The sequence below is a fragment of the Miscanthus floridulus genome, chromosome 16, assembly GCF_019320115.1.
Source record: "Miscanthus floridulus cultivar M001 chromosome 16, ASM1932011v1, whole genome shotgun sequence".
NCBI lineage: Eukaryota > Viridiplantae > Streptophyta > Magnoliopsida > Poales > Poaceae > Miscanthus > Miscanthus floridulus.
Window position 1 is genome coordinate 25,544,310 of NC_089595.1, and position 72,089 is coordinate 25,616,398.

The 72,089-nt window shown below is 46.8% G+C and overlaps 2 protein-coding genes across 7 annotated transcripts; both read right to left on the reverse strand.

Annotated features, from left to right (window-relative positions):
• Positions 1-12,928: 12,928 nt before the first annotated feature.
• LOC136514053 (uncharacterized) lies at positions 12,929-22,081 on the reverse strand. Of its 4 annotated transcripts, none has more exons than XR_010773511.1 (2): positions 21,724-22,081; positions 12,929-13,337 (listed from the first exon to the last, which is right to left on the reverse strand). XR_010773511.1 is itself a non-coding variant. In XM_066508030.1 (2 exons), the coding sequence occupies exon 2, from the start codon at positions 19,055-19,057 to the stop codon at positions 18,038-18,040; it is 1,020 nt and encodes a 339-aa protein (XP_066364127.1). In that variant the 5' UTR covers positions 19,058-19,059; positions 21,724-22,081; the 3' UTR covers positions 17,602-18,037. The 4 variants fall into 4 exon arrangements, 2 of the variants coding, with proteins under 2 accessions (XP_066364127.1, XP_066364128.1); XM_066508030.1 differs by lacking the exon at positions 12,929-13,337 and adding an exon at positions 17,602-19,059; XM_066508031.1 differs by lacking the exons at positions 12,929-13,337; positions 21,724-22,081 and adding exons at positions 17,602-19,059; positions 19,306-19,419.
• Positions 22,082-28,901: 6,820 nt separating this feature from the next.
• On the reverse strand, positions 28,902-38,054 carry LOC136514001 (uncharacterized). Of its 3 annotated transcripts, none has more exons than XR_010773492.1 (2): positions 37,697-38,054; positions 28,902-29,310 (listed from the first exon to the last, which is right to left on the reverse strand). XR_010773492.1 is itself a non-coding variant. In XM_066507980.1 (2 exons), the coding sequence occupies exon 2, from the start codon at positions 35,028-35,030 to the stop codon at positions 34,011-34,013; it is 1,020 nt and encodes a 339-aa protein (XP_066364077.1). In that variant the 5' UTR covers positions 35,031-35,032; positions 37,697-38,054; the 3' UTR covers positions 33,575-34,010. The 3 variants fall into 3 exon arrangements, 2 of the variants coding, with proteins under 2 accessions (XP_066364077.1, XP_066364078.1); XM_066507980.1 differs by lacking the exon at positions 28,902-29,310 and adding an exon at positions 33,575-35,032; XM_066507981.1 differs by lacking the exons at positions 28,902-29,310; positions 37,697-38,054 and adding exons at positions 33,575-35,032; positions 35,279-35,392.
• Positions 38,055-72,089: the final 34,035 nt, after the last annotated feature.

Below are 72,089 nucleotides of genomic sequence, written 5' to 3' on the forward strand. Positions count from 1 at the left end.
TCCCCTGTCATGGCTCCACCAGGGACTAAAGGTCCTCGGCATTTGTATAGCGTCTCGTCTTCTTCCTCCCCTCCATCACTAGGTCTACTTTCTCTACTCGAGCCATCGCACGATGCCACGCCTCTTTGTAATTTCCCACGCCATCCATCATCGTCCCCATGCCTAGCCGACTTCGCCTCGTCACATCGTGGTCGTCCACGCCACGGCCCCCTGCCCCGAATGTGCGTGTGGCCACTGTAAGGAAAATGGACCCTAGGCCCATTTACTTTGGATTTTGATGTTTGATGACCAACACAATCAAATTGGACTAATGAATTTGCAAGTAATTATTTTGTAGTTCAATAGGGTGCAAGACGTGACTTGGACGAAGGAGACATGATGATCCCATGAGCAACACCATAAGCAAGACCCTAGAAGCACAAGAGAAGACCCAAGATATCAAGCAAAGTCCAAGCACGAAGACGGAAACCAAGCCGGACGCAAGATCACGAAGAAACGAGCTCGATAGAGTTGACCGGACGCGGCCCTATGAGGACCGGATGCGTCCGATCAGTTGCTTGGCAACAGTAGGCGTCAGCAGCAGCGATAGGACTCTGAGCGAGCCAGTGACTAGAAACACGGACTTCACTATTTATCATCACGGCAACAACTCAGTGAGGACCGGACGCAGCAGCTGTGGACGACCGGACGCGCCAGGCAGTGGCGTCTGATCGAGTCCAGAGAGGTTGCAGAATGGCAAAACGTCGACCGGACACATCAGATGGTAAGCGACTAGACTCGCCAGAGACTCTGATCAACAGTGAGCGCCAACAGGAGGCTTCAACGGTCAGGATGACCGGACGCGTCCGATCAGGACGACCTGCGCGTCTGGTCAATGGCAGAAAGCTGGGTTTCGTCCCCAACGGCTATTTTATCCATGGGACTTACAAATAGATCCCCCAACCGGCCATTTGAGGTGTGGAGAGCTGAGAAAACATACCAAAGGTGTTGATACACCACTTTAGTGATCTCTACTTGCATAGTGCTTAGTGATACATTCGGTGATTAGCGTAGGTGCTTTGCGAAGTGCTTAGGTTAGTTAGACCACCTCTTATGCGTTTGCTCTAGGTTTAGGCCTAGTGTCTAGTGAAGTTTGCACACCTCTTACCACTCGGTGCTTGCGCGCACCATTGTTGTACATTGGAGGGGCTTGTAGTCTTGCGAGATCACACCAACCGCGTTTATGGTGTGGCAGCCACCGTGTACCGAAGGGAACAAGACCCGCGGCGGTTCGGCCGGAAGCTTGATAGTGAAGACGGCGGGGAGCGGTCCAAGGAGAGGCTTGCCGGAAGGCACACCGGAGACCCACTAGCGTATGGGGAAGGCCCGGGGCTATCCATGGAGTTACTCGATTGGGAGCTTGGACCTGGCGAGGCTCCTTGCGAGGGGCTCCAACGAGGACTAGGGGAAAGCTTGCACGCTTCTCGATATCTCGATAAAAATACCGGAGTCGTCGACGGGAGTTTGCATATCTCTACCTTACTTTTTAGCTTCCGCATTTACATTGCAATCTTGGTTTGTGCTTTACTTTCCTAGTTTAGTGATAGGCTAGTTGATAGGTTTGGAACATAGGTTGCATAACTCCTTTTTACGGTAGAGATAGCAACACACTAGCAAAACCGTAGTTACACATTTAGATAGTTTACTTTCCTGCATAGGTTTTGACTAGGTGAAACTAGAGGCCATAGTTTAGAGTTAGAGTTTTAAATTATCTAATTCACCCCTCTCTTAGGCATCATGGTCTCTTATAGCCACAACGCTGTCGTCCCTGGCCCCACGCGCGTGTGCCACGCCAATCTCCGGCACCCCCGCCTCTACTCATACTCATCGGCCCCATCGTCGTCATCCTCATCCAGCGCGTGCCCCAGCCGGCTTCGCCCCGCTGTCCCCTTCACCGGTTGTACTGTGCCGCCCCTTGCCATCGGCGTGAGTCCTCTACATCTGTGCGTGTGTGCGCGCGCGAGTGTTGAATGTATGTGTGCAATGTTCTGTGTGTGATGTGTGTGTTGTGTAATTGCCCCTGAGCCTCCCGTTCTCCATAAGCAGGTGCCGGTTCTCAGCCGGCAGCTCGGCGGGCACCGTCGTGCCACCACACGTGAAGTAGGACTTTTCAGTATGGCCGACATGTTCTCAGCCATCAGTGCAGCATTCTCCAGCTGAGATGCCTTGATGTTCGGCACCATGGCCTTTGCCTGCAGGAATTTAAAAAAGAAACTGTAACTGTCGATTTTTTGGCTCTTTGCAGCACTGGATGTATATTTGATCATGCATGCATGGAACGAAAACAAGATGTGTGAGACTATGACCTGCATCTGGGAGAGCTGGTTTTGGAACCAGTACTGCGCCTACCTAGTCTCCAGGCTGATCATTGTGCCGAGCGCATGTGTGTCGGCTCATCTGGGTGGTCATTCTGTTGGTATGCACTGCACAACACAAGACAAATATAAAGAACTGAGCACTCAAGCACTGTAATGCTCAGCACAAGTAATATATAAAGAGCCCCGGACTAAAGATCTCTAGTCCCGAATGGTTGTTCCAACCCCCGGTCATGGCTTCACCCGGGACTAAAGGTCCCCGACGTTTATATACCGTCTCATTCTTCCTCCCCTCCATCACTGAATCTACTTTCTCTGCCCGTGCCATCACACCGTGTCATACCTCATCGTAGTCTCCCACGCCGTCCATCATTGTCCCCATGCCTAGCTGGCTTCGCCTCATCACGTCGTGGCCGTCCACGCCACGGCCCCCTGCCCCGAACGTGCGTGTGGCCACAACTCTATCGTCCCCGGCCCCACGCGCACGTGCCACACCGATGTCCGGCACCCCTGCCTCTACTCGTACTCACCGGCCCTGTCGTCGTCATCCTCGTCCAGCGTGTTCCCCGGCCGGCCTCGCCGCGCCATCCCCTTCACCGGTCGTACTACGCCGCCCCTTGCCGTCTGTGTGAGTCCTCTACATCTGTACGTGTGTACGCACGAGTGTGGAATGTGTGTACATTGTTCTGTGTGTGTGATGTGTGTGTTGTGTGCACTTGCCCCTGAGCCTACCGTTCTCCATCTGCAGGTGCCAGTTCTCGACGGGCACCACCGCACGTGAAGCATGAGTTTTTCAGTGTGGCCTGGCGGAGCGACACGTTCTCAACAATCAGGGCAGTGTTCTCCCGCTGAGCCGCCTTGCTGTTCTGCACCATGGCCTTTGCATGCAGCAATTTAAAAAAGAATTGTAACTGTTGATTTTTTGGCTCTTTGCACCTATGGTTGTACATTTGATCATGCATGCATGGAACGAAAACAAGATGTGTGTGACTATGACCCTCATTTGGGAGCGCTGGTTTTGGAACCAGTACTGCGCCTACCTAGTCTCCAGGCTGATCTTTGTGCCGAGCACACGCGTGTCAGCTCATCTGGGTGGTCATTCTGTTGCTATGCACTGCACAACACAAGACAGATATAAAGAACCGAACACTTAAGCACTGCAATGCTCAACACAAGACAGATATAAAGAGCCCAGGACTAATGATCTCTAGTCCCGAATGGTGGTTCCAACCGGGACTAAAGGTGTTCTTTAGTCTCCGGTCATGGCTCCACCCAAGACTAAGGGTCCCCGGCGTTTATAAACCGTCTTGTCTTCTTCCTCCCCTCCATCACTCGATCTACTTTCTCAGCCCGAGCCATCGCATTGCGCCATGCCTCTTTGCTGTCTCCCATGACATCCATCATCATCCCCGCACCTAGCTGGCTTCGCCTCGTCACGTCGTGGCCATCCACACCACGCCCCCCTGCCCTGACCATGCGTGTGGGCACAACACTATCGTCCTCAGCCCCATGTGCGCGTGCCACGCTGATCTCCAGCACCCCTGCCTCATCTTCACCCTAGCTCACGCCTACTCCACGCCCTGCTACCTGTCTCCAAGTCTGCCGTCCGACAAGATCTCAGCCGTTGATCTAGCCTGTCCGCGCGCGCACCACATTGTCATTCGTAATGCACCGCCAGCCTATGGTACTCGTACTCACCAGCCCCATCGTCGTCATCCGTGTCCAGCGCGTGCCTCGGCTAGCCTTGCCCCACCATCCCCTTCACTGGTCATACTGCGCCGCCCCTTGCCGTCGGTGTGTCCTCTACATCTATACATGTGTGTTCGCGCGAGTGTGGAATGTGTGTGTGCAATATTCTCTGTGTGTTGTGTGTACTCACCCCTGAGCCTCCCATTCTCCTTTAGCAGGCGTCGATTCTCGGCCGGCAGCTCAGCGGGCACCGTCACGCCACTGCACGTGAATCAGAACTTTTTCAATATGGCCTAGCGGAGCGACACGTTCTCGGCCATCAGTGCAACGTTCTCCAGCTGAGCTGCCTTGCCATTCTTCACCATGGCCTTCACCTGCTGGAATTTAAAAAAGAAACTGTAACTGCCGATTCTTTGGCTCTTTGCACCACTAGCTGTACATTTGATCATGCGTGCATGGAATGAAAACAAGATGTGTGTGACTGTGACCTGCATCTGGGAGCTCTAGTCTTGGAACCAGTACTGCGCTTGCGTGGTCTCCAGGCCGATCTTTGCGCCGAGCGCATGCCGTGTCGGCTCATCTAGGTGGTCATTCTGTTGGTATGCACTGCACAACACAAAGACAGATATAAAGAGCCGAGCGCTCAAGCACTGCAGTGCACAACACAAGACAGATATAAACAGCCCGGGACTAAAGATCTCGAGTCCCAGGTGGTGGTTCCACCTAGGACTAAAGATCCCAGACGTTTATATACCGTCTTGTCTTCTTCCTCCCCTCCATCACACAATCTACTTTCTGCGCCGGAGCCATCGCGCCGCGCCATGCCTCTTCGCCATCCCCCACACCGTCCATCATCGTCCTCGCGCCCAGCCAGCCTCGCCTCATCACGCCGCGGCCCCCGACCACGACCGTGCGTGCGGCCACAACGCCATCGTCCCTGGCCCCACACACGTGCATGCCACGCTGATCTCTAGCACTGCCGCCTCGTCTGTGGCCTGGCTCACGCCTACTCCACGCCTCCATCCGCGCGTGGTGCCCTGTGCGGCCAGCTGCCCATCTCCAAGTCCACCATCGGACGAGATCTCCGCCGTAAGCCTGGCCTATCCACGCACGCACCACCTTGCCATTCGTAATGCGTTGCCGGCCTATGGTACGTGTACTCGCTGGCCCTGCCGTCGTCGTCCTCATCCAACGCGTGCCCCGGCCGGCTCGCCCCGCCATCCCCTTCATCGGTCATACTGCACCGCCCCTTGTCGTTGGTGTGAGTTCTCTGCATTAGTACGTGTGTGCACGCGTGTGTGGGATGTGTGTGTGCAATTTTCTGTGTGTGTGATGTGTGTGTTGTGTACACATGTGTGTGAGTGTATTGACACTTTTTTGAAACCATGAAGCTTGAGGGCAGTCCTCTTGCTCCTCCTTAGGAAAATGTCATCAAGCTGTTCCTTGACCTTGACAGCCCTCCTCTTGCGTGGAATGAACTTTTCAGGGGATATTTCCATCACATCCACATCTGCAGCAGCATTCAGGTCCGGGATAGGCTCCTTGATCTAAGGTGGAAGCAGGAAAGCAAGATGAGACAACTGGCGTGGATCACTGACACTAATGCTACTTATGGAAGGGGAGAGGGATATATGTCATGTGGGGCAACTCCTATAATTGCAGGAACAAGAAAACTGACATGGTCGGCCATTGGTAGTTGAAAAGGAAAGAGATCAGCTTAACCGATTGATTTGTTAGATTGAGGAAAATCATGGAGAATTGTTAGCTTGATACCAATCTACCAAGCGAATTAAGTAATGAATTAAGTTCCAAACTATTTCTCTTCCTCTACCTATCCTTCTACTTTACAACATATATTGGGGGCAGCGAGGCCCTAAGCCTCGGCAACCAGCCAAACACCAGTACCACTTGCGCAGCCTTAGCCCTCCACTGCACCCCTGGTACCCTTGTCGGATCGCAACACACCTTTTAGATGAGGAAAGAAAAGTAATAGAATCTAGGTCTGAATCGATCCATTTACCTGATTCGCCAAACCTAGATCTATACCATTTTCAACTTGACGTAAGAGGCCGGAAGGACGGGAAAAGCGAGAATACAATGGCGGGTCCAGGCATGGAAGGGGTGGCAAGCCTAGGTGAGCATAGGATGGACTATGGAGGACGTGTGGATGCAGCGATGGGCCCAACGAGGTGGCATAGATGCGGTTCAGTTCACATCGAGGGCCACACTGGCATCACTGTCTGCATGGGTGAGCCGCTGCACCTAACATTTATGACAGACCTTGAAATTTAGTTGAATGAGGTTCAGGCCATGCGAGTTCTGACTCCATACAACTCATTATGCAGAGAGTGGGGGTTGTATTCTACATTTTTAACCTCACAACAGGTGTACAAAATAGTCATCCATTTTATTAGTTGTCAATCTCCACTCAGTTACCCGTGCATAGGATTAATCATATATTGCACCTAACATTTACGACATACCTTGAAATTTAGTTGAACGAGGTTCGGTTGAGTCCAATTAAATCTAACAAATAGAGCTAGATCATTATCATTGCCACGGGTTGGCTCAGACAAGTGCGCAAAGTGTTGGAGTTGATCTTGGCTTGGTCAACTCTGACCGAGTCATAAGGGCCTAACGGCCATAACCATGCATGCCCTGATGGGGGGGGGCACGTTAAGAGTTCCTAATGGCCTGGTCCCAGACCACCCCGAGCACACAAAAAAGAGATGGATCCCATCCTTATCTCTAAGCCTATCAAGGGGAATATCTAACACCTGGCGATTGAGGTGGCTCGGGAGTGGATCTGAAGACCGGTGTCCGACCGCCAGCCATCACTGTGCAGGCGTCCTCCACCTCTGCCACTACGATGACGACGCCCAGAACTGTGACACTACATCCGACAGCAGTGCACCTTCATCTAGTAGGCGAAGGTCCTCGCGGCCCTAGGTGCATCTTCAATCGGGTAAGATTGATTAAGTCCTAATTAAGTGTTAATTTCAGTTTAGGTGTTCCTGTAATTAGGTTAATTAAGATCATGTCTAATTAAGTATAAGTTCTAACAATTGGTATCCCGAGAAGCCGCTTAGCCTAATTCTTGAACCCAGAGGTGGAACCAACAACTTTGATTAGGGGGGCTGGACAAACATAAGACACATCGTATGTGTGATAAATATGTACGTAAGTGTACATTTCAACATATTTTTCTATGCTTGCACATATGTAGTTAGTGTTCATAACAAAAAAAAATGGCAGCAATATGATAAAATACGAGTTAAAATAAGCTAAATATGCTTTGTATTGTATTATTAATAAGGGTATTAAAAAATTTCACTGTTTGGGGGGGGGGCACAGCCCCCATTGGCCCCCCTGGTTCCACCTCTGCTTGAACCCTAAGACCTAATTAGTGTTCAATTAAGATCTAATTAGCCTCGGATTTGTCCGATTCAAAGTTCTTTAACCCTCAGAAGATAGGGTTTCGGCTAAGCACTAAGGAGGGGAATCGAATCAATTTCAATACTAAGCCCCAGTTTTTTCTCAAATCCGAACCCTAGAAATGCAAAGTCCCCAAATCTGGTCACAATCCCCAACCCTAAGATTAGTAAGACGCTTTTCACTTACCTTAAGAACTAAGATGGCGCCGCCGGGCTCCTTCGTGAGTTCGCCGGCGGCCACAAAAGGGAGCCACAAAAGGCACAGCAAGTAGATCACTGCTAGCGCATCAAGAAGCCGTGCCGCCGCCCTATTCCTTGGCCTGTGCGCGCGCGATCTTCACCCAAAAGGGAGCCGGTCGGGAGGCTGCCATTTGACGGCGCCGCGCATAGTCGCAGGCGAGCTCCGGCGAAGCGCCCCGCAGCGGCACCAACCCATCTCTCCGGCGACATCCTCTTGGCCAGTGTGGCACCCATGTGGCGGCTGTGCTTGTCTGAGAAAAGAGGATGGGAGAACAAGGAAAGTGGCTAGGGTTTGGGGGAGCAGTCAGTGCTCTCCTATTTTGTTCCTCTGATGTGTGAGGCCAGCCGTCGAATTCATCTAGATGACTCGGATCGATCTCAGCCTTAGCTGGGCCGGCGGGGGAGAAACGGCCTGAAGCAGGCTTCACCGGCCCAGGCCTAGGTTGGCTGGTAACTGGCCTGCACGGCTGCTAGCTGTGCTAAAGCTAAGTTGGGCCAAAATAAGTTTATATTTATTTCATCAATGCAATTTCCAATAAGTTATTTTTATTTAAGCTACTCTGTTTTAAGATTATTAGCATTAGCAAATATTTATAAGTTAATACCCTGGCAAATTAAGATTCATTCTCTGGTTAGATTGGAACCAACGGGAAAATTTAATCAAAGAGTTGTTTATTTTAAATATATATGCTGGTGTTTAAGTTATAGTTAAAGCTAATACTAAGTTTAATTATTAAGCGGATTCTTTCAAGCATTTTCATAAGTATACATAAATAAGTTTTATTGCCTAAGTGTAATATATTATTCCCGCCATAATTTTAAGATCTTTTCTCCAATTAAGTTGGAACCAACGAAAAATTTAGTTGGAGAAATTGAAGTTCATATTAAATGTGGGATTATTTAAAATAAGTTTAAACAATGGGCTATTTAAGTTATTAAAAAAATAAGTATTTTTTCCCTAATTCTAAGTATTTATTTATTCTCTAAATGATTAGTTTTTCCTTCATAGTTAAAATGTTTATAACTAAGTTTGGGGCTTTATTTAAGTGTCTTTCATAGTTATATTTTGACCAAAGTTGTTCATAGCTATTAATTTTCACTGATTTTATTGCCCACTAATATTTTGTTTATATTGTCCTAAGCTGTTTCCATAAGGCTTTTTCTTGGATGTAACATAAGGCTTTTGAACATTCCTAAGGAAGGCTATAAGAAATATTTAAGATCTTTTTGGGATTAATCTAAGACTAAATTTAATAGCTCCATTATTAAATTAAGTTAATTTTTATGCTTCCCTCAACTAAGTATATGTTGATCATATGGTAAATTTATTCTCCGATAAGTTAATACTTGCTAGAGACCTAATAAGTTTTATATGATTGGTTTTGTAGCATGTGGCTGAATTCTGACCAACGTTGTTTATAGTTGCATGTCATTTGATTAATCTTAAGTTACTTTCTGACCAACGTTGATTGTATTCAAGTGTCATCTATTTTAAGTATAATATTTTCTTTTAATTATATTATTGACATGTTATTGATCTAATGAGCGTAGGATTAATACCATGTTGAAGATTTAATTTAGTTTAAAGTTCTTTTGTATTTAAGATCATGTATCTCTATTGCTAAGTGCAACTATAAGTTTGAGTTGTTTTCTTGTACCCTGATAAATTATAAAGTAAGAATTTTGTTTTGAGGTTATGTATAAATATTATGCACATAATTAAGCTCCCATTAGCAAAGTTTAAATTCTCACTATAAAAGTTTTGTTAAATAACTTTGGGAGCAAAACAAAAGTTCCTAACTCTTATAATCATGTCTATTAGGATCAGGGGATAGGAGTAATCCTTATGCTCAATCACATTAAGTTTGACTGACATTGGTTAAAGGGTGTGTTAAGATTAAATTCATAAGAAATGTGCATAATGAACACTAAGATAACCTAGAGTTAAAGTAACCTCATGAAGTGGATTTAATATATAAGACTTCGACATGTGACATGGTTGTTTGGTTCATATTTCGAGGGGGTGAGATGCAAAGTCATACATTGATCCACTTCATTAAGTGATTTATTAAGTTTAATGCGATTGAATTAAAAATTTAAGCCAATAAGTTAGTGATAAGTTAATCCATTTTTAGCATCCCATTTATTTTGAAAATACTAAGATATTCCTAATGGAGTCAAAACAGTGAGCTGTTATGGGTCCACATAACATAAATTGACTCTACTGAGAAATGATAATAAGCTCTTCATAATAAACTAAGAAGTTTATTAGTGGCTTCTGTTTGCCATTGATTTCATAATCGAAATAGGATAAGCTAAGCAGAGGTACAAAGTTAATTATTTTATTTATCTTCTTGACTATAAGTCAAGCAATAGAGATATAACATAAGTTTTATCTTGGTGATGTTTCTTATACTTATTTGAATACTAAGACTAAGATTCACCAAGATGGGTCCACAAAAGGGAGTATTTGAAAAAAAAAATCATAAGTTGAAAGGCTAGTTATACTCCAATATAAGGGCGATAAGCTTTTCTCGTTAGATATACGCTGACATAAGCATTACATATAAGTATTATATTATAATTAAGTATTCCAATGAAGTCATAAGTATTATAAGTAAGCTATAAGTATTATGACTAAGTTATCACACGCCCTTAAAACTTATGACCAGGATTCTTGGCAAACATGGTCCAAGAATGGACCCCTGGAAAGACTTAAAGTACTTGATTTATACATATAAAGTATTACATGCCCATGAATAAGAAGTCTAGTAACCACTAAGTTATAAGTTGCTATGACATTAATCTTCTTTTGCAAGATGTGTTGATATACACTACTACACAAACTTTACTGGAGGCGGACGTTTTCGGTTTCCCGCGGCGGGCAAAGCCATCTGCCGCGGCCTAGAGGCCATGGTAAATCGTGGCTTAACCGCGGCGGGCGGCTTTGCCCGCCACGGTTAACCGATTTACCGCGGCGGGCGGTGTAACGTGTCCGCTGCGGTAAATATACTTTTACCACGGCGGGCACGTTACACCGCCCGCCGTGGTAAATTATTTTACCGCGGCGGACACCTTTTGTGGCCCGCCGCGGTTATGTTCATTAGCCGTGGCAGGCTTTATTATTTGCCCGCCTCGGTACTTTCAATTTCCTAAATTAATATAATACAGCATGCATATAAATTCAAATTCAAATCACATCCAGATTTCACATATTAAACTTAAAAAGTATGTAGGCATTACACATGAGATAATATACATATATATACATTCACTTAGTTGTTCTTGTCATCGTTAATTCATTACATTTATATATTAAAGTCGTTATACATGCGCTAAGGTGTAATCCTGCGGACGCATCATCGTGGGCCATTTCCTCAGCCTCTCGTACTCCGGTAAAATCGCTAGCGGTCTGTTCTCATTGAAGAACGTGCCCCCTTCAAGCACGCATTTGTCTAAGACAAACTTACATATGTCCTGTCCTTTGTCTGCTTGAAGCTATGTTGGGTGCTCTGCACGTCTCTCGACCAGTTCAATCCATTCTTGAGCATCCTCCAACTGCTGCTGTACTGCTTGCACACCCTCAGAACTCACAGGCATAGAAGCCACTAGGTTTGTGATCCTACCGGTTGTTTGGCACACTGCATGATCGATACACAAGCATTACAACACAGGCATTAGAACGCATATGAACGGAAAGCACAATTAAACCTTTCAAATACTTACCGGAAAGTTGCGTCTGATTTTGATGCGGTTCTTATGCTTAGCCTTAAAATTCTCTATTCTTCGATCATAGCATTCAAGATCCTTCACATACTCCTTATAAGCGCTATACGAAATGTACTAGTATTAGGCAGGGAATTAGAATGCATATGAGAAGACAGTTCAGTCACTTACACTATGAGACAATCTTCAAAGGCCTTGTACCCTTTTAAGTTTGGCACTTGTTCATTCACATACTCCTTATAACCATGCAGGCCAGCTTTTGCCGCTTCCATGTACTAGAGATGAAACCTCCTTGTCTCCCACCTTTCCTCATCGACGAGTTGGGCCTTGGTTATCATGAACTTCCCATGCTCGTAATGGCCGGGGCAGTCATCCGATTTAGGAAATAGATGGAAAGGTGATCTCGGTCTGGGATAGAAATGTTAGTACCATATTATGGCAAAGAAAAGTTATTAGCAAATTATGCTCGCCGCTACCATACCTTTCGAACTCAAGTGAGTATGTGAGCTGCCCTTGGTTGCCTTTAGTCTTCGCCGGCGGTGGAGGACAGTGGCTTGTGCTCGCAATGGCAGCAGGCAGTGTCTTTGCCCCCGATTCCTCCGTGCCTCCCAGTCCTTTGCTCGTGCCCTTAGATGGACTACCAGGAGGTGGAGGTGGACTTGTTGTTGGAGGAGGAGAACGAGGGTGAGGGCTTGTGCCTCCCAGTCCTTTGCTCATGCCCTTAGATGGACTGCCGGGAGGTGGAGGTGGACTTGTTGTTGGAGGAGGAGAATGAGGGTGAGGGCTTGTGCCTCCCGGTCCTTTGCTCGTGCCCTTAGACGGACTACTAGGAGGTGGAGGTGGACTTGTTGTTAGAGGAGGAGAACGAGGGTGAGGGCTTGTGCCTCCCGGTCCTTTGCTCGTGCCCTTAGATGGACTGCCGGGAGGTGGAGGTGGACTTGTTGTTGGAGGAGGAGAATGAGGGTGAGGGCTTGTGCCTCGAGGTGACTTCCTTCCCTTGTCATCCCCGCCATTGCCTTCGTCATCGCCGTCGCCATGATCTAGATCATCGGGGGGACAAGATTCGGCAACGGATGGTTGTGATGCTGGTGTCGCCGTCAGCGTAGAAATTGGTGTCGAGAGAATGATCTCTATGTTGTCCTTGTTCCATAGGACTTCGAAACCCAAGGCAGCTCCAAGGATCGTTACCCCTTCTACAGTTGGATATTCCATTTCAAATTCTTCGTATTTGGTCGCATGGACTTGCCTAGCTTCATGTAGTACCTAGTTAGCATGGACTTGAAGTTTCTAAAGGCTCTTCCTGCCACGTGCATGACCCACTCCCTGCACTTGTTCAGATCGGTGTCCTCGGGATAATGGAAGCTCCACATCACCTCACCCTAGATATGTGTCTTGTAGTCGACTGGGACATTGTTCCACTCCTCCCAAGTGATCTCCACCTTGTCCTTGACTATACATGCCACCTGGTTGCTGAACTTGGCAAGGACCGTGGGTGGTGACAACGGGTTTCCCTCTGGTCCCACCTCATGGATCACATGGACTTCGCCGTGGGTTTCCCTCTGGTGCCTCTCGTGTTCCCCCCTTCTCAGCTTTGTCCTCTGACCCCTAGACTTGCCTGAAGTGGTTGGAGATGGAGCGGGGGGTTCTTTGTCCCTGACTTGTTCCTCCTCAAAATTCAATTCTCGAGGCACCACCGGCATCTGTTCAGGGTTTGGAGACCGCACTTTCAACTTCGTCATCCCTCGGTTGGTAGGTCGAATCATCTTTGTCCTCTGTACGACGTTTCTTTGTTGGCCTCGGGGTCACGGACACTTGGCTCTCGAGGCTAGTTGATGATGATGCACTAGGGGTAGGGTCGCGCCATTCGCTTATCGGTTCCTCCGCCATTAGAAAGCTACAATGAATACATATTTCAGTTGTATAGACACAGTTATAGAGTAGTAAAGTAGAGTAGTACTAGAGTAGTAAAGTAGAGTAGTACTAGAGTAGTAAAGTAGTAGTAGTTGGCTCAGATTTGCCCCATTGTCATCACATCGCTTTTAAACTGGTTGCTTGTATCTGGTATACAAGCCATCCTAGTTTAGCGGGGGCACTCGATCATCATCGCCGCTGCCTCAGCATAAAAGGGTTCACATCATTGCATATGCCACTGCCTCAGCTTAGAAGTGTGAAAAGAATCATCATTGCAAATACCAAACAAAAGCCATCAAGATAGTTTCAAAATTTGGCCCCAAAGGGCTAAGTCCTTCGGCCATCAAGATAGAGTAGAAGACTAGAGGAGGTGAGAGTAGAGTAGAGTAGAGTAAGAGGAGTAGAGTAAGAGATGTGTAGGCATCATAGGTAGCTGCAAGTTGAAAAATCACAGTAGAGTGTAGGCAGTAGTACAATAATGTAGGCAGTAGTAGTAGAGCACATAGAGCAATAGAGTAGTATAGGCAGTGTATAGTAGTAGGCATAGTAGAGGAGTAGGCAGTAGAGGAGGAGGGAGTAGTAGTAGGCAGTAGTAGTAGTATACTAGTAGTAGTATACTACTAGAAAGTAGTAGGCAGTAGTAGTAGTATACTACTAGAAAGTAGTATACTAGTAGTAGTATACAATAGTAGTATAGTAGTAGTATAGGAGTAGTATAGGAGGACAGTAGTAGCAGACAGTATAGGAATAGATTAAGTAGAGAAATAGGTAGCACCACCACCAAAATTATATCAAATTTGGCAAAATTGCAGCAGAGTGACCAATTCATCTCAAAATTCTCACAAATTTAGCATGTGATCCGTTTAAAGGCAAGGTGCATCATAGGCAGTGGCATATGCTCAGAATTTTGTCACAAATTTCTTTGGCATCATAGGCAGCAAAAAGAATTGAATTCAAATGCTACGGTTCACCAAAAGCATCATAGATCAGTAGTATAGCAGTTCAAAATTCACCAAGTGTAGTATAGCAGTTCAGTTGAATTCAGAGTAGTAGCAGTAGTAGTAAGACAATAGTGGTAGAGAGAAATAGGTAGTAGGTAATACAAGTATGCCTGATAATAATAGCAGTAGTATGTGACAGAGAAATAGGTAATACAAGTACCATTTTGCATCAAGCAGTAGAGTACCAGTAAGGGGATAAGTAGTAGCTAGCCATCCCAAAAAACTTTCACAAATCAAAAAATTTGCATCAAACTATAGAGTGTAGGCAGTAGAGTACTAGTAAGGTCAGCGGGGGCGATGGCGGCCCTCGGTGTCGGCGGCCGGCGCTAGGGTTCTGGGGACGGGGCCCAGCGTGGAGGAGCTCAGCGGCCGGAGCAAGGGTTCCGGGGACGGGGCCCAGCACGAAGGAGCTCGGCAATGGCACGAGACTTCTCAGTGGCCGGCGCTAGGGTTCCGGGGACGGGGCGCCGGAGGAGCATGGGGGCAGGGCATGGGCATGGGGGAGGAGGACGGGGGTGGGGGTCATCGCGGAGGACGGGCATGGGCACGGGGGAGGAGGACTCGAGAGGAGCTCGGCGCGAAAGACTTAGAAAATTTGGGCGAGCAGCGGCACATATATAGCCATGGATTAACCGTGGTGGGCAATATAAGCTGCCCGCCGTGGTCAATGTTTACTGCAGTGGGCACCTTAGACTGCCCGCCGCGATTAATCGATTAACCGCGGCGGGCGCTATTACGTGCCCACCACGGTTAATATTTCTGCTTGCTCATTCAATCTAACACTAATATTTGTTATTAATCTAAAACTGATATTATCAATCTAAAACTTATTAATCTAAAACTGATATTTCTGCATTTGCTGTGTAGTAGTAGTAGTAGTAGTAGTAGAGTAGTGCTGTGTAGTAGTAGAGTACATGTGAGTAGTAGAGAGTAGTATTAGTACAATAGATAGTAGAGTAGTATTCTATAGTAGTAGTAGTAGATTCAGTAGTACTAGTAGAGTAGTATGGTTCCATGATATTAATAATAAGTTACAAAACTTGTCTTCAATAGATTGAGCTCTATATTATTACATATATGTCTCTAGGATATATATATCATTTTGGTGCAGGTGCTTTCACCGTCCTCTTCTCACCATCAGGGCGGGCCCACAGCATCATCCTGGACTTGTTGAATCGGTCCTCGACGGCCTTGATCTTCTTTGGATGATCGGTAAAAAGCTCGAGCTCTGCGTAGTTGTTGTATTGTTCGAGACTCTGCACCCCATCAGCTCCCACAATCCGCTGCTTTCCGGACACAACCACATGCCTTTTTGGGTCCTCTACATATATATAGTAGGCCACTTGCGCGACATTGGTTGCTAGTACCCACGGGTCATCTTTGTAGCCGATACTTTTGAGGTCCACGGTGGTTAGCCCATAACTGTCCACTGCAACCGCATTCGGTTTGACCCACTGGCAACGGAAGACGGTTATGCGTAGGTTTTGGCCATAGTCAAGTTCCCATATTTCTTCGACTTGCCCATAGTATTGCCTCCTCTGGACCGTGGACTCTTCTTCCCCCTCTAATCGAACACCATAGTTTTGTGCCGAGCTCTTCTTGTCCTTGTCTTTCATGTGGAACCTGTAGCCCTAGACGTCATACCCTTGCCACGTGGTGATTTGGCTAGATGGGCCTAACACAAGCCTCTTAACGGTCTCCGTATCTTCATCAGGGCATCCTTCAAGGGGTATGTGTTGCTCTTTGAGACACTATGAAATTGCTCTTGTGATGGTTCTGGACCCATGCCTCCGTGCGCTGTCCGTCATTAGCGGCGCGGATCTCTTCCAGGTGCTTTTCAATGTATTTCTCCATGCTCACTAACTGATGAAGGATGCTGTAATGAGCTTCTTGCACCGTTCGGTTTGCCACATCGGTGCGTACTTTTCAGCCTGTGCACCCCATCCCTGAGGTTTTGCCTTCGTGGTGATGGACAGGTAGCCCAATCACCCTCCCATCTCTTATGTACCTCATGCACCAGTTCACGGCCTCCTCTGTTGTGTATGCCTCGATCATAGAGCCCTCCGGGTAAGCGCGGTTATGGACGTATCTATTGAGGGTGGACATGAACCGCTCATACGTCCACATCTGGTGTAGGTACACGGGGCCCAGTTGATGGATCTGATCGACCATATGCATCATTAGGTGTGGCATAATATCAAAGTAAGATGGTGGAAAGCATATCTCGAGCTAGCAAAGGGTCTCCGCGATGAACTCCTTCAGGGTAGGCAGCTCGGCCTTATCAATGACCTTCTGGGTGATGTGGTTAAAGAAGTATGACATCCGTGTGATGACCATCTTCACGTACTCTAGACGGATAGCCCTAATCACAATTGGTAGGAACACCGTCAGCATGACTGTGGCAGTTGTGTGAGTTGTAGCCTAGTCATTATGAGGTCTTTCATGGAGACCTAGGCTCTTGATGTTGGAAGAGAAACTAGTCGGCACCTTGATACCCCTAAGCAACTTAAGAAAAGCCATCCTCTCATCTTGCGTTAGGTTGCAGGCCGCACCCAGGATATCGACTTTACCGTTCTGAGGCGGTCCCGAGTGAAGGTCCGGCCTGATGCCCAGATTGACAAGATCCATCCATGACTTGATACCATCCTTTGTCTTGCCCTTGATGTCCAGCAAGACACCGATTGTGCTTTCGAAGACATTTTTCTCCAAGTGCATGCAGTCGATGGCATGGGGTGTATTCAGTGTTTTCCAATACGACAGGTACTTGAAGAAAATTGACTTCTTCTTGAAAGGAACGGCGGCGGGGACTTCCTCCGTCTGGTCCCGCTTTCGCTTCCTTGTCTGCTTGGTCCCCTCTTTAGGTGGCTTCTTCTTCTTTCCAAACTCCACCTGATCCATGTCCTTGACCATCTCATACACCTTTGTCCCCCAACTAGTCTGCGTTAGTTGATCACGCTGCGGCTCGTTCTGATTGTCAAAGTATTTGTTCATAATACTTCTTCTATACTTGTGATTTTTGGCGAGGAACTGTATGTGCCTCGTGTACACCATCTTATTGGATCCCTTAAGGTAAGTGTAGCAGGTCTCGTCGATGCAAATTACGTAGTTGGTCTTCCCTTTGATCTTCCCCGATAGTGAGAAGAGACCGGGGTAATCGGTGATGGTGACAAAGATGATTGCTTTTAGTGTGAACTTCTCCTTGCGGGATCTGGACCCCAACATCAAATAGTATCTTCATTTCCTCCATGAACGGCTCTAGGAACACATCTATATCGTTGCCGGGCTGCTTCGGATTGGAGATAAGCATGGTCAGCATAAGGTACCTACGCTTGTGACATAGATGGGGAGGTAGGTTGTACAAGGTGAGCACGATGGGCCAAGTGCTATGCGAGCTGCTAAGCTCACCGAACGGGTTCATCTCGTCGGTACTCAGCGCGAACCTAACATGCCTAGGCTCCTTGCCAAACTCTAGGTAGGCCTCGTTGAAATCCTTCCACTGCTTGCCATCGGATGGGTGCCGTAGCTTGCCATTGTCTTTTAGGCGGTCAGTTGATGCATGCCAGGACATGAGCTTGGCATCGTCCGGGTTCCCGAATATGGCACGCAGGCGATCGGTCACGGGCAGGTACCACACCGATAGTGCTGGACTTTTCCTATGCATGTAACCCTCTTCTTCATCGTCCTACTGAGCCGAGATCTGTTTGGCCGCACTGCTCTTCTTTGCCCCCTTCTTGTTCTTCTTTCGACCACCCCGCAAGCCTCCCTCGTCTTCTGCATCCACGCGACAACCAGCATTTTTTTTGTACCGACTAAAGCCGCAGTGCGGATAACTCGTCAAATTCTCATACTCATTGCCCTGATACAGGATGCAGTGGTTAGGGCATGCATCAAACTTTCTAAGCTTCATCGCCACTGGCCGGATCAGCTTCTTGGCCCGATAAGTATTGGCGGGCACCTTGTTAGCCGTTGGGTACGTGGTGGCAAGGCAGCTTAACAACTCATTGAAGCTAGTGTCAGACCAACCATGACGAGCCTTCAACATCAACATATGGAGGTTAAAACGGAGTGCCGTGCACTCCTTCGGACAATCGCCGCCGTCCTTATAGAGAGGATCAACTGCCGCCTGCTTCAACTCTCTGAAATTCTCCAACCACTTTGGGCAACCCAACACAACGTCGTCTTCATCGAAGTGTTTGACTAGATCTTCAACAAGCTGCACATCCTCGGGTTGGCTCATAGTATCCTGACCATCCCCACCGTCGTCGGCTTCGTCGGCCATGTCTTGCATTAGCTCATCCACCATGATGTAATCACGACGACAACTGTTGTCACTATCGGCTGGCGCTGCTGCTTCTGAAGATGATGAGGAGCCGGGTGCTCCTAAAGGATCTTTATTCACCGGTGGTGCTGTCGGCGTCGAAGAGCTCACTCCAGATGCACCGCCACTTGCACCAACTCTTTCGCTGTGAAATGTCCAGACTGTGTAGCCCTCGACGAAACCATACATGATCAAATGAGTTTGCACCTCGCTGTCTCGGTGGGCTTTCAGGTTCTTGCAACGAGAACATGGACATATGGTTGTCATCCGCTTCAGTCTCTCACGGTGCGTTTTACTAGCAGCAATAAACTTCCTTAATTCAAAGAGGTACCGTAGATCATTCACTCTATCAATCCGGTACATCCATTCCGACCTATCCATCATACCTGCGAACATTATCCGTCACAATCAACATTAAATAAAGAAGAATTAGGAGAAATTGATGATTTTTACGTCCAAAATCATGAAAAAGAGAGGACATGACGATGTGAAAGATGAAGCATGCATCTATGATGAATCTAAAGTTAAAGAAATACATGACATCATTTTTTCCATTAAAATTGATCTAGAGAGAACTCTAGGTGATGGAATAGAGAGAGAGGATGGAAGGAGTAGGGAGAGCCTTTGTGAACCTCTTATGATGTCCTCCTCCCTCAAATCCAAGCCCTTCAACTCAAATCAAAAGTTTCCTCAAATTTTAGGGCAAAGCCTCCCCCCATGAGTTTAAGAGAGGAAGACCCGTGGAGAAGATGAAGGGGGTGTTGCTGTGTATTTGTACAGGCTTTACCGCGGCGGGCAAGATAAAGTGCCTGCATCAGTAAATCAACTCTTTACCGCGGCGGGCAGTTTAAAGAGCCCGCCACGGTAAATCGTATTAACCACGGCGGGCAATTCATACCGTCCTTTTCCCGCAGCGGGCGCCTCGGTGGCCGGCCTCGCTGGCCGGCCACCGGTTAACCGTGGCGGGCAAAAGAGGTGCCCGCCACGGAGCCCATTTTGGCCACACTGCGCAAATTGATTCCTGTAGTAGTGATAAAGAAATCCACATAAGTATTTATCAACACTCGCCAAAGGGCCTCTAGTCCAACTAGTTAGAGCGTCCCAGCGGCACTCCTCAGGTCCTGGGTTCGACTCCCCATGGGAGCAAATTTTAGGCTAGGGTTAAAAAAAAACCCTCATCTGTCCCACGCCAAAGCACTGGTCTAAGGAACGACCCTATTCTCACAGGGGTACGGTGCTGCTGTGTATGGGTGGGCAGGGGATCGGGGGTTTTCTGGACCTATGTGAGAAGGTTCTTCTTCTTAATGCAATGCCCGGGGGTGGGTTTCCCCCTGCAGGTCCAGTTTTTTTTATCAACACTCTTGTCAGGGGAAGCCATATTGTGGAATGGCTTCAACCTATCTTTAAAGTATAACTTCTAATGTAAAAGTTATAGCATGTTTAATTAATATAAGTTAAAGTTTATCATAGTTTATTAAGAATAAAGTTGTTACAATTATAAGTTTCTTATAGCATAAGATATTCATCGCGGAATATGTTGTATATAAGAAGTGCAGTTTCTTTTGGTTTGAGTAACATATCAAGTGGTTTTGCCAACCCGAAGACAATGTGAAAAACCAATCTAGAATCAAAGTTAGTCATATAAGTTTAAGATGTTGGTGCTCACTAAGTAAGTTTCAGGCTTTAAGTGTTTAAGTCTTAAGTGTTTGAGCACCATATTCAATTTAAGTTTTCCCACCATAGGTCTACCTTAAGTTGCCGACATTAAGTTTATTGGTAGCCTACCATATGGGATAAGATTGAGATTTCAAAATTGTGACTCTGGAAGTACAAATAATTATCTGTATGTGCACAAAGGTATAAGTGAAAACAAACTGTACAATAGGACCATAAAGAGGCCATCATATATAAGACTAAGAATGAACTATTCTAAGATATGAACGGTGCACTATAGTGACTAGGTTCATCAGTACTTAATTGACTGTTGAACCACTTCATCTTGATCCGTTGTTATATTGAAAGAGTGGTTTAAAATACATAATGTTATCTCCCCATAAATTCTCTCTGAAAAGCATAAGTAATTGTTCTGTTTAATGTAGAGTGGTCTACTATAGATGCTTGATCTAATGGTTCTTAAATTACTGTTACAATTTTTAATCTTAGTATACTATTCTATTGAGAATGGAACTAACAATAATAAAAGTACTAAGTCATTCGATAAAGGGGGAGAATGTTGGAGTTAATATCAGCTTGGTCAACTCTGACCGAGTCTTAAGAGCCTAATGGCCATAAACATGCATGCCCTGATCGGGGGCAGGTTAAGACTTCCTAACGGCGTGGTCCCAGACCACCCCGAGCACACAAAAAAAGAGATGGATCCTGTCCTTCTCTCTAAGCCTATCAAGGGGAATATCTAACACCTGCCAACTGAGGTGGCTCGGGAGTGGATCTGAAGACCGGTGTCCAACCGTCGGCCATCACTGGGCTGGCGTCCTCCACCTCTGCCACTACGACGACGACTGCCCAGAACCATGACTCTACATCCGACGGTAGTGCACCTGCATCCACCAGGCGAAGGTCCTCGCAGCCCTAGGTGCATCCTCAATCGGGTAAGATTGATTAAGTCCTAATTAAGTGCTAATTTTGATTTAGGCCGTGTTTGGATGCACGTGTATCCACCTCAATCCACATGTGTTGGAGTGGAATAGAATGAAATTTAGTATAATTCCACTCTAATCTACTTCAACACATGTGGATTAAGACGAATACATACGCATCCAAACAAGGCCTGTAATTAGGTTCATTAAGCTCCTGTCCAAGTATATAAGTTCTAACACAAAGTTGTACATCCCGTTGCAACACACGGACATATTTACCATGGTAAATGAAAGGAACTGCTGGCTTTGATCAAACGTGCATATCTAAAGTTTCACTTATCACTTATTGGTGACCGGCGGAGCAAATAATACACATACATGGGGTCGCAACAGGGGTGAACTCTTCTTTAAAATACTTATATGCGTTAATTTAACATCCATCCATATACATACCATGATGCCTGCATCACGACGATGCTGCCATCAGGCCGACGACGGCCCGCCGGGCTTCTGGCGGTGGAACCACAACCTCCTCTCCCTGATGAACCTCTCCGCCTTCTCGTTGATGTCGTCTTCCGCTCCTCGTGGTGGACGGCCGCCGCCGCCGTTGATGCTGGGCCTGGAAATCAGGTTGTGAAACTCGATCTTGTTCACCTTCTGCACCGGCACCTCCCCGACACCTGCAGGGTTCTTGCCCCAACGATTCATCTCCGTCTTCTTGCTAAATAAGCTACTACTGGTTGTTAGATGCTCGTCCGGCCTGTTTCTTGGTTTGCTCGCGTTTGTCGTCTTGAGATGGGTGATGATGCAATTTGGCAACAGATATGGCCTCCGTTTATATAGGCGGCAGCAAGCCCAGCCAGCGATCCTGTATTATTGAGTTGGGTGATGCGATAGCCAGCTGCACAGTTCTTGGACGACGACGTACGTGTTCCCCTCACTCTCAGGTCATCTCTGATTGCTTCGGATAAGCTGCGTGCGTCCGTGCCTCATATCCATGACCATGCGTGTCTTCGTCAGTGGTGAGTATAGGTGCGATGCTTGGAAGCTTTTGTGGAGTCGTCTCAGTCTCTCAGATGGCTGGTTGCAGTTGCATGGCAGCTGCGGTAAGGGATTGATTGGGATTCCAGAGAGATGCGAGCAGCATGGCTACGCTAGCTACCAAACCACCAACCGTGCTGCCACTTGCTTGCTAGGTAGCAGAGCGTCCAGGCGTGTTGCGCGTTGCGCACTAGGAGTATTGTTACCTCAGAAGAAGAATCTCGGTCGCACTTGCACCACATTTTCGCAAAGGCAAGCATGCAGGGGGTTGGCTCAGACAAGTGCGCAAAGTGTTGGAGTTGATCTTGGCTTGGTCAACTCTGACCGAGTCATAAGGGCCTAACGGCCATAACCATGCATGCCCTGATGGGGGGGGGCACGTTAAGAGTTCCTAATGGCCTGGTCCCAGACCACCCCGAGCACACAAAAAAGAGATGGATCCCATCCTTATCTCTAAGCCTATCAAGGGGAATATCTAACACCTGGCGATTGAGGTGGCTCGGGAGTGGATCTGAAGACCGGTGTCCGACCGCCAGCCATCACTGTGCAGGCGTCCTCCACCTCTGCCACTACGATGACGACGCCCAGAACTGTGACACTACATCCGACAGCAGTGCACCTTCATCTAGTAGGCGAAGGTCCTCGCGGCCCTAGGTGCATCTTCAATCGGGTAAGATTGATTAAGTCCTAATTAAGTGTTAATTTCAGTTTAGGTGTTCCTGTAATTAGGTTAATTAAGATCATGTCTAATTAAGTATAAGTTCTAACAATTGGTATCCCGAGAAGCCGCTTAGCCTAATTCTTGAACCCAGAGGTGGAACCAACAACTTTGATTAGGGGGGCTGGACAAACATAAGACACATCGTATGTGTGATAAATATGTACGTAAGTGTACATTTCAACATATTTTTCTATGCTTGCACATATGTAGTTAGTGTTCATAACAAAAAAAAATGGCAGCAATATGATAAAATACGAGTTAAAATAAGCTAAATATGCTTTGTATTGTATTATTAATAAGGGTATTAAAAAATTTCACTGTTTGGGGGGGGGGCACAGCCCCCATTGGCCCCCCTGGTTCCACCTCTGCTTGAACCCTAAGACCTAATTAGTGTTCAATTAAGATCTAATTAGCCTCGGATTTGTCCGATTCAAAGTTCTTTAACCCTCAGAAGATAGGGTTTCGGCTAAGCACTAAGGAGGGGAATCGAATCAATTTCAATACTAAGCCCCAGTTTTTTCTCAAATCCGAACCCTAGAAATGCAAAGTCCCCAAATCTGGTCACAATCCCCAACCCTAAGATTAGTAAGACGCTTTTCACTTACCTTAAGAACTAAGATGGCGCCGCCGGGCTCCTTCGTGAGTTCGCCGGCGGCCACAAAAGGGAGCCACAAAAGGCACAGCAAGTAGATCACTGCTAGCGCATCAAGAAGCCGTGCCGCCGCCCTATTCCTTGGCCTGTGCGCGCGCGATCTTCACCCAAAAGGGAGCCGGTCGGGAGGCTGCCATTTGACGGCGCCGCGCATAGTCGCAGGCGAGCTCCGGCGAAGCGCCCCGCAGCGGCACCAACCCATCTCTCCGGCGACATCCTCTTGGCCAGTGTGGCACCCATGTGGCGGCTGTGCTTGTCTGAGAAAAGAGGATGGGAGAACAAGGAAAGTGGCTAGGGTTTGGGGGAGCAGTCAGTGCTCTCCTATTTTGTTCCTCTGATGTGTGAGGCCAGCCGTCGAATTCATCTAGATGACTCGGATCGATCTCAGCCTTAGCTGGGCCGGCGGGGGAGAAACGGCCTGAAGCAGGCTTCACCGGCCCAGGCCTAGGTTGGCTGGTAACTGGCCTGCACGGCTGCTAGCTGTGCTAAAGCTAAGTTGGGCCAAAATAAGTTTATATTTATTTCATCAATGCAATTTCCAATAAGTTATTTTTATTTAAGCTACTCTGTTTTAAGATTATTAGCATTAGCAAATATTTATAAGTTAATACCCTGGCAAATTAAGATTCATTCTCTGGTTAGATTGGAACCAACGGGAAAATTTAATCAAAGAGTTGTTTATTTTAAATATATATGCTGGTGTTTAAGTTATAGTTAAAGCTAATACTAAGTTTAATTATTAAGCGGATTCTTTCAAGCATTTTCATAAGTATACATAAATAAGTTTTATTGCCTAAGTGTAATATATTATTCCCGCCATAATTTTAAGATCTTTTCTCCAATTAAGTTGGAACCAACGAAAAATTTAGTTGGAGAAATTGAAGTTCATATTAAATGTGGGATTATTTAAAATAAGTTTAAACAATGGGCTATTTAAGTTATTAAAAAAATAAGTATTTTTTCCCTAATTCTAAGTATTTATTTATTCTCTAAATGATTAGTTTTTCCTTCATAGTTAAAATGTTTATAACTAAGTTTGGGGCTTTATTTAAGTGTCTTTCATAGTTATATTTTGACCAAAGTTGTTCATAGCTATTAATTTTCACTGATTTTATTGCCCACTAATATTTTGTTTATATTGTCCTAAGCTGTTTCCATAAGGCTTTTTCTTGGATGTAACATAAGGCTTTTGAACATTCCTAAGGAAGGCTATAAGAAATATTTAAGATCTTTTTGGGATTAATCTAAGACTAAATTTAATAGCTCCATTATTAAATTAAGTTAATTTTTATGCTTCCCTCAACTAAGTATATGTTGATCATATGGTAAATTTATTCTCCGATAAGTTAATACTTGCTAGAGACCTAATAAGTTTTATATGATTGGTTTTGTAGCATGTGGCTGAATTCTGACCAACGTTGTTTATAGTTGCATGTCATTTGATTAATCTTAAGTTACTTTCTGACCAACGTTGATTGTATTCAAGTGTCATCTATTTTAAGTATAATATTTTCTTTTAATTATATTATTGACATGTTATTGATCTAATGAGCGTAGGATTAATACCATGTTGAAGATTTAATTTAGTTTAAAGTTCTTTTGTATTTAAGATCATGTATCTCTATTGCTAAGTGCAACTATAAGTTTGAGTTGTTTTCTTGTACCCTGATAAATTATAAAGTAAGAATTTTGTTTTGAGGTTATGTATAAATATTATGCACATAATTAAGCTCCCATTAGCAAAGTTTAAATTCTCACTATAAAAGTTTTGTTAAATAACTTTGGGAGCAAAACAAAAGTTCCTAACTCTTATAATCATGTCTATTAGGATCAGGGGATAGGAGTAATCCTTATGCTCAATCACATTAAGTTTGACTGACATTGGTTAAAGGGTGTGTTAAGATTAAATTCATAAGAAATGTGCATAATGAACACTAAGATAACCTAGAGTTAAAGTAACCTCATGAAGTGGATTTAATATATAAGACTTCGACATGTGACATGGTTGTTTGGTTCATATTTCGAGGGGGTGAGATGCAAAGTCATACATTGATCCACTTCATTAAGTGATTTATTAAGTTTAATGCGATTGAATTAAAAATTTAAGCCAATAAGTTAGTGATAAGTTAATCCATTTTTAGCATCCCATTTATTTTGAAAATACTAAGATATTCCTAATGGAGTCAAAACAGTGAGCTGTTATGGGTCCACATAACATAAATTGACTCTACTGAGAAATGATAATAAGCTCTTCATAATAAACTAAGAAGTTTATTAGTGGCTTCTGTTTGCCATTGATTTCATAATCGAAATAGGATAAGCTAAGCAGAGGTACAAAGTTAATTATTTTATTTATCTTCTTGACTATAAGTCAAGCAATAGAGATATAACATAAGTTTTATCTTGGTGATGTTTCTTATACTTATTTGAATACTAAGACTAAGATTCACCAAGATGGGTCCACAAAAGGGAGTATTTGAAAAAAAAAATCATAAGTTGAAAGGCTAGTTATACTCCAATATAAGGGCGATAAGCTTTTCTCGTTAGATATACGCTGACATAAGCATTACATATAAGTATTATATTATAATTAAGTATTCCAATGAAGTCATAAGTATTATAAGTAAGCTATAAGTATTATGACTAAGTTATCACACGCCCTTAAAACTTATGACCAGGATTCTTGGCAAACATGGTCCAAGAATGGACCCCTGGAAAGACTTAAAGTACTTGATTTATACATATAAAGTATTACATGCCCATGAATAAGAAGTCTAGTAACCACTAAGTTATAAGTTGCTATGACATTAATCTTCTTTTGCAAGATGTGTTGATATACACTACTACACAAACTTTACTGGAGGCGGACGTTTTCGGTTTCCCGCGGCGGGCAAAGCCATCTGCCGCGGCCTAGAGGCCATGGTAAATCGTGGCTTAACCGCGGCGGGCGGCTTTGCCCGCCACGGTTAACCGATTTACCGCGGCGGGCGGTGTAACGTGTCCGCTGCGGTAAATATACTTTTACCACGGCGGGCACGTTACACCGCCCGCCGTGGTAAATTATTTTACCGCGGCGGACACCTTTTGTGGCCCGCCGCGGTTATGTTCATTAGCCGTGGCAGGCTTTATTATTTGCCCGCCTCGGTACTTTCAATTTCCTAAATTAATATAATACAGCATGCATATAAATTCAAATTCAAATCACATCCAGATTTCACATATTAAACTTAAAAAGTATGTAGGCATTACACATGAGATAATATACATATATATACATTCACTTAGTTGTTCTTGTCATCGTTAATTCATTACATTTATATATTAAAGTCGTTATACATGCGCTAAGGTGTAATCCTGCGGACGCATCATCGTGGGCCATTTCCTCAGCCTCTCGTACTCCGGTAAAATCGCTAGCGGTCTGTTCTCATTGAAGAACGTGCCCCCTTCAAGCACGCATTTGTCTAAGACAAACTTACATATGTCCTGTCCTTTGTCTGCTTGAAGCTATGTTGGGTGCTCTGCACGTCTCTCGACCAGTTCAATCCATTCTTGAGCATCCTCCAACTGCTGCTGTACTGCTTGCACACCCTCAGAACTCACAGGCATAGAAGCCACTAGGTTTGTGATCCTACCGGTTGTTTGGCACACTGCATGATCGATACACAAGCATTACAACACAGGCATTAGAACGCATATGAACGGAAAGCACAATTAAACCTTTCAAATACTTACCGGAAAGTTGCGTCTGATTTTGATGCGGTTCTTATGCTTAGCCTTAAAATTCTCTATTCTTCGATCATAGCATTCAAGATCCTTCACATACTCCTTATAAGCGCTATACGAAATGTACTAGTATTAGGCAGGGAATTAGAATGCATATGAGAAGACAGTTCAGTCACTTACACTATGAGACAATCTTCAAAGGCCTTGTACCCTTTTAAGTTTGGCACTTGTTCATTCACATACTCCTTATAACCATGCAGGCCAGCTTTTGCCGCTTCCATGTACTAGAGATGAAACCTCCTTGTCTCCCACCTTTCCTCATCGACGAGTTGGGCCTTGGTTATCATGAACTTCCCATGCTCGTAATGGCCGGGGCAGTCATCCGATTTAGGAAATAGATGGAAAGGTGATCTCGGTCTGGGATAGAAATGTTAGTACCATATTATGGCAAAGAAAAGTTATTAGCAAATTATGCTCGCCGCTACCATACCTTTCGAACTCAAGTGAGTATGTGAGCTGCCCTTGGTTGCCTTTAGTCTTCGCCGGCGGTGGAGGACAGTGGCTTGTGCTCGCAATGGCAGCAGGCAGTGTCTTTGCCCCCGATTCCTCCGTGCCTCCCAGTCCTTTGCTCGTGCCCTTAGATGGACTACCAGGAGGTGGAGGTGGACTTGTTGTTGGAGGAGGAGAACGAGGGTGAGGGCTTGTGCCTCCCAGTCCTTTGCTCATGCCCTTAGATGGACTGCCGGGAGGTGGAGGTGGACTTGTTGTTGGAGGAGGAGAATGAGGGTGAGGGCTTGTGCCTCCCGGTCCTTTGCTCGTGCCCTTAGACGGACTACTAGGAGGTGGAGGTGGACTTGTTGTTAGAGGAGGAGAACGAGGGTGAGGGCTTGTGCCTCCCGGTCCTTTGCTCGTGCCCTTAGATGGACTGCCGGGAGGTGGAGGTGGACTTGTTGTTGGAGGAGGAGAATGAGGGTGAGGGCTTGTGCCTCGAGGTGACTTCCTTCCCTTGTCATCCCCGCCATTGCCTTCGTCATCGCCGTCGCCATGATCTAGATCATCGGGGGGACAAGATTCGGCAACGGATGGTTGTGATGCTGGTGTCGCCGTCAGCGTAGAAATTGGTGTCGAGAGAATGATCTCTATGTTGTCCTTGTTCCATAGGACTTCGAAACCCAAGGCAGCTCCAAGGATCGTTACCCCTTCTACAGTTGGATATTCCATTTCAAATTCTTCGTATTTGGTCGCATGGACTTGCCTAGCTTCATGTAGTACCTAGTTAGCATGGACTTGAAGTTTCTAAAGGCTCTTCCTGCCACGTGCATGACCCACTCCCTGCACTTGTTCAGATCGGTGTCCTCGGGATAATGGAAGCTCCACATCACCTCACCCTAGATATGTGTCTTGTAGTCGACTGGGACATTGTTCCACTCCTCCCAAGTGATCTCCACCTTGTCCTTGACTATACATGCCACCTGGTTGCTGAACTTGGCAAGGACCGTGGGTGGTGACAACGGGTTTCCCTCTGGTCCCACCTCATGGATCACATGGACTTCGCCGTGGGTTTCCCTCTGGTGCCTCTCGTGTTCCCCCCTTCTCAGCTTTGTCCTCTGACCCCTAGACTTGCCTGAAGTGGTTGGAGATGGAGCGGGGGGTTCTTTGTCCCTGACTTGTTCCTCCTCAAAATTCAATTCTCGAGGCACCACCGGCATCTGTTCAGGGTTTGGAGACCGCACTTTCAACTTCGTCATCCCTCGGTTGGTAGGTCGAATCATCTTTGTCCTCTGTACGACGTTTCTTTGTTGGCCTCGGGGTCACGGACACTTGGCTCTCGAGGCTAGTTGATGATGATGCACTAGGGGTAGGGTCGCGCCATTCGCTTATCGGTTCCTCCGCCATTAGAAAGCTACAATGAATACATATTTCAGTTGTATAGACACAGTTATAGAGTAGTAAAGTAGAGTAGTACTAGAGTAGTAAAGTAGAGTAGTACTAGAGTAGTAAAGTAGTAGTAGTTGGCTCAGATTTGCCCCATTGTCATCACATCGCTTTTAAACTGGTTGCTTGTATCTGGTATACAAGCCATCCTAGTTTAGCGGGGGCACTCGATCATCATCGCCGCTGCCTCAGCATAAAAGGGTTCACATCATTGCATATGCCACTGCCTCAGCTTAGAAGTGTGAAAAGAATCATCATTGCAAATACCAAACAAAAGCCATCAAGATAGTTTCAAAATTTGGCCCCAAAGGGCTAAGTCCTTCGGCCATCAAGATAGAGTAGAAGACTAGAGGAGGTGAGAGTAGAGTAGAGTAGAGTAAGAGGAGTAGAGTAAGAGATGTGTAGGCATCATAGGTAGCTGCAAGTTGAAAAATCACAGTAGAGTGTAGGCAGTAGTACAATAATGTAGGCAGTAGTAGTAGAGCACATAGAGCAATAGAGTAGTATAGGCAGTGTATAGTAGTAGGCATAGTAGAGGAGTAGGCAGTAGAGGAGGAGGGAGTAGTAGTAGGCAGTAGTAGTAGTATACTAGTAGTAGTATACTACTAGAAAGTAGTAGGCAGTAGTAGTAGTATACTACTAGAAAGTAGTATACTAGTAGTAGTATACAATAGTAGTATAGTAGTAGTATAGGAGTAGTATAGGAGGACAGTAGTAGCAGACAGTATAGGAATAGATTAAGTAGAGAAATAGGTAGCACCACCACCAAAATTATATCAAATTTGGCAAAATTGCAGCAGAGTGACCAATTCATCTCAAAATTCTCACAAATTTAGCATGTGATCCGTTTAAAGGCAAGGTGCATCATAGGCAGTGGCATATGCTCAGAATTTTGTCACAAATTTCTTTGGCATCATAGGCAGCAAAAAGAATTGAATTCAAATGCTACGGTTCACCAAAAGCATCATAGATCAGTAGTATAGCAGTTCAAAATTCACCAAGTGTAGTATAGCAGTTCAGTTGAATTCAGAGTAGTAGCAGTAGTAGTAAGACAATAGTGGTAGAGAGAAATAGGTAGTAGGTAATACAAGTATGCCTGATAATAATAGCAGTAGTATGTGACAGAGAAATAGGTAATACAAGTACCATTTTGCATCAAGCAGTAGAGTACCAGTAAGGGGATAAGTAGTAGCTAGCCATCCCAAAAAACTTTCACAAATCAAAAAATTTGCATCAAACTATAGAGTGTAGGCAGTAGAGTACTAGTAAGGTCAGCGGGGGCGATGGCGGCCCTCGGTGTCGGCGGCCGGCGCTAGGGTTCTGGGGACGGGGCCCAGCGTGGAGGAGCTCAGCGGCCGGAGCAAGGGTTCCGGGGACGGGGCCCAGCACGAAGGAGCTCGGCAATGGCACGAGACTTCTCAGTGGCCGGCGCTAGGGTTCCGGGGACGGGGCGCCGGAGGAGCATGGGGGCAGGGCATGGGCATGGGGGAGGAGGACGGGGGTGGGGGTCATCGCGGAGGACGGGCATGGGCACGGGGGAGGAGGACTCGAGAGGAGCTCGGCGCGAAAGACTTAGAAAATTTGGGCGAGCAGCGGCACATATATAGCCATGGATTAACCGTGGTGGGCAATATAAGCTGCCCGCCGTGGTCAATGTTTACTGCAGTGGGCACCTTAGACTGCCCGCCGCGATTAATCGATTAACCGCGGCGGGCGCTATTACGTGCCCACCACGGTTAATATTTCTGCTTGCTCATTCAATCTAACACTAATATTTGTTATTAATCTAAAACTGATATTATCAATCTAAAACTTATTAATCTAAAACTGATATTTCTGCATTTGCTGTGTAGTAGTAGTAGTAGTAGTAGTAGAGTAGTGCTGTGTAGTAGTAGAGTACATGTGAGTAGTAGAGAGTAGTATTAGTACAATAGATAGTAGAGTAGTATTCTATAGTAGTAGTAGTAGATTCAGTAGTACTAGTAGAGTAGTATGGTTCCATGATATTAATAATAAGTTACAAAACTTGTCTTCAATAGATTGAGCTCTATATTATTACATATATGTCTCTAGGATATATATATCATTTTGGTGCAGGTGCTTTCACCGTCCTCTTCTCACCATCAGGGCGGGCCCACAGCATCATCCTGGACTTGTTGAATCGGTCCTCGACGGCCTTGATCTTCTTTGGATGATCGGTAAAAAGCTCGAGCTCTGCGTAGTTGTTGTATTGTTCGAGACTCTGCACCCCATCAGCTCCCACAATCCGCTGCTTTCCGGACACAACCACATGCCTTTTTGGGTCCTCTACATATATATAGTAGGCCACTTGCGCGACATTGGTTGCTAGTACCCACGGGTCATCTTTGTAGCCGATACTTTTGAGGTCCACGGTGGTTAGCCCATAACTGTCCACTGCAACCGCATTCGGTTTGACCCACTGGCAACGGAAGACGGTTATGCGTAGGTTTTGGCCATAGTCAAGTTCCCATATTTCTTCGACTTGCCCATAGTATTGCCTCCTCTGGACCGTGGACTCTTCTTCCCCCTCTAATCGAACACCATAGTTTTGTGCCGAGCTCTTCTTGTCCTTGTCTTTCATGTGGAACCTGTAGCCCTAGACGTCATACCCTTGCCACGTGGTGATTTGGCTAGATGGGCCTAACACAAGCCTCTTAACGGTCTCCGTATCTTCATCAGGGCATCCTTCAAGGGGTATGTGTTGCTCTTTGAGACACTATGAAATTGCTCTTGTGATGGTTCTGGACCCATGCCTCCGTGCGCTGTCCGTCATTAGCGGCGCGGATCTCTTCCAGGTGCTTTTCAATGTATTTCTCCATGCTCACTAACTGATGAAGGATGCTGTAATGAGCTTCTTGCACCGTTCGGTTTGCCACATCGGTGCGTACTTTTCAGCCTGTGCACCCCATCCCTGAGGTTTTGCCTTCGTGGTGATGGACAGGTAGCCCAATCACCCTCCCATCTCTTATGTACCTCATGCACCAGTTCACGGCCTCCTCTGTTGTGTATGCCTCGATCATAGAGCCCTCCGGGTAAGCGCGGTTATGGACGTATCTATTGAGGGTGGACATGAACCGCTCATACGTCCACATCTGGTGTAGGTACACGGGGCCCAGTTGATGGATCTGATCGACCATATGCATCATTAGGTGTGGCATAATATCAAAGTAAGATGGTGGAAAGCATATCTCGAGCTAGCAAAGGGTCTCCGCGATGAACTCCTTCAGGGTAGGCAGCTCGGCCTTATCAATGACCTTCTGGGTGATGTGGTTAAAGAAGTATGACATCCGTGTGATGACCATCTTCACGTACTCTAGACGGATAGCCCTAATCACAATTGGTAGGAACACCGTCAGCATGACTGTGGCAGTTGTGTGAGTTGTAGCCTAGTCATTATGAGGTCTTTCATGGAGACCTAGGCTCTTGATGTTGGAAGAGAAACTAGTCGGCACCTTGATACCCCTAAGCAACTTAAGAAAAGCCATCCTCTCATCTTGCGTTAGGTTGCAGGCCGCACCCAGGATATCGACTTTACCGTTCTGAGGCGGTCCCGAGTGAAGGTCCGGCCTGATGCCCAGATTGACAAGATCCATCCATGACTTGATACCATCCTTTGTCTTGCCCTTGATGTCCAGCAAGACACCGATTGTGCTTTCGAAGACATTTTTCTCCAAGTGCATGCAGTCGATGGCATGGGGTGTATTCAGTGTTTTCCAATACGACAGGTACTTGAAGAAAATTGACTTCTTCTTGAAAGGAACGGCGGCGGGGACTTCCTCCGTCTGGTCCCGCTTTCGCTTCCTTGTCTGCTTGGTCCCCTCTTTAGGTGGCTTCTTCTTCTTTCCAAACTCCACCTGATCCATGTCCTTGACCATCTCATACACCTTTGTCCCCCAACTAGTCTGCGTTAGTTGATCACGCTGCGGCTCGTTCTGATTGTCAAAGTATTTGTTCATAATACTTCTTCTATACTTGTGATTTTTGGCGAGGAACTGTATGTGCCTCGTGTACACCATCTTATTGGATCCCTTAAGGTAAGTGTAGCAGGTCTCGTCGATGCAAATTACGTAGTTGGTCTTCCCTTTGATCTTCCCCGATAGTGAGAAGAGACCGGGGTAATCGGTGATGGTGACAAAGATGATTGCTTTTAGTGTGAACTTCTCCTTGCGGGATCTGGACCCCAACATCAAATAGTATCTTCATTTCCTCCATGAACGGCTCTAGGAACACATCTATATCGTTGCCGGGCTGCTTCGGATTGGAGATAAGCATGGTCAGCATAAGGTACCTACGCTTGTGACATAGATGGGGAGGTAGGTTGTACAAGGTGAGCACGATGGGCCAAGTGCTATGCGAGCTGCTAAGCTCACCGAACGGGTTCATCTCGTCGGTACTCAGCGCGAACCTAACATGCCTAGGCTCCTTGCCAAACTCTAGGTAGGCCTCGTTGAAATCCTTCCACTGCTTGCCATCGGATGGGTGCCGTAGCTTGCCATTGTCTTTTAGGCGGTCAGTTGATGCATGCCAGGACATGAGCTTGGCATCGTCCGGGTTCCCGAATATGGCACGCAGGCGATCGGTCACGGGCAGGTACCACACCGATAGTGCTGGACTTTTCCTATGCATGTAACCCTCTTCTTCATCGTCCTACTGAGCCGAGATCTGTTTGGCCGCACTGCTCTTCTTTGCCCCCTTCTTGTTCTTCTTTCGACCACCCCGCAAGCCTCCCTCGTCTTCTGCATCCACGCGACAACCAGCATTTTTTTTGTACCGACTAAAGCCGCAGTGCGGATAACTCGTCAAATTCTCATACTCATTGCCCTGATACAGGATGCAGTGGTTAGGGCATGCATCAAACTTTCTAAGCTTCATCGCCACTGGCCGGATCAGCTTCTTGGCCCGATAAGTATTGGCGGGCACCTTGTTAGCCGTTGGGTACGTGGTGGCAAGGCAGCTTAACAACTCATTGAAGCTAGTGTCAGACCAACCATGACGAGCCTTCAACATCAACATATGGAGGTTAAAACGGAGTGCCGTGCACTCCTTCGGACAATCGCCGCCGTCCTTATAGAGAGGATCAACTGCCGCCTGCTTCAACTCTCTGAAATTCTCCAACCACTTTGGGCAACCCAACACAACGTCGTCTTCATCGAAGTGTTTGACTAGATCTTCAACAAGCTGCACATCCTCGGGTTGGCTCATAGTATCCTGACCATCCCCACCGTCGTCGGCTTCGTCGGCCATGTCTTGCATTAGCTCATCCACCATGATGTAATCACGACGACAACTGTTGTCACTATCGGCTGGCGCTGCTGCTTCTGAAGATGATGAGGAGCCGGGTGCTCCTAAAGGATCTTTATTCACCGGTGGTGCTGTCGGCGTCGAAGAGCTCACTCCAGATGCACCGCCACTTGCACCAACTCTTTCGCTGTGAAATGTCCAGACTGTGTAGCCCTCGACGAAACCATACATGATCAAATGAGTTTGCACCTCGCTGTCTCGGTGGGCTTTCAGGTTCTTGCAACGAGAACATGGACATATGGTTGTCATCCGCTTCAGTCTCTCACGGTGCGTTTTACTAGCAGCAATAAACTTCCTTAATTCAAAGAGGTACCGTAGATCATTCACTCTATCAATCCGGTACATCCATTCCGACCTATCCATCATACCTGCGAACATTATCCGTCACAATCAACATTAAATAAAGAAGAATTAGGAGAAATTGATGATTTTTACGTCCAAAATCATGAAAAAGAGAGGACATGACGATGTGAAAGATGAAGCATGCATCTATGATGAATCTAAAGTTAAAGAAATACATGACATCATTTTTTCCATTAAAATTGATCTAGAGAGAACTCTAGGTGATGGAATAGAGAGAGAGGATGGAAGGAGTAGGGAGAGCCTTTGTGAACCTCTTATGATGTCCTCCTCCCTCAAATCCAAGCCCTTCAACTCAAATCAAAAGTTTCCTCAAATTTTAGGGCAAAGCCTCCCCCCATGAGTTTAAGAGAGGAAGACCCGTGGAGAAGATGAAGGGGGTGTTGCTGTGTATTTGTACAGGCTTTACCGCGGCGGGCAAGATAAAGTGCCTGCATCAGTAAATCAACTCTTTACCGCGGCGGGCAGTTTAAAGAGCCCGCCACGGTAAATCGTATTAACCACGGCGGGCAATTCATACCGTCCTTTTCCCGCAGCGGGCGCCTCGGTGGCCGGCCTCGCTGGCCGGCCACCGGTTAACCGTGGCGGGCAAAAGAGGTGCCCGCCACGGAGCCCATTTTGGCCACACTGCGCAAATTGATTCCTGTAGTAGTGATAAAGAAATCCACATAAGTATTTATCAACACTCGCCAAAGGGCCTCTAGTCCAACTAGTTAGAGCGTCCCAGCGGCACTCCTCAGGTCCTGGGTTCGACTCCCCATGGGAGCAAATTTTAGGCTAGGGTTAAAAAAAAACCCTCATCTGTCCCACGCCAAAGCACTGGTCTAAGGAACGACCCTATTCTCACAGGGGTACGGTGCTGCTGTGTATGGGTGGGCAGGGGATCGGGGGTTTTCTGGACCTATGTGAGAAGGTTCTTCTTCTTAATGCAATGCCCGGGGGTGGGTTTCCCCCTGCAGGTCCAGTTTTTTTTATCAACACTCTTGTCAGGGGAAGCCATATTGTGGAATGGCTTCAACCTATCTTTAAAGTATAACTTCTAATGTAAAAGTTATAGCATGTTTAATTAATATAAGTTAAAGTTTATCATAGTTTATTAAGAATAAAGTTGTTACAATTATAAGTTTCTTATAGCATAAGATATTCATCGCGGAATATGTTGTATATAAGAAGTGCAGTTTCTTTTGGTTTGAGTAACATATCAAGTGGTTTTGCCAACCCGAAGACAATGTGAAAAACCAATCTAGAATCAAAGTTAGTCATATAAGTTTAAGATGTTGGTGCTCACTAAGTAAGTTTCAGGCTTTAAGTGTTTAAGTCTTAAGTGTTTGAGCACCATATTCAATTTAAGTTTTCCCACCATAGGTCTACCTTAAGTTGCCGACATTAAGTTTATTGGTAGCCTACCATATGGGATAAGATTGAGATTTCAAAATTGTGACTCTGGAAGTACAAATAATTATCTGTATGTGCACAAAGGTATAAGTGAAAACAAACTGTACAATAGGACCATAAAGAGGCCATCATATATAAGACTAAGAATGAACTATTCTAAGATATGAACGGTGCACTATAGTGACTAGGTTCATCAGTACTTAATTGACTGTTGAACCACTTCATCTTGATCCGTTGTTATATTGAAAGAGTGGTTTAAAATACATAATGTTATCTCCCCATAAATTCTCTCTGAAAAGCATAAGTAATTGTTCTGTTTAATGTAGAGTGGTCTACTATAGATGCTTGATCTAATGGTTCTTAAATTACTGTTACAATTTTTAATCTTAGTATACTATTCTATTGAGAATGGAACTAACAATAATAAAAGTACTAAGTCATTCGATAAAGGGGGAGAATGTTGGAGTTAATATCAGCTTGGTCAACTCTGACCGAGTCTTAAGAGCCTAATGGCCATAAACATGCATGCCCTGATCGGGGGCAGGTTAAGACTTCCTAACGGCGTGGTCCCAGACCACCCCGAGCACACAAAAAAAGAGATGGATCCTGTCCTTCTCTCTAAGCCTATCAAGGGGAATATCTAACACCTGCCAACTGAGGTGGCTCGGGAGTGGATCTGAAGACCGGTGTCCAACCGTCGGCCATCACTGGGCTGGCGTCCTCCACCTCTGCCACTACGACGACGACTGCCCAGAACCATGACTCTACATCCGACGGTAGTGCACCTGCATCCACCAGGCGAAGGTCCTCGCAGCCCTAGGTGCATCCTCAATCGGGTAAGATTGATTAAGTCCTAATTAAGTGCTAATTTTGATTTAGGCCGTGTTTGGATGCACGTGTATCCACCTCAATCCACATGTGTTGGAGTGGAATAGAATGAAATTTAGTATAATTCCACTCTAATCTACTTCAACACATGTGGATTAAGACGAATACATACGCATCCAAACAAGGCCTGTAATTAGGTTCATTAAGCTCCTGTCCAAGTATATAAGTTCTAACACAAAGTTGTACATCCCGTTGCAACACACGGACATATTTACCATGGTAAATGAAAGGAACTGCTGGCTTTGATCAAACGTGCATATCTAAAGTTTCACTTATCACTTATTGGTGACCGGCGGAGCAAATAATACACATACATGGGGTCGCAACAGGGGTGAACTCTTCTTTAAAATACTTATATGCGTTAATTTAACATCCATCCATATACATACCATGATGCCTGCATCACGACGATGCTGCCATCAGGCCGACGACGGCCCGCCGGGCTTCTGGCGGTGGAACCACAACCTCCTCTCCCTGATGAACCTCTCCGCCTTCTCGTTGATGTCGTCTTCCGCTCCTCGTGGTGGACGGCCGCCGCCGCCGTTGATGCTGGGCCTGGAAATCAGGTTGTGAAACTCGATCTTGTTCACCTTCTGCACCGGCACCTCCCCGACACCTGCAGGGTTCTTGCCCCAACGATTCATCTCCGTCTTCTTGCTAAATAAGCTACTACTGGTTGTTAGATGCTCGTCCGGCCTGTTTCTTGGTTTGCTCGCGTTTGTCGTCTTGAGATGGGTGATGATGCAATTTGGCAACAGATATGGCCTCCGTTTATATAGGCGGCAGCAAGCCCAGCCAGCGATCCTGTATTATTGAGTTGGGTGATGCGATAGCCAGCTGCACAGTTCTTGGACGACGACGTACGTGTTCCCCTCACTCTCAGGTCATCTCTGATTGCTTCGGATAAGCTGCGTGCGTCCGTGCCTCATATCCATGACCATGCGTGTCTTCGTCAGTGGTGAGTATAGGTGCGATGCTTGGAAGCTTTTGTGGAGTCGTCTCAGTCTCTCAGATGGCTGGTTGCAGTTGCATGGCAGCTGCGGTAAGGGATTGATTGGGATTCCAGAGAGATGCGAGCAGCATGGCTACGCTAGCTACCAAACCACCAACCGTGCTGCCACTTGCTTGCTAGGTAGCAGAGCGTCCAGGCGTGTTGCGCGTTGCGCACTAGGAGTATTGTTACCTCAGAAGAAGAATCTCGGTCGCACTTGCACCACATTTTCGCAAAGGCAAGCATGCAGGACTGAGGCGTCAGCGATGGGTACGTCCGCATACGTAACCAGCTGACGGTATCAAGTAGTAGTACAGATGTGTGGTGTGTCCATCGCGGCGAACAACCTAACTCTGCAGCAGCAACGGCCGGGGAGGTGTTTTTTCTTTCTTTGAAAGAAAAAAATCCAGAACATTATTATTTATGCAGGTCTAATTTACTTACTAGGGAAGAGGACCTGAAAACTTTAAAAAGATTTTTCATGAATCAAATGAATTCAAATCAAAATATGGTCAATTACAAAGTTGTAGACCTCTTTGTTGGCCCACTTGGATCACCGGCTCAGGCGAGTGAACCACTCCGCCGGTCTTGTCGAGCACCCGCTAGTGTTGCCGAGCACCCACTAGCCGTGCCGACCATGAACAGGACTGTTGTCCGTACCCACACTATATCTGGAGCTAGAAGAAGAAGGGAGAACAGAGTAAGCACGCACAATACAAGACACCAGAAGCCCTGTCTGTGAGATAGGCAAATCTGAACTCTCTTTACTGAGTTGCCGTGTATGTCTATTTATACAACTCTATCTTATCTAGTCCTAGTGCAGCGCACATGCTGCCACAGTAACTAGATAGCCTGACAAGGCTGACTCTGCGCCGGCCACTGCATGGCTACAGTGCCGCAGGTGAGCGGTGCGGCGCCTGCACCTGCAGCGCTATAGTATCACAGCAGGGGTGCCAGTGTGGCGCCGCCTTTCCCTTGCTGTGTTCACACAAGGTAACAGTAGATTTAGCTAACAATCTTCCCCTAATCCTACTGCTAACCCTTGTACCCCCTCCATGCCGATCATCTCCTTCAGCTCCGTGAGTCGAAGTCGTCCGAGCGGCTTGGTGAGGACGTCCGCGAGCTGCCGACCAGTTTCGACGAACTCGATGACGATCTGCCCTCCATCGACACAGTCCCTGAGGAAGTGGAACTTCACGTCGATGTGTTTACTCCGGTCGTGCAGAACCGGATTCTTCGCGAGGGCGATGGCGAGCTGGTTGTCCACCATCAGTGCTAGTGGGTGAGCTTCCACGCCGGTCAGCTCGCCCAGCAGCCGACGTAGCCACACAACTTGGCACGCCGCTGTGGCCTCTACTACGTACTCTGCTTCGCACGTAGATAGCGCCACCACCTTCTGTTTCAGCGACATCCATGAAATTGGGGCCGACCCGACGAAGACGAGCACGCCAGAGGTGCTCCGTCGTCCGTCGATGTCCCCCGCCATGTCTGCATCGCTGAACACCGTGAGCTGCAGCCTACTCCCGCCGGTCTTTGGGAAGATGATTCCATGATTCACCGTCCCCTTTACGTAGCGTAGTAGCCACTTCACCGTAGCCCAGTGATCCTCTCTGGGATCTTCCATGAAACGACTGACGTAGCCTACGGCGAACGCAATGTCCGGCCTCGTGTGGACTAGGTAGCACAGACCGCCGACGATGCTCCGGTAGAGTGTTGCATCCACCTTCGCCGCAGTACTGGCCTTCGTCAGTTTCAGCCGCTCCTCCATCGGAGTCACGCATGGCTTGCACTCCACCATGCCGCTCCTCTCCAACAGCTTGGAGGCATACGCGCTCTGACCGAGCTTGAGTTCCTCCTTCCCCTGTCTTACCTCGATGCTGAGGTAGTAGGAGAGTGCGCCGAGATCGCTCATTCGAAAACGAGCTGCCATCTCGCGCTTGAAGCTGTTGATGTCCTCCGTGCGAGCGCCAGTGATGATCAAGTCATCCACATACACGCCGACCACGAGTTCTTCCTTCCCCCGTCGTCGTGTGTAGAGCGCGTGCTCGGTTGCGCACCTTTGAAACCCAAGCTCACCCAACGTGGCATCAAGCTTGGCATTCCATGCTCGAGGGGCTTGCTGCAGCCCGTAGAGCACCTTGCGCAGTCGGAGCACCCTGTGCTCCTCTCCCTTGACGGCAAACCCTGGAGGTTGCCTAACGAAGACCGTTTCCGCCAGCTCGCCGTTGAGGAAGGCCGATTTAACGTCCAAATGATGGACGCGCCAGTCCTTTGCTGCTGCCAAGGCTAGTAGCAAACGAACTGACTCCATGCGCGCTACTGGCGCAAAGACTTCCTCGAAGTCGATGCCCTCGCGCTGAACAAAGCCTCAGGCGACGAGGCATGCCTTGTGCTTGACAATGGCGCCGAGCTTGTCCCTTTTGACTTTGTACACCCACTTTAGGCTGATCGGACGACATCCTGGAGGTGGATCAACGAGCCGCCAAGTCTCGTTTTCTTCGATCGCCTTCATCTCCTCCAGTATCGCCCGTCGCCAGTTTCCATCGCGCTCGGCTAGTGCGAACGTGGATGGTTCCTCTACGCTGATGAGTAGCAGCTCTGCGTCGTTGAGCAGCCTACCCGCCATACCTGAGGGACCTGTGCCGCCGACGATGTCATCCAGCCTGCGGAACCGCACCTCCTCACCTTCGTGGTAGGCGTCCACGAACTCAGTGATGTCACTTGGAGGTGAGGTGAACTCGATCGACGTCGATGGAGCTCCCTGTTCCGCCTGAGTGCTCGCCGGAGCACCTGGACAGCTCGTCTCAACTCCTGCAGTGCTCGGCCCCACTGTAGGAGTGTCCAGCCTTAGTCTTGGAGTGGTCGGCCCCACTGCAAGACGTCTTGGCTCCGCCACGGGAGTGCTCGGCACCCACCCTGAAGTGGTCGCCACCACAGCAGAACCTCCCGGCACCACTCCTGGTGTGCTCGGCATCCCTCCAGAAGTGCACGACACTCCTCCCGGAGTGCTCGGCATCCCTCCCGAAGTGCTCGGCACTGCCCCAGGAGTGCTCGACTCTACCGCCGGAGTGCTCGGCGCTCCTCCTGGAGTGCTCGGCACCTGTTCCGCAGCGTCTCCACCACCGTGGATGACCAAGTGCTCGACGACGAAGGTGTTGGTGAAGCCGCCAGCTTCCCCCAGTGCTCGGACTGCTCCAGTCCCAAGCCACCTCCTCATCGAACACAACGTTGTGCGAGACAAGCACTTTGTCTCCGCGTGGGTCGTAGAGCCGGTACACCTTGGTACCCTCCGTGTAGCCCAGGAACACCATCGGTGTGCTCCTGTCCTCCAGCTTGGTGAGGTTTGGCTTCGTCTTCCTGACGTGGCCGATGCAACCGAATGTCCAGAGGAATGACACGTTCGGCTTGCACCTGTACCAAGCTTCGAACGGCGTCTTGCCCGTCAGGGCCTTGGTCGGAGCGCGGTTGAGGATGAACACCGCCGTGGTCACCGCCTCTCCCTAGAACTTTGCCTGGCATGCCTTTGGCTTTCATCATGGATTGGGCCATGCCGACCACCGTCTGGTTCCGCCTCTCCACCACGCCATTCTATTGTGGCGAGTACGGCAGTGGTGTGGTGTTGCCCCACACCCTGATCCGCGTAGTACGCAGCGAACTCCACCAAAGTGAATTCACCACCGCGATCAGTCCTCAGCACGCGGAGCTTCTTGCCGCTCTCGGCCTCTACGCGCGTCTTGAACTTCTTGATCGCCCCCGCCGCTTCATCCTTGCTCGTCAGGAGTTGCAGCCACATGTAGCGACTGTAATCGTCCATGAGTAGGAGAAAGTACCGCCGACCACCGCATGTAGCAGGCGTGATCGGCCCACAGAGGTCGCCGTGAACGAGCTCGAGAGCTTCCTTCACGCGATACTTGGCCGCCTTTGGGAAAGGTAGCCTCCTCTGCTTCCTAGCCAGGCAGCTGTCACATAGCTCGCCTCTGTGCTTGATGTGGGGTAGCCCTCAGACCATCTGCCCCAGTCGACGAAGCGCGTCGAAGCTGAGATGTCCAAACCGGGCATGCCACATCCACGGTTCCTCGGAGTGCCTTGCCGCCAGGCACACCGGTTGCTCTACCTTCAGGTCGAGTAGGTACAACCAGTTCAGGGACATCTTCACCTTGGCAAGAAGTCGCTGCTCTCGGTCTCTGATCCTCAGAACGTCGTCTTTGATCAGAACTTCGCTACCGCGCTCATCCAGCTGACCAATGCTGATGATGCTTAAACGCAGCTGTGGGATGTAGTATACATCCGTTAGCGCGCGGTGCTCCCCGTTCTGGCATCTGAAGATGATGGTGCCACACCCTTGGATAGCCACCCTTGAGCCGTCACCAAACTTCACCAAACCAGTAACATCGCCGTCGAGCTCGGAGAAGGATTCCTTGGAGCCCGTCATGTGGTTGCTGGCACCGGAGTCCAGATACCACCGCTGCTCCTGGTCGGTGCCCACATGCCCGAGATGAACTTGGGCGCGTGGTTCGTCGAGGTTGACGGTCTTCAAGGCCTTCCTAGGTCCTTCCACCGTCGTCGCCTCTTCCCTCTCCTCAGCCTCGACGTCGTGCAGTGCACAAAACGTCGCCATTTGGATAGTGGCCTCATCCTCATAATCGGCTTTCGCCAGGTGAGCCTGAGCCTTTTTCTCCTTGCGATTTGGGCACTCTCGTGCCCAGTGGCCCATCTTCCCGCAACACCGACAGGCGTTGGGGTCGACTTGCTTCTTCTCCGAAGAAGCCCTGTCGCGGTGCTTGCCCTTTCCACCGTGACTGGAGGAGGCTGCCTTCCCGGAGTTCCTCCGAGCAGCCCACTCCTCTTTCGTCAGCAGGAGTTTTCCGTTGTCCTTCATTGCTGTCGCCTGCTTCAGGCGCTCGTCCACCGCCCGCAGACGGCCTGTCACATCCTCAATCGTGAGGGTGGACAAGTCCAGCATCGTCTCTATGGAGAGAGCGATCTGGATGTACTTTGCCGGAACGGAGTGGAGGTACTTGGAGACCGCCTCCTCTTCATCGATGGTGATGCCGTGGCTCTTCAGCTTGCTGATGAGCGTCTGTAGGCGGAGGGAGAAGTCCTCCACCGTTTCACCATCCTTGAACTTGAGGAGGGCGTACTCCTGCTTCAGAAGCTGGGCCATCGCCTTCTTTGCGCGATCAGAACCGACGTGCATCGCCGCAATAGCCTCCCACGCCTCCTTAGCCGAGCTCTTCGCCCCCAACGACTCCCTGTACTCCGCCGGTACAGCAGCGATGATAGCCTCCAACGCTGACATGTCATCCTCCTCATTGTTGGTGCCCTTGTCAACAGCATTCCAGAGCCGTCGGGCTCTGAGCTTGACCTTCATGGTCACCGACCACTCTCCATAGTTGGTGCGAGTCAGCGTCGGCCAACTGGTGCCGCTGACCTCCCGCACCGTGCGAACAACGACCTCCTCTCGTGGCTGGGCAGCCACAGCAGTGCCACTGCTGTCGCCCAACTCCGAACCGCCGGTCATCGCCATCGGTTAGAATGATGACGACACTCGTACCGCTCCGATACCACTTGTTGGCCCACTTGGATCACCGGCTCAGGCGAGTGAACCACTCTGCCGGTCTTGCCGAGCACCCGCTAGTGTTGCCGAGCACCCACTAGCCATGCCGACCACGAACAGGACTGTTGTCCGTACCCACACTATATCTGGAGCTAGAAGAAGAAGGGAGAACAGAGCAAGCACGCGCAATACAAGACACCAGAAGCCCTGTCTGTGAGATGGCAAATCTGAACTCTCTTTACTGAGTTGCCGTGTATGTCTATTTATACAACTCTATCTTATCTAGTCCTAGTGCAGCGTACATGCTGCCACAATAAGTAGATAGCCTGACAGGGCTGACTCTACGCCGGCCACTGCATGGCTACAGTGCCACAGGTGAGCGGTGCGGCGCCTGCACCTGCAGCGCTACAGTATCACAGCAGGGGTGCCAGTGCGGCGCCGCCTTTCCCTTGCTGTGTTCACACAAGGTAACAGTAGATTTAGCTAACACTCTTTGAGTACTACAACTTTGTTATAAAGTTTGTGCACCCGACTTAGATTAGAAAAGTTATAAATTTTAATGAGCTGGACCTATATATTTATAGAGACATGTCAAATTGCCAACCACATCTAGAAATACCTTCATTTCTAGAGGTGTCTAAAAAGCCTAGCCAATAATTTTAGATGCGGCTCAGCTTGCTAGCCGCATCTGAAAATAACAGGGGATTTCTAGAGGTCGCTGGCTCTAAAAATTGATTTCGAGAGCCGAGACAGCTCAGAAACCATTTTTTAAGGCAGGTTTTAATAGAGCCAGATCTTCGGTAGAAAGGAGACAATATGAGTTAAGGAAGGTTACTCCCATCAATCACTTCCCAAGCTAGGGAGATGTGGTAAATTAATGAAAATTACGCTTTCAGTAGAAAATGTGAATGCATTATCACCGTCCATCATGACATGTAATATATTTTGCACTCAAAAACCACTGCAGAGGAATTCTCATTTCTAAAGGTAGAACTCTGTTTTCTTGTATATGGTGTTGTTATTGGGAGATGGTAATACTCTCGATGATTTAGTTAATTGCAGTAAAGTTAAAATGATAGTGCTACAATTGCTGAGAAGTTGAAGAACCAAGTGCAAAGACAGTCTGATCCGTAAAGCTTATCTCAAGATGGAAGGACTCCGTCATCTTGAAGTTGTCAAGATAGGAAGAAACAAGAATAACACTCATGAGTTAGCGCAATTAGCTATTAGTTCAAGTCGTAGTCAAATCTTCTTTTCCTCTTTTCCAGAGTTTGTTCAGTCTCTTATTTGTACCGATGCTACTTGATTCTAAATAAACTTTCCAATTCACAAAGAAAAAGAGAAAGGTAAAACGAGGTGCGGCAGAGGAAGCTAAATGGAAAGGGAGGAATTGCACTGAAATAATGGCTTTGGATTTTCGTCCAGTCAATTCCTCTAAAATTACAATCATAAGCATTGCTTTTTATAATGGGAAATATTCAGTACAAAATCCCTCTACTCGATGGAATCATGAAAACCCTTTAAAATATATACTTAGGAGTTTCAAAAAAAATGAAACTATGCACATCCTTAATGCATCTATGGATGTATTGAGACTATGCACATCCTTAATGCATCTAAGGATATACACTGTCACAAAATTTGAGATTCAAACTTAATCTAAAAATTATATGAAAATGGTAAATTCCAGGTGCATATGCACTTTCCTAGGAATTTTGTCCTCTAGTGCTATGCACATGGAATTCGTTATTTTCATAATATGATTTTTTACGAAACGAGTTTGAATATCAAATTTTGCAGCAATTGTACATATATAGATGCATTATGGTTGTGCATAGTTTCATTTTTTTAGAACTCCTAAATATGTTTGTCTAAAAGTTTTTCACAATTCTACTGGGTAGAGGATTTATGGCAAATATTTTTCCTTTCATAACACGAATGCAACTAAGCTATTAGTTTTCTTTGCGCCGCATTGTAAAAGTAGCTTTTGGATTGATTCACCGTTATTATATTACTCTTCCCTTGGCAACTCAATAAACCATTAATTATGTTGCTGCATGCTGAGATTTATCAAAGAGTTCTTCTGAGATAGAGTGGAGAATCTATGCTACCAAATTAGTTTGGTAGTGGAATCCCGATTATATAAAATAATTGGTACATTAACAACACGCGACCTTGACTAAACATCTAAAGTACAAGATCCTATCATCATTATGCGAATATAGAGCTACTAATTGCTGCTAGCTGTCTGGTAATTTGACACGCCAATCATATATCTAATCCAGAAAGCACAAGAAAAGTTTTTGGTTGCAGTACAAAATCATCGGGGCATGATCTTTATTACAGATGTACTCTTTAAGACATCATTTATCACTAACTAGCGCAATGAAAGGAATGTATTGCTGCTTTTTTGTAAGATTTTGTTTGCTACCATTAAGTTTAGTCCCACATCAAAAATTGATGACGTGCAGGAGCAATATTATATAAGGTGGGGGCAGTCTTCACCAATTGGGGTGAGTTAGGCCTGAAATTTTGGTTGCTTTGTAGGCTCTAGTTGACCTAGGTCTGGTGTGGCACCAACTCGTGAATATAGCAAGATGGATCAGATTTGCTATACACTCTAATAAGTGGTATTAGAGTCTATTGGTTGGAAACCCCGAAACATCCACACGGGGTGTATGTGATATGGATAATTGCACGCGGGGCGTTGGGAGATTGTTAGGTTTAGTCACATATTGGAACTTGATGGTAGGTGAGCTCAACATATAAGGCAAAGGAACACTCACCGATAAGGCTAATCTTTTGGATTAAATTAGATCTGCATCCTTGAATTGTTGTGGGCTCTAGTAGAATTGGGACTAGTGTAGGATGGCTCATGGATATAACTAGTTTGGCTGGATCCATTGTGCACTCTAACAGTAGTTACCTATAAGACTAGTCTTTTAATTTGGCTGGATACACACCTTCCGTTTTGTAGTCAAAATGATGCATGAGAGGTACTTTAGAAGAATATTTGTGAACATAGAGCCACGCCAAAGGCAAGATGACCTAGTAGCGATATAATGCTATTTGGTGCTCTAGTTGGTTGTCGGTCTGCATTGAGCCAGCGGCGGCCAGTTGCTAGAGGCATGGGTTCATCATGGCTCCAAACCCTTATGCACCCCGGATAGCTCTCTCCACCTCCAGCATGCTCTTGCACCTCTGAGACCCTACTCGGGTGCTAGAAGAATGTTTGTGAGGTGATTATATTATAATGTGTTTGTAGACATTCGACTGTAACAATCAATCTAGTCGGTAAAAGGTTGTATGTTTGTAGTCTTTGTACTATGTTTGTATAGTGATATGAAAATGTTACTACTGGGTAGTGGTTTGAGCCACAAGGATATATCACCGTCGGGTGTAGCATGAGCCGACAATACTATCATAGCTATCACTGTCGGTTTGTAGCTTGAACCGGGAGTGATATATCGCTGCCTGCGTGGTGGTTTGAGCTGGCAGTGATATGTCCCATTACTGCCGAGTAAATAGCTTCCCGCTATTTTTTTGAATCTTAGGCTTACGACCTGACAGTGCTAAGTCACCACTTCCGGCTCTAGCACAACCGGCAGTGATTGCGTGTCCTAGCGTAGTGTTGGGAGATTTCGTCATTTGCTCCCATGGAGGTTAGTGTAACAATGCGCTGGATGTTAGATAATTAGGTAATTTTAAGATTGATTCCAGGACATAAATCATTGTTGCGAAGGTACATATTAGCGTGTAACGTTTACATATTAGTAGAAATATTGAACAGCATGGCTAATTCACCACATGTAACAATTCTTAATTCTCTCAGTGTACCACATTGTAAAAATTATTCTCAGAATCACCGTTATTATATTCCTCTTTAATTACTCCCTCTGATCTATTTTATCTGGCGTACACGCATATCAAGATTCAAACTTTAAAAACTTTGACCAATAATTAGGCTAATGATTTTTAACTATTATAATACAAACTTTATATGATTAGATTTCCAAGGAATTATAATATCCAAAGATTATAAGTTTATAAGCATAAATAATATAATATAAAGCAAATGAATGGTCAAAGTGTAATCTAGGAGACCGTGTCATTCTAACTTTGCGTCAGATAAAATGGACCGGAGGAGTATTTTATAATAAATTTTGTATTATAATACCATAAAGTTTCTACAATTTGGTTTGCCAGTGGAATCGAATCGGATTAGATATATTAGCTGACACAATCAGGAAGGGAGACACGACAGTGTATATATGAAATCAATAATACTCTCAAGTCTCGCCATGATGCTCCCTGTCTGCTAACTCGACAATCGACACGACAACCGATTTAAGTGGGCATTTTTCAAAGACTTAACCAATCAAGAGAAAAGCCGAGTCAAAAGTATGTTGCTGCAAGCCAAACCCTTGCTAATTATTTATATTATTACATTTACAATTGAGATCTTATAGGATAGGGTTTAGGTTCAGCCGTTCAGGAAAGCCGTGAGAACTTGAGTGGTGGTGGAACAGCATCGAGCTTGACCCAATTTACCTGCCCCTATTAATTTCAATTCAACTTCGGTTATATATTGCCCAATTTTTAGGACACTGTAAGGAAAATTGACCCTAGGCCCATTTACTTTGGATATCTTAGTGTTTGATGACCAACACAACCAAATTGGACTAATGAATTTGTAAGTGATTGTTTTGTAGTTTAATAGGGTGCAAGACGTGACTTGGACGAAGGCAACGTGATGATCCCACGATCAACACCTTAAGCAAGACCCTAGAAGCACAAGAGAAGACCCAAGATATCAAGCAAAGTCCAAGCACGAAGATAGGAACCAAGCCGGATGCAAGATCGCGAAGAAACATGCTCGGCAGAGTGACCGGACGCTGGCGGAATAGCGACCGGACGCTCTGATAAGTTGCGCGGCAACAGAAGGCGTCTGCAGCAGCGACCGGACGCTGAGTACTGAAAGTGACCGGACGCACCGATGACACTATTTATCATCCCGGCAACACACTCAGTACTGACCTGGACGCTGACGGCGAATCGACCGGACACAAAACTGCTAGTGTCAGATCGACTCCAGAGAGGTTCTAGAGCGACGAAATTGCGACCGGACACGTCCAGTGGCATGTGACCGGACGCCATCAGCGTCCGATTAGTTGATCGCGGCTCTAACGGTCGGGATGACCGGACAGTGTCTGGTCAGGACTGAAACGACCTGATTTCCGCGAAGGGAAATCCACAGAGTCGATGTGTAATAAGACCATTGTAGATCATATTACCCAAATTCCAGTCAAATATCACACCCATACAACGTAATATCAGAGTACAAATAGTGCGGAATTACATAAATTATTACATCGCCGTATTGGCGGAATCGAAAGTAGCATTCATTCAGAACAGCTTGAAGATAAGATCGCCAAAACTCGAGCGTAGGAGCGAACCCCTCAACCGTCAAACTCCTTGGAGCTATACTCCTCAGCAGAACCTGTGTGCCAAAATTTATCAGTACGATTTGTACTGGCCACTCCCACCCTATGAGCATTGCTTTGTGGAAATTGGATGCAAGTTGGATATAATCAAAAAGAACCTATAAGGCTGGGTTTTCCTATGTATTAGCATATCAAGTATTTAAATGTTTAGTCAAGTTTTAACACAATTCCCACACCCATTCCACCCCATTTCCGTCCAGAGCCAGGTTTCGATCCTGGGATCGATATACCACCATCTCCACACCATCACCACATCACCACCATACCATCGCTCAGTCGACAGGCCAACTCCCTCTCCGCACTGTCTAAAGGCCCGTAGCCCCTGGCTACGACCGACACTCTCTCATGGGGGAAGAAGAGAAGGACTCATCTCACTATCTAGTTTAAGCGAAACCCAGGAAAGGTCCATAGCCGATAAGTCGGCATATGTATCGATCGATCAACCACACACTCTGCAGAGGTTTTACATAACCACAAGATCTGCCTTCCCCGCTGACCGTCGTCAACTGGGCTGATTCCGGTGCTTGCTAGCCTAGGATAATGCCACTCTACCATTTAGCCCTGGTACACCCCAAGTCTAGTCTGGGGTGGCTGAAACTATGAGTCATGAGCCGGGTCCACAAGGTCTCCATGAAGTCTCAGAAGGGTGTGGGGGGAATCCTCCGCGCCCCGTACCTCCTTACACTGTTCGCTATCAACCTAGCAGTAGTGGCAATATCCTACCAAGTAGTCCGGCCGTCCCGCACCATATAGGGCGAGTGGTACATAAGGCTTCCCGGTGAATCTGAGTACTAGTAAGTCCTTAGGGATGACCAAGCTAGAATGTCTTCATTAGGGTTTCCATTTACCGTGCCACCACAGCACCTCCACCCCGGGCTCCTCCCATCACCGGTTCACACCGATGGCCACCTCATATACCATTTACCCACCACAAGTATCCATTCTAGGGGTGCCCAGGTAGCACCACACGGCAAGACTTGCCCCAGGCTTGTCGTATACTCCAACTTGGTCGACACAACCCTTACCCTCCACGCACCCAAGTCACACATGCAGCACTCTCCCCATAGTCCAGATAACACTAGTTTCCACCACGCATCAATGTAGTACAAGCGTAGTAGAAATAATAAGCAATGAGGTATAGCAACAAGCGTGTGTCTAGCCTAATAGCAGGGTGAGCAGGGATAAGGTTGCGTTAAGGTAAGGGCCATCAAGTAAGCATACTACCATGCAAGTCCTATCATAGTGTGAATTTAACAATAAAGTAAAGCAATAGCAGTTCTATATGAGCCATGCGTAATTGGTGCTACGAGATTTGGTGGGTTGTGGCACCTTCAGTGTAGTCCTCTCCGTACTCCTCACGGTACTCTCGGTCCTCGTCCGTCTGGTTCTCCTCCGAGTCTGCAAACGATCGCATTATAGTCGCGTTAGCGACGTCTATAGAATAGCACAAAAAGCAATGAAAATTCAAAAGAGCCAAATACACTCAAATATGGGTTCATTGCGTAGAGCTTGATTTTAGATGAATTTTGGTCCTAGTCTTGTATTTTTTTGAGTTCGTTTGAATTAGTTATGAATTTCCGAAGTTTAAATCATTTCTGAAAATGGGAAAAGGCTGGATTAATGTCGTGCTGACACGTGTCACACTATGACTGGTCCACGTGGCATGCTGACGCCAGCATTACGTCAGCATGGCGTCATCATCTCGGTTCCGAGCTGACAGGTGGGGTCCCGCTGGCGTCATCTTGACGTCAGCATGATGTCATCAGCGTCATTAGTTCCAACAGGTGGGATCGGGAGCTCTTGGGTTACTGACATGTGGGTCCGGTCAAAGTCAACGTCAAGTCAACGGGTGAGTCAACGGTCAATGGATCAGAGTCACTGACAGGTGGGGCCAGAGCTGCTGTCGTCAGCAGCTGACGTCACCGTGACGTCGTCATGACATCACCTCGGCTGTGTTGTTACTGACAGGTGGGACCCGCGTGACATCGTCATGACGTCAACATGATGTCACCTACTAACAAGTGGGTCCAGAGTCTCTGTGTCGCTGACATGTGGGTCCAGTCAATTGGTCAACGTTGACCGGTCAACGGTCAACACAGACCAGGTCCAAACTAGGCCGGTTGGGCCTGGATACGGGCTGGGCTTTGGCCCACCACGTGGCATGCTGTGGCGCTGCCACATCATAGCTAAGGGCCTCCACTAGGCTTCGGTCCACAGATCGGCCCACACCGCGTGGCTCATGGTGGACTGGTGTTCACGGTCCATGGACCGTAGGCTGGGTCTTCGGTGGACCGAGTCTATCCTTCTTCCCTTTGGCTTGGTCCACGTGCACCGGGTGCATGTGTGTGTGGCCGGCCAGGGGGATTCCTCTGCTTCCTTCCCTGGCGTGCTCCCGCCGGTGGTGTGCTCACCGGCGAGCTCCCACAGCGGCGCTGGCGTTCAATTGAGGTGGGGAAAAGCTTCACCAGGCCTCAGCGTGTACGGTGGTGGGGTCAAGGTGGCGGCCAGGACTTCATGGGGCTTTGGCCACAGTGGTCGGTGGCCCGATCGTGGCGGTGCTCGCCGACGGGGCACCTAGGGGCAGTTCCAGGGGTCCTGGTGCCCCGTTTTCTTTTAGACGGTTAGTGGGAAGCATGATATAGCGTCGACGATGACCATAGGGCGCGGTGGAGTCCTTTCGCGGTGGTGGTGCATGGCGGAGCTCTGCTCGAGGTCTGGTTCTCGTGGCCAAGGCACTGCGGCCGGCTAACAGTGTCTTGGTCTACGCGCCTATCCTCCAGGCATCACGGCGGTGCTCTACGGCTATGTCCTAGTCCAGCGAGGCAGCCGGGTGCGCACATGGTGGCCACGCCATGACGGCGGCATTGTGAGTGTGGCGAGCGCGTGTACTGCGATGCGTCCATGGGCTAGGAGGTGGTCTCAGCAAAGGAACTCACCGAGTGGGGCTGGCGGCGTTCGATGGTGGTGCGGTGGCAAGGCGCTGCCTTGTGGTGGAAGCCGTGTCATCGAGGTAGGTGCTCAGGGCAGCGCTCTAGGGCTCCGGTGATCAACATCTCCGAGCTCCCTGCTCGCCTCCCTCTTTCGAATTTCCTTCTTGGCCCTCTTCTCTAAGAGTGGTGCGGGCAGTTGGGCCACCGAACGGCGGCGGTGGGCTGAGGAATCCCTAGGGCGCTCTGGGCATCGCTTTATAGCCCTGAGGTCCGAGCTTCACCCATGGCGGACGGGGCAAACGGCTGACGATGCGCCGATTGCATCGGACGGTCTCACGGGCGCGGGTAGTTGGCGCGGAGGTTGCGTGGGCACGGTGCCAAGGGAGCAGGGCCAGGTGATTTACGTGACCCCGGGCCTGCGCTTGTCGCCTTGGTCAGGACTCGATCGGGAGGAGATGCCAGTGTGCGGAGGAAGAAGGCACTGTGCCAGGAGTGGCTGACGCATGGGGTCTGGGTGGCAGCGGCAGCAAGGGGGGGGCAGATGGGCGCGCGGGCGTGAGCGGCGTGCTGGGCTAGCTTGCTGGGCCAGTCGTTCGGTCGCGCGAGTTGGGCCGGCCTGCGTGCGATGTAGGGCTGGTTTGCGGGCCGAGCAGGCCAAGCCAGCTGCGAGGCTTGCTTTCTTCTTTTCTTTTCTTTTTCTGTTTTATTTTTCTTCTTCTTTGTTTGAATTCAAATTTGATTTGGAGTTTGAATTCAAATCTGGTGTACCTTATTCATTAGATTTTTAAATATGAGGCCCACAACACTCTTTTATATATATTAGGAACTTTATTTAGCTATTTTGTTTAACAAAAATAGTGGTAGTTTTGTTATATAAAAATAGAAATGGTTTTCATTTTAAGCATTTATTCTTTGGTTTGATTAATAATTACTTTGTGGTTTATTACTTTAAAGAAGTTGTAAAGCAATTGGAAATCCAAATCACAATTTGAGTTGACAATGTATGCATTACTTTATTTGTTAGAATTTAAATAAACATAATTAACAAATGACATGCTATGCTCATGAATTTGTCTAGTTGGGTTACAACTAATGAAAAACCTTGGGTTGTCTCCTACAATTGTCACTCAACATTGCATGGGGTTAAACAATAAAAATTTTGTAGCTGTAATTTTTGGTGTGTGGCTTTTTGGGTTGTTACAGTCCTACCCCCTTAATAGAATCTCATCCCCAAGATTAAAGCGTAACGTACTCTTCGAAGAGGTAAGGGTATCGTAGTCAGAGGTCAGACTCTTTCTCCCATGTTGCTTCTCTCTCAGTGTGATTGCTCCATTGGACCTTGCACATAGGAATAGTTTTGCTTCGGGTTTCTTTGGTATCTCTACCCAGAATTCTGATAGGATGCTCTTTATACTCGAGAGTGTCTTGAATGTCAAGTGTATCAGTCGGGATCACTTCATCGGGCACTCTCAAACACTTGCGTAGCTGTGAGATATGGAATACGGGATGTACACCCGCCAATTCCTTAGGTAGCTCAAGCTTGTAGGCGAGCTTTCCAATCCTCTTGCAAATCTTGTATGGGCCAACAAATCTAGGGGCAAGCTTTCCTTTCACATGGAATCTGACAGTTCCATGTAGCGGGGATACCTTGAGATAGACAAAGTCTCCCACATTGAACTCAAGTTCTCTTCTTCTTTTGTCAGCATAGCTCTTGTATCGACTTTGAGCAATTCTCAAATTCTCCTTCACTTGAGCAATTCCTTCTTCGACATCTTGAATCTTAGCAGAGTCAAAGAATGATCTTTCTCCTGGTTGGGACCACATCAATGGTGTCTTACAAGGTCTGCCATACAGAGCTTCGAATGGTGACATCTTGATACTGGCTTGGTAGCTGTTGTTGTAAGAGAACTCTGCATAGGGTAGGCATTTCTCCCAATCAGAGCCATAATTTAGTACACTAGCGCGAAGCATGTCTTCTAAGATCTGATTTACTCGTTCTGTCTATCCATCTGTCTATGGGTGATAAGCGGTACTGAAATCAAGTTTGGTCCCAATGGACTTGTGCAGAGCTTCCTAGAATCGGGACACAAACTGAGGACCACGATCAGATACAATACTAGAGGGAGCTCCATACAGTCTGAGAATATGCTCAACATATAGATCTGCTAATTTTTCGGCATCGGTCTTGGTCTTAACTAGTACAAAGTGAGCAATCTTGGTCAAACGATCAACAATCACCCAAATGGAATCATTTCCTTTCTGTGAACGGGGCAATCCAACTATGAAATCCATGGATATGCTCTCCCATTTCCACTCGGGAATGTCAAGAGGCTTCAGCAATCCTGCAGGCCTTTGATGTTCAGCCTTGACTCTATTACAGGTGTCACATCATGCCACATGTCCCGCAATGTCTGTCTTCATGCCTTTCCACCAAAAGTGTTTCTTCAAGTCTTGATACATCTTTGAACCTCTAGGGTGAATACAGTACTTGGAATCGTGAGCTTCTGACAGAATTTCCTCTCGTAGTGCTGGATCAGAAGGTACACAGATTTTGTCCTTGAACCAGATGGTTCCTTATTCATCTTCATGGTGGTTGGTCTTGTAGCCTAGTTTCATTAGACCACGGAGATATTCGATCTCTTCACAATTTTTCTGAGCTTGACGGATGCGATCTATAAGATCATACTATATGCGGAGCTCATTCAACAAGCCATGCGGCAGTATCTCAAGTTGGAAATCATCAATCTCTTTCTTGAGCTCAGGTAGTACGGATTCTATGATCAAGGCGTGACAGTAACTCTTGCGACTGAGAGCATCTGCGACTACATTAGCTTTTCCCGGATGATAGTGAATTTCCAGGTCATAGTCCTTGATCAATTCTAGCCATCGACATTGCCTCATATTCAGATCTTCCTGAGTGAAAAAGTACTTCAAGCTCTTGTGATTGGTGTAGATATCACACTTGTTGCCTATCAAGTAGTGCCTCCAGATCTTCAAAGCATGCACAACTACTGCTAACTCAAGATCATGAGTAGGGTAACGGTTCTCATGTTCTTTCAACTATCGAGAAGCATATGCTATCACTCTTCCACCTTGCATCAATACACAACCAAGTCCCTGACGAGATGCATCACAATAGACCACGAAATCTTTGCCGATGTCAGGCAATGCTAGCACAGGAGTTGTGGTAAGCTTCTGTTTCAATTCCTGGAAGCTTTGCTCGCACTCGGGCATCCATTCAAACTCCTTAGTCTTCTTCAGAAGGTTGGTCATTGGACGGGCAATCTTGGAAAAGTTCTCGATGAATCAGCGGTAATATCCAGTCAATCCCAAGAAACTTCTGACTTCTATCACGGTACGGGGTTGATCCCACTCTTTCACAGCTTCAAGCTTGGCAGGGTCAACTGTGACACCTTCAGTTGATAGTACATGGCCTAGGAAGGCAACTTTCTATAGCCAAAATTCGCATTTACTGAACTTTGCGTAGAGCGTATGTTGGGCTAGTTTCTCAAGCACGGTTCTCAGTTGATGTTCATGTTCTTCAGCGGTGGGTGAATAGACAAGGATGTCATCAATGAATACTACCACGAACTTATCCAATTCATCCATGAAAACCTTATTCATCATGTTCATGAAGTATGCGGGAGCATTCGTGAGTCCAAAGGACACCACAGTGAACTCAAACTACCCATACCTAGTCAGAAAAGCTGTCTTCGGGATGCCACTCTCTCGAATCTTCATCTGATGATAGCCAGATCTAAGATCAATCTTGGAGAAATACTTGGCACCTCTGAGCTGGTCAAGAAGATCATCAATTCTTGGCAGAGGGTACTTATTCTTGATGGTGACTGCGTTCAAGTTCCGGTAATCAATGCACATTCTCATCGAGCCATCCTTCTTCTTAACAAACAGAATAGGGGATCCCTAGGGTGAAGCACTGGGTCTGATATACCCCTTCGAGATGAGCTCATCAAGCTGTTTCTTGAGCTCGGTTAGTTCATCCACTGACATGTGATAGGGTCTCTTGGCAATGGGTCCTGTTCCCGGCAAAAGATCAATGATGAACTCCACATCACGGTCTGGTGGCATACCCGGTAATTCTTCAGGGAATACATCGGGATAGTCTCCGACCACGGGCACATCATGAACTGTCTTCTCCTCTTTTTGTGATTCTGAACTGGCTTTAAGGGCACATAGGATAGAAGTGGACTTTCCGGACTGAGGTTCACATCTAATAACTTGGCCTGATGGGTGGGTCACTTGGACGTATCTAGGTGAACATGATATGATGCCTCGGTGAATGGTTAGCCAATCCATACCTAAGATGACATCTAAGCTCGTGGAAGGTAACAGGGTTAGGTTGGCTTCAAAGATAAGACCCTCAATGGTAAGACTCACTCCCTTACAGATGTGGGTGCACTTTAGGTCTCCTAAAGGTGAGCTGGTGATGATAGGCTTTCCATGTGGGGTTATAGGCAGGTCATGCTCTCGTGCAAACTTGGATGATATGTAAGAACAAGTTGCTCCAGAGTCAAATAGAACTGATGCAGTATAACCATTAACTAAAAACATACCGTGCACCACGTCAGGGGCAGCCTGTGCTTTCTCGGCGTCCAGATGGTTGAGACGTCCACGAGTAGCAGATCCCTTGAACTGAGACTTCTGAGCGGCTGAGTTCTGAGGGCACTCGGCGGCTTTGTGACCTGGTTGGCCACAAGCGAAGTAGGTGAAAGGCGCACCGCCTATAGGGGTTGGTGCGGGTGCCTTCTAGTTTCCAGTGCATGGTGCGGAGCAGTTCTGTGCTGGGCATTCATTCACAGAGTGGGAATGGTTGAAACAGTCCTGAGTGTTGCGGTCCTAAGCATAATGGTCCTGGGTGTAACGATCCTGAGTAGGGAGGAGTATTTGGTGGTGTAGCCTCCACTACCCCTACTCGATCCAGGGTTGTCATCCTTGCTATGGCGAGAGCGTTCCCTAGATGGTGCATCTCTATGGAACCTCTTGCGATCACGGCCATGGAAGGACTCCTCAAGCTTACGCTTCCTCTCCCTGTACTCCTCTCCTGCTTCAGCACGGTCCTTCTCCATCTAGATGCAGCGATCCACCAGAGCACGTAGCGTGTTACTCTCAATACCGCCAAACTTCAGCTTGATGTGCGGGTTAAGTCCCTTGTGGTAATAGTACAGCTTCTCCTTCTCAGAGTTCACAACATAGGAAGGTGCATAGCGTAGAAGGTTGGTGAAATGAGTAGTGTACTCAGTCACCCTATCCTTTCCCATCTTGATGTTGTGGAACTCCTTGGCTTTGGCCTCCATGATACCCTTGGGAATGTGATACTCAGTGAATGCTTCGGTGAACTCATCCCACGAGACGTTGGTAGGATCCTCATGGGAATCACTGAAATTGTCCCACCAGGCGCATGCTGCACCTGTGAGTTGGTGTGTGGCAGCTCCAATACACTCATCGTCGGTGAAAGTAGTGAGGTCAAGCTTCTTCTCCATCTCCTTGAGCCAGTCATTGGCCATAAGCGGGTCAGGGTCGATGCCATCATAGGTAGGTGGCCTTAGCATCAGAAATCCTTCCAGCTTCCTTTGGAAGTCATTCTGTTGACCTCCCTGGTGACGGTTTGCTCCGTTAACAAGAGCTACAAGAAGTTGGGTCTATTGTGCCATCACCTCTGCCAGGTTCAGTGGTGGTGGTGGTGGAATGTTCTCCTCAGGCGGCGGGGTATTCTCCAAGTTGAAGGGTATCCCTCCACGTCCACGGCCACGGCCACGGTTGTTGCCACCATGCCCCCATTTGGTTCGACTGGTTCGGGGGTGGGCGCACATCCACGGTTCATTAGGCGATCAGATCGGTGGTTCGGCATCTGCAACACGGATTATGGGCATTTTAGTGATTGTGCCATAAGTGCTTATAATTCAGTATGATTACATGATTCTTGATGATTTAAAGCAAAACATTTATACTATCCAACATTCATTACAAAGAAGCAATAAGATCCATAAGATGCAATAAGATCCAAAACATTCATTACATGAGTTTTATTACATAGCATCATCTCCAGTAGCTACACTTGGAGACTTGCGAGAATCGTACTACGCATAGTGACTCATATTACATCTCATAAGGGGTACATTATGGGGTACAACTTATGGAAGCCACTGACATGACTCATGACCACGTAGGGTCATCTACTCTAACTCGTACACCGCAGCTGGGATACGACTGTTCTCGATCTCGATCTCCTCGTCAGACTTTTGAAGTCGGGACACATACTTCAAGGCCTCGGCGAGCTCCTCAGTAGGCTTGGCTCCAGGTAGGGTAGGGCAGGCGTCTAGGTTGAGGCAAGTTGGGGCTAACTCAAACTCCTCTATCCTAGGCTTCATCTTGCTGCGAATCTCCTTGGGTAGCTGATCCCACATACCCTTCATCTCCCTGAGGCGCTTCTTGTCAAACTTCTGCCAAGCCTACCAAGTCCTCTCACACTTGTCCTATAGGTACTCGTTCTGCCTGAGTGCCTCGATCAGGTGACCCTGGTTGCGAATGGCCTTCTTCCTGAACTCCTCTAGATCCTAAGTCATGGTCTTGTTCTGAGATTGGATTTTCAGCATATCAATCCCCTTGGACCTCTCTCTGTCTCCTCTGCGGTTGAACTCGGCCTTCTTGTCGTCCAACTCTCTCTGCAACTCCAAGACCTTGCTGTCGAGGTAGCAGTTCCTGTTGCCTAGGTCAGCGGCTTTGTCCTCTAAGTCGGTGACCTCAGCTCTGTGGACTTCTTCACATCGGTTAATCTCGTCCTGTATCTTGGCAACTGTCTCAAGTAGACTAGCTCGCTCTTGTGCTCCCTGTGAGTCTCACTCCTGGTACTCCCACAGAAGGGCCGAGTCCTGACGTCTCCTCTGCTCCAGCTGGGTCACGTACCTATCCTACTCTAGTAGGTGGATAGCCGAGATGCGAAGGCATCTATCCTTCTCGGCAAGGATAACTCTACCGGCTGCGAAACTCTGCTCACTAGGGGGTAAGGCTAAGGTCGAGGGCCTGGGGAAGTAGACAGAACTCTATCATCTTCAGGTGCTCGTAGTGGTCCCTCATCACTTTGCGAAGTGCCTTGTGTGAGATAGCTCGTAGTCCCTCCTCGACTGTGTCCTCTATAGTCAACTCGGGGAAAGCTAGGACAGAAGGTAAGGTAGTGCTAGCTGGGAACTCGACTGAGGTGATAATCGGTCCTTTGATTCCTCCTTCCTGAGCTGGCTTCTCGGTGCAGGTGACCTTGACAAGCTCGTCAGGGACTCCTAACGTGACGAGAACTCAGCAGAGGGTCTGTGCAAAATCCCCGAGCTCACGTAGGTCAAAGGTAAGCTTGGCGTGGTCCAGAGGTAGTGGTCCTAGAGGCAGCCAGTCGACGTTCGTTGCCATCTGCATGTTTCAAGGAACCAGTGTTAGCAGGTCAATAATAGATAAGCCTTGCATAGAAGTAAATGTAGGGTCAGTATATAACCGAAAGAGGGGCTGTTCACGTCCTATTCTATCGTCCATTTCTGAGGGTTTCGTCCAATGGTCAAGTATGGCTCTGATACCAACTAAAACGACCTGATTTCCACGAAGAGAAATCCACAGAGTCGACGTGTAATAAGACCATTGTAGATCATATTACCCAAATTTTAGTCGAATATCACACCCATACAACGTAATATCAGAGTACAAATAGTGCGGAATTACATAAATTATTACATCGCCGCATTGGCGGAATCAAAAGTAGCATTCATTCAGAACAGCTTGAAGATAAGATCGCCAAAACTCGAGCGTAGGAGCGAACCCCTCAACCGTCAAACTCCTCGGAGCTATACTCCTCAGCAGAACCTGTGTGCCAAAATTTATCAGTACGATTTGTACTGGCCACTCCCACACTATGAGCATTGCTTTGTGGAAATTGGATGCAAGTTGGATATAATAAAAAAGAACCTATAAGGCTGGGTTTTCCTATGTATTAGCATATCAAGTATTTAAATGTATAGTCAAGTTTTAACACCATTCCCACACCCATTTCACCCCATTTCCGTCCAGAGCCAGGTTTCGATCTTGGGATCGATATACCACCATCTCCACACCATCACCACATCACCACCATACCATCGCTCAGTCAATAGGCCAACTCCCTCTCCACACTGTCTCAAGGCCCGTAGCCCCTGTCTACGACCGACACTCTCTCATGGGGGAAGAAGAGAAGGACTTATCTCACTATCTAGTTTAAGCAAAACCCAAGAAAGGTCCATAGCCAACAAGTCAGCATATGTATCAATCGATGAACCACACACTCTGTAGAGGTTTTACATAACCACAAGATCTACCTTCCTCGCTGATCATCGTCAACTGGGCTGATTACCGGCGCTTGCTAGCCTAGGATAATGCCACTCTACCATTTAGCCCTGGTACACCCAAGTCTAGTCTGGGGTGACTAAAACTATGAGTCATGAGCCGGGTCCACAAGGTCTCCATGAAGTCTCAGAAGGGTGTGGGGGGAATCCTCCATGCCTCGTACCTCCTTACACTGTCCGCTATCAACCTAGCAGTAGTGGCAATATCCTACCAAGTAGTCCGGCCGTCCCGCACCATATAGGGCGAGTGGTACATAAGGCTTCCTGGTGAATCTGAGTACTAGTAAGTCCTTAGGGATGACCAAGCCAGAATGTCTTCATTAGGGTTTCCATTTACCGTGCCACCATAGCACCTCCACCCCGGGCTCCTCCCATCATAGGTTCACACCCAGGGCCACCTCATATACCATTTACCCACCACAGGTATCCATTCTAGGGGTGCCCAGGTAGCACCACACGGCAAGAGTTGCCCAGGCTCGTCGTATACTCCAACTTGGTCGACACAACCCTTACCCTCCACGCACCCAAGTCACACAAGCAGCACTCTCCCCGTAGTCCAGATAACACCAGTTTCCACCACGCATCAATGTAGTACAAGCATAGTAGAAATAATAAGCAATGAGGTATAGCAGCAAGCGTGTGTCTAGCCTAATAGCAGGGTGAGCAGGGATAAGGTTGCGTCAAGGTAAAGGCCATCAAGTAAGCATACTACCATGCAAGTCCTATCATAGTGTGAATTTAACAATAAAGTAAAGCAATAGCAGTTCTATATGAGCCATGCGTAATAGGTGCTACGAGATTTGGTGGAATGTGGCACCTTTAGTGTAGTCGTCTGCGTACTCCTCACGGTACTCTCGGTCCTCGTCCATCTGGTTCTCCTCCGAGTCTACAAACGATCACATTATAGTCGCATTAGCGACGTCTATAGAATAGCACAAAAAGCAATGAAAATTCAAAAGAGCCAAATACACTCATATATGGTTCATTGCGTAGAGCTTTATTTTAGATGAATTTTGGTCCTGGTCTTGTATTTTTCTGAGTTCGTATGAATTAGTTATGAATTTCTGAAGTTTAAATCATTTCTGAAAATGGGAAAAGGCTGGATTAATGTCGTGCTGACATGTGTCACACTGTGACTGGTCCGGTGCACGGCGAAGCTCTGCCCGAGGTCCGGTGCTCGTGGCCAAGGCGTTGCGGCCAGCTAACGGTGTCTTGGTCTATGCGGCTATCCTCTAGGCGTCACGGTGGTGCTCTACGGCTGCGTCCTAGTCCAGCGAGGCGGCCGGGTGCGCACGTGGTGGCCACGCCATGACGGCGGCGTTGCGAGCGCGGTGAGCTCGTGTACTACGATGGCATCCATGGGCTAGGAGGTGGTCTCAGCAAAGGAACTCACCGAGTGGGACTGGCGGTGTTTGGTGGTGGTGCGGTGGCGAGGCACTGCCTAGTGGTGGAAGCCGCGTCGTCGGGGTTGGTGCTCAGGGCGGCACTCTGGGGCTCCGGTGATCAACGTCTCTGAGCTCCCTGCTCAGCCTCCCTCTTCCGAATTTCCTTCTCGGCCCTCTTCTCTCGGAGTGGTGTGGGCAGTTGGGCCACCGAATGGCAGAGGTGGGCTGAGGAATCCCTACGGGCACTCTGGGCGTCGCTTTATAGCCCTGAGGTCCGAGCTTCACCCATGGCGGACGGGGCGGATGGCTGACGATGCACCGATTGCATCGGACGGTCTCACGGGCGCAGGGTAGTTGGCGCTGGAGGTTGCAGTGGGCGCGGCGCCAAGGGAGCAGGGCCAGGTGATTTGCTGTGACCCTCGGGCCCACGCCTGTCGCCTTGGTCGGGACTCGGTCAGGAGGAGATGCCGGCATGGGGAGGAAGAAGGCACTATGCCGGGAGTGGCTGACGCATGGGGTCCAGGTGGCAGTGGTAGCAACGGGGGGGGGGCAGATGGGCGCGCGGGCATGAGCGGCGTGCTGGGCCAGGTTGCTAGGCCAGTCGTTCGATCACACGAGTTGGGCCGGCCTACGCGCGATGTAAGGGCTGGTTTGCGGGCCTGAGCCGACTGCGAGGCTTGCTTTCTTCTTTTCTTTTCTTTTTCTATTTTATTTTTCTTCTTCTTTGTTTGAATTCAAATTTGATTTGGAGTTTGAATTCAAATCTGGTGTACCTTATTCATTGTATTTTTAAATATGAGGCCCACAACACTCTTTTATATATATTAGGAACTTTATTTAGCTATTTTGTTTAACAAAAATAGTGGTAGTTTTGTTATATAAAAATAGAAATGGTTTTCATTTTAAGCATTTATTCTTTAGTTTGATTAATAATTACTTTGTGGTTTATTACTTTAAAGAAGTTGCAAAGCAATTGGAAATCCAAATCATAATTTGAGTTGACAATGTATGCATTATTTTATTTGTTAGAATTTAAATAAACATAATTAACAAATGACATGCTATGCTCATGAATTTGTCTAGTTGGGTTACAACTAATGAAAAACCTTGGGTTGGCTCCTATAGTTGTCACTCAACATTGCATGGGGTTAAACAACAAAAATTTTGTAGTTGTGATTTTTGGTGTGTGGCTTTTTGGGTTGTTACAAGGACGACAGCAGCGTTCGGTCAGTAGTAGAAAAGCGGGATTTCGTCCCCAACGGCTACTTTCTCAATGGGGCTTATAAATAGACCCCCAACCGGCCATTTGAGTAGAGTGGAGCTGGGGAAACATATCTAGGGTGTTGATACACTATTTTAGTGATCTCCACCTACATGGTGCTTAGTGTTTCATTAGGTGATTAGCGTAGGTGCTTTGCGAAGTGCTTAGGTTGATTAGACCACCACTTATGCGCTTGCTCTAGGTTTAGGCCTAGTGTTTACTGAGGTTTGCATACCTCTTACTACCCGGTGCTTGTGCGCACCATTATTGTACATCGGAGGGGCTTGTAGTCTTGCGAGATCACACCAACTGCATTTGTGGTGTGGCCACAACCGTGTACCAGAGGGAACAAGGCCCCCGTGGCGTTTTGGCCGGAAGCTTGATAGTGAGGATGGCGGAAAGCGGTCCGGGAGAGGCTTGCCAGAAGGCACACCAGAGACCTACTTGTGTGTGGGGAAGGCCCGAGGCTATCCACGGAGTTACCCGACCGGGAGCTTGGCCCTTGCGAGGGGTTCCTTGCGAGGGGCTCTAATGAGGACTAGGGGAAAGCTTGCGTGCTTCTTGATACCTCGGTAAAAATACCAGAGTCATTGATGGAAGTTTACATATCTCTACCTTGCTCTTTAGCTTCCGCATTTATATTATTTGTATGACTCCTTTTGCAGTAGAGATAGCAACACACTAGCAAAACCGTAGTTGCACATTTAGATAGTTTATCTTTTGCATAGGTTTTGCTCAGGATAGAAAAAGAGGCCATAGTTTAGAATCAGAATTTTAAGTTGCCTAATTCACCCCCCTCTTAGGCGTCACGGTCCCCTTCAAGTGGTATTAGAGCCGGTTGGCTCAATTTGGACCTTTGGCTTAACCATAGTTGAGCCGACGCTATTTAGAGTGGTTGGGATGGATACCTCTAGGCCTCCGCACTTTGACGCACTAACTTCCCCTACTATAAAGCTATAATGGCTTGTCATCTTGAGGCGGTAGATTTGGGTGTTTGGAGAGTCACTCGTGATGGGATGAAACCCATTAAGAATCCCGATAAACTCACAAAGAGTGAAGAAAAACAAATGCATTTTCATGCAAGAGCTAAAAATTGTTTGTTTGAATCTTTTAGCATGGATGTGTTTAACCAAGTGTTCACTTTAAATATGGCACATGAAATTTGGTTAAAACTCCAAGAGCTCCATGATGGCACAACTAATGTCCGTGAGCAAAAACATTGTCTAGCTAAACAAAATTATGATTCCTTTGAAATGAATGGTGATGAGCTTGTTCGTAATATGTATTCTTGGTTGAATCTAATTATCAATGTGCTCTATTCAATAGGATTAACAAAGCTAGATGATGTGGATATGGTGAGGAAGATCATCTCCGTGCTACCACAAAAGAAATATGCAAGCATCATCACCATCCTTCACAACATGGAGGACTTGAGCACCATGACCCCAGCCATTGTCATTGGCAAGCTTGTGGCATTTGAAATGTCATGCAAGATGGGTCAAGACAAAGCCTCTTCATCAAGCAAAGGCAAAGCTCTCACATGTAGTGAGAAAAAGAAGATGAAGGGCAAGCGAGTTGAGACAAGCTCCATCTCAAGCTCCTCAAGTGAAGATGAAGAAGAAGATGAGGATGAGGATGATGATGATGAAGATTCAAGTGATGATGATCAATCTTCCTCCTCTACCTCCGACCTTGATGAAGAATCTATCAAGCTTATCAACAAGGTGGAGAAGATGATCTGAATACTCAATGTCAAGGGTGTGCCCATCCAAATTCAAGATTTCATCTTCACTAATCAAAGAAATGAGCAAAGAAAGAAAGGATGCTATGGATGCTGGTGAGTTGAGGCACTTTGTGGAAGTTTATCCAAACAAGCCCACACCCAAAACAAAGAAGAAGACGTGCAAGAACAAAGCCCTCACATCAATAAGGTCATGGGATGATTCTTTAAGTGAAGAAGAAGACCATCACAAGAGGCGAGGGCATAGGCACTCATCATCAAGCAGCTCACGTGTGTGCCTTATGGCACGAGGTAACAAAAAATCTATCCCTAGTGATAGTGACAATGATAGTGATAGTGATGATGAGCTACCTTCTTATCATGAAATTGTGCAAGAAAATCTTAAATTTGCTAAAGTGTGCACTAGTCAACAAAAGAAGCTTGAAAAATTAAAAGAAAAGCTAGATAGTTCACAAGAAGCATATAAAACTTTGCTTGAACAATATGAAACTTTTGCCAATCTTAATAGGGAGCTATCTCCTAAAATTGAGCAACTTGAGACTAGTGCAAACACAAATAATTGCACAATCAATTATGAGCAACTTGTAAAGAAAAATAAAAAATTAAAAGAAAAGATAGCTAGCTCACAAGATGCTTATAAAGGTATGCTTGCTAAAATGGAAACTATGTGCAAACATTGTGATGAGCTAACTAATAAAGTTGTTAATCTTGAAGCCATCGGTTCTACCCCCACGGAGGCACCTAAAAAGAAAAGTTCTATCTTTGACATGCCTAAAAAGGATGCCTCTTCTTCTTGCAATGATTTATGTTTAGACTCACCCTTGTGCAACCAAGTTTGTGTTGAGAAAGTTGTTGTAGATACATGCACACAAGAGGTTGCAATAGAGAATGAGCAACTCAAGCAAGAAGTGGCTCGCCTCACTAAGGACTTCACTCAAGTGAACAGCAAGACAAAGCAAGCCCAACTTCATCAAGATAACACCGTCAAGGGAGTGAAGAAGCTTGATGAAGGGCAAACCGTGGTTTGCTACGTATGCCACATGGAAGGCCACAAGTCCTATGAGTGCAAGGTGAAGAATGGGGGAGGAGCAAAGAAGAAAGAGAAAAAGCAAACAAGCAAGCTCTCCAACACCTACACCAACAAGGTGGACAAAAAGGCCTCCACACCTTATCTCTTGAAGAAGAAGAAAATGACAAGGTGGTGGCAATCAAGGTGAACAAGCAAGCCAACGATGGGGTCAAACGTTTTTGGGTGCCAAAGGAGATCATTTCCAACATGAAGAGCACCAAGAAGGTTTGGATCCCGAAAGAGAAGTGAGAAGTCCAATGGACTTCGGGGAATTTGGAGACTTGACAAAGTGTGGGTGAATTTCATGGGGTGCATCATGATGGACAAGGATATTGCCAAGTGGGTTAGTGAATATTATGGACCTAAATTCCCCTTCCCATATAAGGTAACTAGATTTAATTCCATACAATTGGTATCTTTTAGCATCTAGTTCCTTTTCATGCCTAGGTTTACATTTGCATGCTTAATCTTTTGTCATGCATACACTAGGTATATCTTATGGTAGGATTGCTCGGTTTCTTTCTTAACCCTTGGAGCAAACCTACATGGTTTAAATTGTTTAGGAGCACGGCACATAGCTTGTTTTACAATTGTTCATCTAATATGTGCCAAAGTCCAAATTCTAGATAATTTCTCCCGAATATCATCTTCGAAAATGATTCTCACATTCATGTGATGTCATCTTTCAAGTGGTATTGTTGATTCTAAAATCAATGTGCATGTCTCCTACAAGTATTCCATACTTGTGTGCACAAATTTTTGGGGGAGGTCACTCTACAAGTTGGATGCTTTGAGACTAACACCTTTTCAAGCTTATCATATGTGTAGTAGTCTCATTGCAAGGAAAATGGAGTCCCCGGAGTTAAGCATCATACTTCAAATATCCACCACCTATTGCAAGTGGTATAAATCACATTGGTTTCCACATGTGGTATTTCTAAACCGATATCATCATGTTGATTTCTTTTTGACATCTATATGCTTTCTCCAAGCATTATATAGATTAAACTCCTTTGAGCATTAATTTGCCAATTATGCATAAACTACATCCTCCATCATATGTATGCATACATTTAGGGGGAGCTTAGTCTATGTAATGTGAGAGTTAAATTTTGTGACCTATTCCACTCCACATACAAAGGATCACAAAGTTTGACCCTCCCTTGTGCTACTAATGTCTTCCTTTTCGGTGCTTGATTCCAAAGGGGAAGAATTTGTAGGACCAAAAGCAAGCCCGATCATATAATATCCAAGTGGTAATGGTCCGAGAAATGGAGGATAGTGGATTATGGAGTTAGGGGGAGAATGTGTAGGACCAAAAGCAAGCATTTATTTGTAGGATCAAGCTCGATCATAATAATTTACAAGTGGTAATGGTCTGAGAAAGGGAGGATAGTGGATTATGGATTAGTCTATGTTATGGGGAGAATTTGTAGGACCAAAAACAAGGCTTAAATCCATAATGCCACATGGGGACATTTGCAAGGGTAAGATAAGTTTCAAAAGATGTTTACATGTGGTACCTTTTAGCTTTACAATTGGTATCTTCAATTAGTATCCTTTTGTCTTACAAGTGGTATCTTTTAGCAACATATAACCTTGCCCTTTTGCATTGCATCCTAGCAAGTAGATAGTTTTTAAATTTCAATTTTTTATTATTTGCTTGCTTTGGCCGTGTTGTCATCAATCACCAAAAAGGGGGAGATTGTAAGGAAAATGGACCCTAGGCCCATTTACTTTGGATTTTAGTGTTTGATGACCAACACAACTAAATTGGACTAATGAATTTGCAAGTGATTGTTTTGTAGTTCAATAGGGTGCAAGACGTGACTTGGACGAAGGCGATGTGATGATCCCACGATCAACACCTTAAGCAAGACCCTAGAAGCACAAGAGAAGACCCAAAATATCAAGCAAAGTCCAAGCACAAAGATAGGAACCAAGCCGGACGCAAGATCGCGAAGCAACATGCTCGGCAGAGTGACTGGACGCAGCACCGGACGCTGGCGAAATAGCGACCGGACGCTCCGATCAGTTGCGCGGCAACAGAAGACGTCTACAGCAGCGACCGGACGCTGAGTACTGAAAGTGGCCGGATGCACCGATGACACTGTTCATCATCCCGGCAACACACTCAGTACTGACCAGACGCTGGCGGCGAATCGACCGGATGCAGAACTGCAGCGTCCGATCGACTCCAGAGAGGTTCCAGAGTGGTGAAAATGCGACCCGACGCGTCCGGTGGCATGTGACCGGACGCCATCAGCGTTCGATCAGTTGATCGCTGGCTCTAACGGTCGGGACGACCGGACGCGTCTGGTCAGTAGCAGAAAAGCGGGATTTCGTCCCCAACGGCTACTTTCTCTATGGGGCTTATAAATATATCCCCCAACCGGCCATTTGAGTAGAGTAGAGCTGAGGAAACAAATATAGGGTGTTGATACACCATTTTAGTGATCTTCACTTGTATAGTGCTTAGTGTTTTATTAGGTGATTAGCGTAGGTGCTTTGCGAAGTGCTTAGGTTGATTAGACCACCGTTTATGCTCTTGCTCTAGGTTTAGGCCTAGTGTTTAGTGAGGTTTGCATACCTCTTACAACTCGGTGCTTGTGCGCACCATTGTTGTACATCAAAGGGGCTTGTAGTCTTGCGAGATCACACCAACCACGTTTGTGGTGTTGCCGCCACCGGTAGGAACAAGGCCTGCGGCGTTTTGGCCGGAAGCTTGATAGTGAAGATGATGGGGAGCGGTCTGTGAGAGACTTTCCGGAAGGCACACCGGAGACCCACTTGCGCGTGGGGAAGGCCCTGAGGTTATCCACTGGAGTTACCCGATCGAGAGCTTGGCCCTTGCGAGGGATTCCTTGCGAGGGGCTCAGCGAGTACTAGGGAGAAGCTTGCGCGCTTCTCGATACCTCGGTAAAAATATCGGAGTCGTCGACGGAAGTTTACATATCTCTACCTTGCTCTTTAGCTTACACATTTACATTGTTTGTAGTACTCCTTTTGCGGTAGAGATAGCAACACACTAGTAAAACCGTAGTTGCATATTTAGATAGTTTATCTTTTGCATATGTTTTGCTAAGAATAGAAAAAGAGGCTATAGTTTAGAATCGGAATTTTAAGTTGCCCTAATTTACCCCTTTCTTAGGTGTCATGGTCCCCTCCAGGCACACGTAGCACCCCGCACACCACTAGAAAACCACCCTTGAATTAATGAAAAAAAATCTTGGACCACTATCGGGCCAGGTTATGTAATTGATAATTAGAGATCGATGAATAGTACAAAATTACTGTAGATACGTACAAATATTACTTTGCGAGTAAAGAGGTTTATATTTTAATAATGTGACAAGGGAAATGTTTACCTTTATTCCAAAAGTGAACATGCGTTGATACACTATCTAGCTTATAGCGCCAATGGTTACCATAAACAGAAATATCATGGAACTCTCGTTGCCCTGAAAGTCCGTGAGGCTGTACATGGTGGAATCCGTGCTTTTTCGGTTTCATTCAAATTTAAGCAAGTGGAAGATAAAGAAATCGGTAGTGCTAGCGCCTAGACATCGGACGTCCGCGCCTGCACTCAGTTTCACGTGCCCTATGCAGGACCCGTGTCGCCCGAACATCACTAGCATTGAGAAGAGGGGGAGGGGCAGCGCAGGCGTCATCTCGGATGCCTAGCCGGCACCGGGAGGAGGAGACACCGAGGCAAGGTAGCAGAAGGCGACGAGAGAGATGTAACACCCGATCTACTTTTGAAACATCCAGATACAACACTTGCAACTACGTCTGAAGTCAGATGAAACATATGAAACATGTGTCTAAAGCACTTTCATAAAAACTGAAAAGCACTTGATACCATTGTAAATATAGGCAACATTCAAATATCTAGATAAAGGGACGTGCAAAATACATCTGAAAAAACTGCAAAACATTGGGAATAGAAGCTTGCAACATATGTGTACAACCATTTAACATATATATGCAACATCCCTATTTACTTTGCAATATACATACGAAACACTTGCAACATACCTATGAAACATGTGTTTTGCAATACGGGGGAGGTCGTGGCCGGTCGATTCCAGCTGTCGGGGTCGGAGCGGCGGCAAGCGACGGCACGCGAGCACCACCAGCACTAGCACCAGCGGCGGCGCACGAGCACCATCACCACCAGTGTCACCAGCATCGGGTTTGGCTTGGCTGGACGGGAGGAGCACGCGCCGCGGTGGTGTGGGCACGGCAGCATGGTCATGGTGGAGCACGCCGTGGCGGCGTGGGCGCGGTGGCGATTCAAGAGTGAGTTCGAGAATGGTTGTGGACACGGTGGCAGTTTCGAGAGGAAAGTGAGAGCAGAGATTTTTTTTAGGAATGCGAGTGGTGTGACAATGGGCCGTTTGGCAGACGTCGAGGCCCACCAACGCAGGCGTCCCAACGAACGGAGGCCCTACCCACAACATTTCCATAAAGAAATCAATGCAAGAAAGCAATCCATTTGCTGATTAATCTAGACTAGATAGTTAGGGTAACAATTCATCAATGTATGGATGCGTACTGGAGATGAATTAAGTTTTTATATATTTGGTGCACACCAAACCAAACAAAAACTTGTTTGTTGTTGCTTGTACAAGGAAAGCGCGCGCTCTTTCTTCTGTAAAGCTAAATAGCGGCATCAAATCGATCACTGGCCAAAATGGGGCCTAGCTAGCTAGCTAATTCGTTTGTGTTGAATTGAGGGCATGCAAAAGATCTGTGTTAGCTTAGCTGGCTCAGCGATAAGATCTAGCTCATGCACACAGTACAGGGATCGATGCTGTGTTTGATTGATCATGTTTGTGTGTCAATCACAATCGGAATATAATCGGAGTCAAAATTATTTCATCTAGAATCACACACAACATGACCGATGATAGAGCGCAAGCAACCAATGGTGGTAATCTAGGTAGTGTGTTGCCTAATCAGACCAACTTTCCTAAGATATTATCTAGTGCGAGCTAGCTAGCTGCATGCCTGGATTGCAAAGGGTAAGCTTGCAGTTTGCAGGTTTATTGAAAAGCCATGCATCAGGTGCCTTCCTCACTGGTTGAAAGACTTCAGTAGCTCCATCTCTGGGCTCAAGTAGCCCGTGCATGAACCCCAAAAAGGAGATACAATGCATCAATGACCATGACTTCTTCCCTTGTCCGAACAATTTTTTTCGCTTTTCCCCCTTTCAGGAGACAGGGTAAGATAGTCATGACTCATGATGGGATTGCCTGGTAAGATTTAATTCGTCGCTAGCTTACCATGATATGGATTATTCTCTTCGATGAGATTAACAACATTTTGATCCAAGAATAGGGTGATGATAGACTGCAGCTAATGCAAATACAGTCTTACTGCATTCTTATTTCGATATTGTGTGATGTTTTGTTGCATGTAAATATGTCGTAAAAACTCTTTTTTCCATCTTAATTGAAGGGCAAAGCTCCTACTGTTATGTTCAAAAAGAAGTGATAGCTTGTGGGTTGAAGCTGTTGTGTTGCTCGCAACTTCGCATCAAGGCTGAGCTTATATCATCATGGCACACAACGTCACCATGCGCCTGTGCCCCTGCTCCCAACCGCGACGTACGCAGCCACCTCTGCCCAGCGCCCATCCCGCTCCGGAGGCAGCGGCGCCCATCGCCCATCCCTCATTCATATGGATGTTGTGCCGGCTCTGGGGGATGAAACATCCAAATACAACGGTTGCAACATTACGTCTGAAGGCAGTTGAAACACTTGAAACATGCTTATGAAACACTTGAAAAACACACCTGAAACACACTTGAAAACCATTGCAACTATACGCAACATCCGAATAAAACGCATACAACATATGTGTGAAACATATGCAACATCCAGATAAACACAGATGCAACATGCGTCTGAAAAACACAGATGAAACATACCACTGAAACATCTGAAACACTCGAAAACATA

Bases quoted from the DNA above. Each gene is read 5' to 3' on its own strand.
- LOC136514053 (XM_066508030.1), bottom strand. From the start codon at position 19,057: ATGATGGATAGGTCGGAATGGATGTACCGGATTGATAGAGTGAATGAT.
- LOC136514001 (XM_066507980.1), bottom strand. From the start codon at position 35,030: ATGATGGATAGGTCGGAATGGATGTACCGGATTGATAGAGTGAATGAT.